The following is a 72089-nucleotide window of genomic DNA, read 5'->3' on the forward strand; positions in this document are numbered from 1 at the left end:
CGGAAAACGCACTTCTTCATTTATGCACATTGCTCGTTTACATCCATAGCCGCAAAACTTGTATCGGGCCCAGTATAAACTATGGAACAGCAGGCAGGCACAACACAGCAACGGCTCACACAGTGCTCAAGCAGGAACTTTTGAAAAGTGAGTGCGAAATTATTTTTCATTTGTAGGTCTCTAAGAATATCATTGCATATTTGGGCATTCCATCAGAGTCTCTCAAGATTCCGTCAAACCGTAGGTGTTACGGCGTGGCGGGAGATCAGAATTACCCACCGTAGCGGCACAGTGGCTTTGGCCGTTCGGCTGCTGATCCGAAGGTCACGGAATTGAACCACCATAGATTAGCATTCTGGTGGTTTGCAGCCGTTATGGGTCTGGTGGGAAGTCTGAACAGATTTAAGGGAAATGGGCCATTGGAAACTTTTATACTACCTATACTGTTGCTGTAGTTTTTAATATGTGAACAGAACTGTAAGGAATCAATAATAAATGATTTGGATAACCACTGCTGAATGAGTGCTTTTTAAAAATGTAGCAATCGTAATTGTTCTTCTTCGCTAGTGAATAATTGATCTGAATAAGTTTTACAAGTGCTAACCCAAGGTTCTTTAGTTTAGCTAGGTTGACTGTGCACAAAACCAAGGTAGAGAATGCGCAGGTTATTAGAACAAAGCATTCCTGAGCCTTTCGTAAGAAGTAGCGACAGTACGCTACTTTTTAACAGCTGCGTGGCTTTTTTTTTTTTCAGTGCAGGTCTGTTTCAAAACGCCCACGTAATTTTAACACGAAACAAGTTCCATTTAAGCTCTGTAAAACGTGTCTGACCAATCATATTTTATTTATTTTTTCCTAGAACGAAACACTGTAAACATTTTTTTTTTCCTTCAGTATTTAGGGTAAGCTGATTCGTGGTAAAACTGAATGATACTTTAGAAAGTTCCTTCTGTAGTTTCAGTCGCAATTCATCTATTGTTTCTCCATAAAAATATTCCGTGTCACAAGCACGTACATTAGAACTCGGAATGATTTAAGATATCGGGCAAGTTACTATGCAGGGAAAAAAATATCGGCCACAGGACTGACCTCAGCGGCAGAGCAGTGGGAATTTCTTTAGGAGCGCATATAAGATCGTTGTTTACTACGCATTGCATTCGACCGGTTTGCTAGCTCTTGAAAAAACGATAGCATACTGCCTCTGAAACTATTTCTATGTACATACCTACAAGGGTGGGCTCCTATTTGTCCAAGAGTCCACGGGCCTGGGCTTCACGGCCCAGGCCCGTGGAGAGCTCTGTCCACTAGCCATGCTTGGCCAGCTGGTTGAGCAGCTCGCAGAGCGGCCTCCCATGAACAGGGGGGTGGGTTGGGTATGGGGGGAACTGCAATGGGTTGGGGGCATTCCCACAGGTAGTGTATGAGGGTGGTCTTGGTCGCCCTACATGTTGAGCAGAGCGGGAGGGCAAGGGTAGATTGGTAGCGAGGGATATACTAACGTATTCAAACGATCGATCCACCGAGTATCACCTACGAGTTTTGCCCATAAGTGTAGGTACGAAGTTAAGGAGGTGAAAACACGGTCGAAGAATTTTATTCAGACGAGCTCTACGAGTGTCTAAACTGCATGGTTCTCGACAAGGACGTATTTAATGCACTACACGGATCAACTGCTCACCTGACCTGATGAAAGAGAAAGCGGCCGTAATCTCAGCTCTGCATCTTTTGAACGTATTACGTGCATTTGGTCGCACGAAAGATTGGCGTCGATTAGGCGACAGCTCTCAGGACGCAGAAACAATGCTGAGAGAATACTGAACAGTGATATGTTAATGCCAGGTATCCTTTTACAAGCGGGTAGCGGCGTGGATATAAGCTTAGCTGAAGGAAACATCACCAGTGTCAGTGCACTGCTAATTTTTCCTGCGTGTATTAGAATTGAACTTGCGTTGAACAATTCTTAGCGCTTTACTTTTAGCCAAATACGACAGACTCCTACGGGCAATTTCGAGCAAATAAATGTTTTAAAAGGTTTTAAGGTTTGTCGGTTATTTTAGCCGTCAGTTCTGGTTTTTAAGTGTACAATATTTTTAAAGCACATCTTTTGTCAGTCTTAATCCACTGGTCCTGACACTTGAACCTCCAGTCCATTTCAATTTCTAAGATTGGTATTGAATTCAAACCGCTTCTGTTGGACGCATGAACACGGCTCTAATAAGGCACTTCTACATTTTATTCGTCACATTCCTAGCTAGTTTAGAAAGCCATTTTCAACTCATGCTTCCAGAACGCCATATGAAATTCTGGGAGCACCTGCGCATCCTGGGCATTTGCGCCGTTTTTGTTAATTTATTGCGTTAGAGATGATTGTATGAATGGGTGCGCGATAAGAGAGTCCATTTTTAAACGGGGGGGGGGGGGGGGGGTTCAATCGTGCTCATTAGCTGTTCCTATTTTGAACACTTCATATCGTCAACAACTTACTACGTTGCAATTCATCCTCAAGTTAAGCTAAAGTTAAGGACAACGCAGCGAGCTATGGAAAGAAAAATAATAGGCGTAACGTTAAGAGACCGGAAGCGGGCAGAGTTGGTGAGGGAACAAGCGCGGGTTAATGACATTCTAGTCGAAATCAAGAGGAAGAAATGGGCTTGGGCAAGGCAGGTAATGCGAAGGCAAGATAACCGCTGGTCCTTAAGGGTAACGGAGTGGGTTCCAAGAGAACGCAAGCGTAGCAGGGGGCGGTTGAAGGTTAGGTGGGCGGATGAGATTAGGAAGCTTGTGGGGATACGGTGGGCGCAGCTGGCCAAGGACAGGGTAAATTGGAGAGACATGGGAGAGGCCTCTGCCCTGCAGTGGGCGCAGTCAGGCTGATGATGATGATGATGATGATGATGGCGATGAATTCATCCTTCCCTTAATTACCGATTTATATAACATTTAGGCTATAAACCTCACTTGAACCCAACAGTCAGTAAAACTTCTTTCTGGGCTAGTTGGTGCAATTCGAATCTTAGAAATAGCGCCAACACTTGCAGACGCAGAACGAGACCAAATCTCGATTCTCTTTGGCTCGTAAATTTTGTCCCGTTCTGTTGCTGCATGTGTTAGCGCCGTCACATTTCTTAGATCTTAAAATCAGATCTCTAGATCAGTTCCCAGCGTTTCAGCCACCAAATGTACAACCGTTTCCAACTCCCGTCTACCGCGTACTGACTCACTTTACCTTCGTTGCCTCTAAACCTCATAGGGCCTGCGTGATTCTGAACGTAGCATTGACATCTGGATGGATACTGCGACATTCTGCATTGGAAACGGGTGCGCCAGCGCACAGCGAGGCGAGTCAATCGTTGACACGCGAACAAACGATGTGCGCTCTCTTGTTTACCTCGACCTCTCACTTTCCCCGTCGGCCTCAAGCCGGCGACCTCAGAGCGGCGCTGCTGCAGCTGCGGCGACGATATCGGCCGCGAGTGAGCCCGCGGCGGCCTTGGCATAGTAGTCGGCCAGGAGTCGTCGTCATGAGCAGTTCGGTGGACGACGCAGCCGCCGCTGCCGAGCAGCTGAGCGCCAGGGAGCGCGCCGCGCTCGACCAGGTGAGGCTGCGAGCGCGCTCTAACGAGTCGCAAGACGTAAACACACGCGCCGCTTTCTCGCGCTAACCCGTTTGTTTCTCCTTGCATGGCTGCTCGAACGATACGGGCGCAGTCTCCGATGCTAATCTGAGGTGGAGTGCGCGTGGTAGCCAAGTTTGAAAAGAGGCAGCGCTGTCGCTCAGACCTTGGTTCCTGAATGCTGCATGCATGGCCAAGTGAAAGATTGTGTTCTGAAGGGCTGGTATTGAATAGAACGACGGAATTGAATATTTTCAGCTTCGTTGGCTTCAGGTTTTTTTTTTCTTCTTGGTGACCGAATTCAAATGCAAGCATGTTGCGTTCGTTTCACTTTTATTTCGTGAAGCAACCTTTTCAGGGGAATCACAGAAAGGTATATAAGGTAAAAATTCTATGTAGCCACGTTTTATGTGGATTATAATTTATAAATAATTGTTGGCTGTTCGCTGAAAACTCGATGAGCTAGTTTTACAACGACATTCGTAAGGCGGTCTAATATGCAGCTCTCTGAAGCCGCAGAGGCGGCTATATAGCATGTATGTCGACGGCAGATTTGAAGGTGATGAGTGATACGTGAGTGCCGACGCGCAGTATTAAAGCGAAAGTTTGAAGTGTCCTCGTTGGTAGGAGCACATCACTTTTGGATTTAGTCCCAGCCAGAGGCGATGCTCTGCTTCCACGCCGTGCGCCATAGTCCATGGTCTCCGGTTGCTGTCGTAGAAAATAGAGCCGTTGTTGACAACACCAACGGAGCACCTGAATCGATGACCTCTTTGGCGGGCGCGAAGTGAACGTACCCTTGAGATATCAATTCACCTTGGGGTATGGCCAGAAGTTCGATGCAGTGAAGTCCGCGCCGTTAGATGGGCGACGTGATAAAATCTAGGCCTCCGGTGGCTGGCTGGGACTATCTCGAAAAGTGATGTGCCCCTGAAAAAAGAGGACATTTAAAACTTTCATTTCCACGAATATATTTCAATTCCATCGCTTGAAAGGAAAGCTACTACAGCTCATAACTATAAGCGTTGTAGCTCGGACGTTTGTTGTTCCACGAGTGGCTCAGTGAACGCCAAAGCTATCTGGAACATGTACTAGATAACCGGTACGGTGTCCCAGCCAGAGATAAGGCTGCGCCTGTTTGTCAACGAACTAATCTTTTCGTAGCATGAGAGGCCATATTCGCAAGGCGTTTCCCGCGACATAGCTCCGTGGTTGGTCCAACGCCTGCCTATGGTCACTGGACTGCGCGAGGTCGGATGGGGCGAGGAAAGATTTCAACCAATCACATTGGGAAGCGATTTTGGTTCATTGGAGCAACGGCTGCCTGATGGGCTGTGAATGGTGCGTCCTATTATTTTACCTTCGTGAGGACGAAGAAAATGCACTGTCGGGTCGTCTTCATCGTATTTGAGCACGGGGCTGTCATCAACGATTGCGCGACCTCATTATTGCGAACGCCAATGCGCAAGTCTTAAAATTTTGACCAATAGGTCAGAAAATGGCAGCTTAATTTTCGAGAAGCATTGAGCGCAGCTTTTATCAACCGAAACGCGCGTGTCACTTGCCGAGGACAGGTTGTTTCGCTTCGGGCAGTCCCGACGCTTCAAAAACGCGCCAGCTGCGGCTTCCTGCACACAGACTGCTAGTTATATAATTCAGTTTTTTGTTTGTTTACCTCTACATAAATCACTCCTCACTCCCCCCCCCCCCCCCACACACACACACGCATTTTTTTAGATCACTCTTCCATGTACAGGGGACAAAACACGTGTCTAGAACGTCCGAACTGTGTGTTCCGCAGCTCCCAAAGCCGCTGCGACCAGGAAGGCAAAAAAGTGACTATAAAATCCTATCAGTTTAACTGCACATGCTTACATCCGGGCCATTTTTAACCAAATGTTAACGCTAATATCACGTGTTCAGCCCGAAACACGCCCAGAACGTGTTCTCGGCAAGTGTTTCGCCCTCCATACGATCCGGCTTAATATTACTATATATACTCCCAAGCGGTATACTATACACGTATACTTGCAAGAGGTATGAAGGAACCATTAGTATTTCGGGGAAGGTCCTCAAATTGAACATTAGTTTATTCGGGCGGACAGTGATGGCGAGGCGTTTTAGCTGAGACTTCGGAACGACGCATTGGTGCTTTCTTTGCATTTTTGGCGCGCTGTAACTAAGCTGGCTGCTGAAGAGCGGTGTGCTCACGCTTCGTCGATGTTATGGGGCGATTATCGGAGTCGTGGTCAGCGACAAGGAAGACGCAAGAGGACGACGATGGAGAGGTTGAGCGAAGCTTTTATTTACTTTCATCTCTTGCTGATGCCCCCACAGGAAGCGAGTTTCAAGACGCTGTGTCACTAATGTACCGAAAGAAGATGGCGCAGCCGAGGGAGAGAACCTTGAATGTAATTTCTTGCCCGTTTCAGGAGGCGCAGCGAATGTCGTTAGCATAAGTGTAGGGCCGGGGAAGCGATACTTGACTCGCTCCGTAAACAAGCTGACAACGAACCCGCCTGCTCAGCGAGCGGTGATAAAAATAGCATCACCATGCGAACCGATTAGATGTCCTTAGCAAGTTTTTTGTTGATGGCAGGTATGCAACGGCCTTATGCGCCTTATGCACTTTTCGCGCAAGAACAGTACACGATTTTATTTTCGGATCATGATACAGTTGAACATTGTTATAACGAAGTTGAAGGAACCCGGCGGTTACTTCGTTATGGCCGTAGCTTCGTTATAACCAGTGTTGACCTGGCTTTCCAAGGGGAATCGGCATTCCTTCGTTATATCTATTATTTCGTTATAAATCGTTTCGTTATACCGAGGTTCGGCTATATGCGGCAATGCAGTAATGGATAAGTAGGGCGTTTCGTTGTCGGGTTTTATTTTTTCGGAAATTTGAGGGTAAAAAATTGGGCGATGTTTTTCCACCTTAAATTCGGGTACATATTGGGTTATTCAGATAAATGTTCCATAGTTCGAGTTTTTTAGGTTAATTTCTTGCTGCGCATGACAGTTCACTATAACAATTCGTTTCTCTGCTAGCCATAGGATGCCCTATTTTTTGCTAATTCTTTCATAAACAACATGGGAATCGTGGGTTATGCTTAAAATTATTCACCAATTTAGATTTTTTTCTCTAATCTATTGGAAACGTTTCTTCACGTACAGGGTTGGTAAAAAGTTCCCAGGCCACAGGGACTGCTCTTCCTCAGTATATCCTGGCACTTAAGGTGCCGATAAAGCTGTCAACGTCATAAGAGGTTATAACGATGCTTCATTTACGCTCTGCAGGTATTTGGAGCTTCGCGGGTGTCGTAACTGCCTGATAATACTGCTCAAAAGCAAATCCTGTGGCCTGGGAACTTTTGACCGACCCTGTACATTACCAATCTCCTATGGAGCACTCCTACGTCTGAGGAAGAGTGGCCTGTCTCGATTTGAACTGCGCGAAAACATTAAACATCGCAGCAACAATTTTAAACGCTCAAGCATAGGTCCTTTGATCGGGGTGTCACTAGCGTGGACAGCGCTTAATACAGTGACTCCGACAGGACGTCTGGCCAGTAGCCATGTTTTGCGCTCTCGCTTCTTAATCGCCCTTTTCGAAATTATGCTCAAACTCATCTGCCTCATGTAAACGCGTGCGTTAATGGAGGTTTAAGATCCCCATTTGACCGAATACACCTTTCTGGATTAGGCACTGTATATCCTCAATTTTTTTCTTGCGGTGTCTTTAGCTTTGTGAACTATAATACAAACACCGTCTATGGAGGGCTCATTTTCGGCAAGAAATAGGGTTTTACCCGAAAGCGAAGTGTCCTATGGATAAGCCACCCTGAAATGACAGCAGGGCGAAAAAAAAAAAAAAAACCCGTGCAGCTGCGAGAACAGCTAGCGAGTTAAAACATCGGCACTAAAGAGTACAGCGTTCGTCTCATTTCGAGAGGAATGACCCCGCGATGGCGAAAAGTTTTGCGAAGGCACACCTGCGAAACTATATGCGACGCAAACAGAACACAATGAAAAATTTTTGTTGTAGTATACAGAGAGCGCTCAGGTATGAATACAACTCGCAAGTATAAGGAACGCCCCTTGGCTCGTCTAACACCGATTAGGTTGATCCAGGCGCGATTGTATAAGCATTATCGCGCCGGATTACCTCGCTCTCAGTTCATGTTACTGCAGCAGTGCGGCGCTACTAGTAGCTCTCGGTCGTGGCTCCGGCGTTTCAGGTTACCTTGTCCGCGACTGCGCATGCGCTAAATTTGCAAAACGAACGGAAATCGTGTACAAAGGCAGCACATGTTTAAAAAAAATTGTTCTGGTCGGCAGAGAACGCGCTCGATTTTTAATGCGAAAGCGGCAAGGAAACTTTTCGTCGTTGGCCCCATAAGTGGTCACGAAAAATCCCAGACCACGTCACCGTGGTATCGAATATATATAAAATTCCTTCCGAACGTGCGAGTAATTGAACCGAGGACTTTCAGATTGCGAGATTTTTTTTCTTTTTTAAACGTGGTATTTATTACACTGAAAATATGTTCCATTTACATGAAATATTAACAAAACTTTTAGGAAACGCCACGAAAGGCCACAAAACCGCGTTTCTTCCCGGCGAACAAATGTGAGCCTAGTATATGCGTTGCCTTACAACTGTATGCTAATGATTAGGTGCGTCAATAGAAAGGAAGAGAAAAAATTAAAAATGAATAAAAAGGAAATAAAAATAAAAACAGTGCTTTCGCATTGAAAACGTGCAAGTATAGTCTTAAGTGCCCTACGTAATGTTTTGGCGACATGTTGGAATTAAACGTAGAAATAGTAGGCCTTGTCTTGTTCATTGGCTTTATCTCCAACTGGCTCGCACTCGAACAAGCGAGAATCTTTTTTAATTTTCTTCTCCTTTGGTCCATTTCTGTAAGCTTGATTCCAGGTTAGACAGCCATAAATAAAGCGGACAGCGCAATTTGTGACGTTGGTATATTGATCGACAAAATCTTGCGCAGCTCGATCGTTTTTCTCGATCGACGTGGCGCAGAATATTCTCAACCGAAAACAGCGGCGACAATTGTGCAGCAACCGTTCGCCGCCGTTCTTAGTGTCGCCTCTGTGCCTTCATTTTCGGTTTGTGGTGTTCAAGATGGCATCTATACTGCCGTTGCTTGGATTAAGTAACTCAGTAATGTTCGCACGCTAGACACGGTAAGAATTCAAGGTGTTCACATCGAACTAATCAAGAAATTCCGTCACCAGCGAAAGCATTGAAAAAAAAAAAATGACTGAAAAATGTGTGGTGCGCCTCAAAATTAAGGCCCACTACTCTCCACTATCGCATTTTATGGAAAAGACTAGTGTACCTCACCGGTTGAATTTCGATGTTTGGACCTACTGAAATGCCCCGCCGCGGTGGCTCAGTGGTTAGGGCGCTCGGCTACTGATCCGGAGTTCCCGGGTTCGAACCCGACCGCGGCGGCTGCGTTTTTATGGAGGAAAAACGCTAAGGCGCCCGTGTGCTGTGTGATGTCAGTGCACGTTAAAGATCCCCAGGTGGTCGAAATTATTCCGGAGCCCTCCACTACGGCACCTCTTCTTCCTTTCTTCTTTCACTCCCTCCTTTATCCCTTCTCTTACGGCGCGGTTCAGGTGTCCAACGATATATGAGACAGATACTGCGCCATTTCCTTTCCCCCCCCAAAAAAACCAATTATTACTTAAATGCCAACCGCTGTAAACAGCCGGTGCACTTGAGACCATGTAACAACCATGCAGAAACTGTGCTAATTTACATAAAAGCTTTCCTTTTCTCAAACACATGCACTACTATGCACGGGACTTGCATGCTAAACAGTGCTTCACCGACACAGCTGTGCGCACGCCACTGGCGTTTAAAGCCTTTTGTTTTTGTTCAGACCGCCAACACATTGATCGCCGTAATTTTTCGTCTCCACCAAGAATGCATGGTCTTCCTCTTTTTCCACCTGGTGTTGGTTCGGACAGTACATTGCGGAGAAGCCAGGCAAGCCAGCACTTAGCACTTGTCCAGCAAAACTTCTATAGTCGGATGCAACTCAAGAACAAAGAGACAAATGACCCTCGAAGGGCCTTGCAGCCAATAGCGTCGTCCGATTCTCATGACGTCGCGGTTAATCCGTTAATACACATGCCCTTGCTAGCCTCCTACGATGTCACGCTACCTAGTTCAAGGGGGTTAACCCCGACGTCATGAGAACCTCACAACGCCATTGGCTTGAGGGGTATCCTTTGAGGGGCATTTTCCGATCGTTCTTGAGTTGTATCCTACAATAGTATGTCAGGTGCTTCGAAAAGCAACAGTCAGTCACTCATCATGTCCAGCTTTCTAGGATAAAAATTTTGAATACTGGAATATTGTAAGCTACTGTTATGGAAATATTGAAGGTAATGGTCGATTCTTCCTATGCGTAGCAAAATCTTTCTCTTGAATTTCTTCCACCGCTCGAATCTAGTAGTTAAGACTGCCATAGAAAACCAACGAGGAACGTTTTTGACGATAGCAAAAACATCGATAGCAAAAAAAAAAAAATGCGAGGCTGCCGAGGGGAGATCTGCAGCTATATTGATTGTTATTGCGAAATATTACAATATGTGGACAAAATGCGTTCGTAATCGCTTTGTCGTTGAAAAAGGCTGTTGTCCAGAATCGTTGTGTATGCTTCAGTGAGCGTTTGCGAGTCTTTGGAGCTGAGCACTAATTAAACAGAGCGACTATCCATGCCATAGAAGGAAAACGCTATCATTAAACTTTGCGCAACCATGCTTCGCTTTGTATTGAATTCACGACGCCACGCGGAATTCGGCGAAGTTCTTTTTATCGTTTGTCGCGTTCCGGCGACTTACCGTGTACACACAAGCCAGGAGTGCACCCGCAGGAAAACCAAGAAACTGTTATTAATGTAGCTAGCTGCGGCCTGATAAATAATGCAGCAATTTATCCGGCCAATGCGGCGAGCGTAAGAAAACATGAATCTGTGCATAGCCGGCACGTGTCTCCGGAGGCATTTGGAACCTTCGTGGTCAAGTTGGCGCGGAACCAACGGGAAAAGGCCGGGTGACTGGATATGGCATAACTCGGGGCGCATCGGCTGTTTTAAAGGGTGCATTTGAGGAAGTATGGAGGTGTGTTATCACATTATCATTGTGTCTGCGTTTGCATGCGTTAAATTGAGTGCTTACTTTATTAATAGCTTATTGTTACATTTATTATTACTTTCCTTTGTTGGCCTTGCCTGTCCGGCTCATCTTTGCGATATGTCTTCCTAGGGCACCATCAGCACTGCATGGAAGTGCGGCGCTCACCAAACTCTCGCATCCGTGTTAAGTGTGCTGCTCGAACTACGACGTTACAACGGAACGCGCCGGCTTTCTGGCGCGTCGCACCGAAATAATCACTTTTAGCGGATAGAGCTTGAAAGGGTGGCACAACGCATTCATGAGGAGAGCGGGACTGTGCGAAGGCGCACGTTTTTGCTCTCTGCATCTCACCCCAAATCCCGTTGGCAATTCCGCGATTTCGTGCGAGACTTGGCGAGGCGCATGTAAGCGGTGACACGCCACATTTCTCGTGATTCAGTGGGGAAATGCAAGGCGGTACGGTCGCATTCGTGTAAAGACGAAGCCACGGCAAGGCATGCCTGTCACAAAGTACAACCATCACATGACTTCTGACACGTGACCATGGAGCACAGTCAAACTTCTGCGCTCGAAGCAGTTCGACCATTGCGTATAGCGTGCAGTGCCTGGCATGCAACGGGCATAGTAATTTTTTTATTCCTACGTTTTTTGTAGCGGGAGCTACGCTAGGCTACCAGTCGAGCATTTCGCGGTACATGGGAGAGGCCAGTTGTGCGCATGCGCCGTTACCATGGCAACCGGAGGTGAGCAAGGTGCGGCGTGAGCTTTGCCGTAGCGGCGGCCGCGCGCCCGCTCCACCGTCGACGCCGTGCGTGACGTCACGCGGATGAGCAGTTGTGCGCATGCGCCGATACCATGGTAACCAGATACCATGGATACCATGGTAAAGCTGCGCCGCGTTCTCCGTCGCCGCCTCGCTGCGCGTCGCATGCGGAGCATTACGTATAAAAGGCGGAGATGTAGTGGGCGTCTGTATCACAACGTTTGACATGCATGCAGAGGAGAGTCCGCCGCTGCTAAACGGTGGTATAGAGGAGAGAAGATTAACTCTTCCCATCCTGAGGCTGTCGCCTGGCACTTGGCTACTCAACAAAGAGAGAATGAGCGTCAGAAGGAGGATAGAGCAGCGGAGACGCCCGAACAGAGAGAGGAACGGCTTGCCAAATGGAGATGCCAGAGTGCCGAGCGTAATATACGGCACATAGCCACCGAGATGGAGCCTATGGAAGGCGTCGGTCAACAGGAACCAACAGTAGATGATGTGAAGGCCCGTCGTGTGACTGATCACACCATTCGAATTTCCGAAAAACAAGCTCAGCCAGAGAAAAGTACCTCTCGCTACGTATATCCTGGCATAGCCGAGCTAAGCCACTGGCAATTTTTTCTGTCCTTTTTGTACAGCGCCCGGATGTGAGCATAAGTGAAGCAGGGTTTCCTCCTGTATAGCGAAGCCTGCGCTGATCAAGTAGATATGTCTGTCAGCCGTACGTTGGCACAACAGCTGGCGTCCATCGCCTCCTAAATGACAGCTGTGTGATGCACGGCTTTTTCCCCCGATGGTCAGCCAAAAGCATGCTCTGCTCGCTGGAGCATTTACCAAACGCCGTATTCTTTGCGAAGCAAGATGGTGGATCATTACGCTAATGCACGCAGAACTTTAGTCTAGTGATCACGGCCGGGATAACATATATTCTATTAGCGCGGTAGCTCTACTGCGCACTTTTTCCGATTTCGGGCATATATGTCTGAAGCCTCTTTACGGCAAGCGGCCACCTGCCCACGGGGATGTGGGCAACCTGCTAGGTGTGTACGCCTGACAGGCCTTCACCTGTGTGAAGGCATTCGGGGTAAATGCCTGCAGGGTAAAGGACTAAATGGGAATACTTGTGACACTAAAGGGAAATACTAAGGCAGGCTTTTAGACTGATATGGTAAGGTCGCCTGATAGCAAAATATGTCATTTTTACCAAAAACAAGGCATTCATAAGCCAGACAATTGCGTAAAAGCGAGGTACACGTGGCGCAGCCGCTTAAAAATTCTTGCAGCGGCGACGAGTGACGCATTCGCGAGCTTTCTGCAGGAATGCTATTTCGCCGTTTCGATGGACAATTACTGTCGAAACACGAGGAAAGCAGCCCAATGGGCATTAAAACTCCCTTGGACGTTCTGTGGACGCCCTGGGGAGTTTAAATGCTCATTGGGAGTTCGGCGAGCATATTTCTGACAATATGAAGAGTCTCGTAATTAAAACAGCGCATGAAGACAACGGAGGGAAAGGTTGGTCGAAAAAACGAGCGCTGAAATTTTTCCTCGCTTTGCCTGCACTCAGGCTGCACTGTAGCCGTTGGACGCACGCAGCAAGTTCAAAACCGCAAGCTCTCAACGGAATACACGCTGTGTGTGTTATAGCTACGTGACTAGCGAAGCGGTTCAGTTCTCACTTCAACCGTCGAATAGGCTAGTTTGTGCAGGCTACGGGCGTTAAGAAATTGCAAACTGTTGGTTTATTTTAGTACCCGCTAATGCAGACATGCGCATGCATGCATGTCGACAACTTGTGAAGCGCTATGCTTGCTTGTGAAACGTCTTTATTTACACAGTCAAAGGGGACGCTGGTTTGTTTCCGCTTACAACCCACAGGAAACAATTGAACGTATAAGTTGCAACGACTACATACTCTAAACAAAAACGACTGAAAACGGAGAAAGCTGTCCTCTAGCGCATTGCGTTTTATGACACCTCGAAGCTTACGAGTACACAGTCCCAATTTTTAGTCGATGGGTGTTCAGATAGCATAAATCGCGATGATACTCCCTTTTTACACCTTTTTTGAGAGTGCAGCACCCCTTTTCAGACTTATTTTTAAGAGTGCCGCGGCGAGATGTCCGAGAATACGTGCGTGCGTGAAGTGAGCAGGACGTTGCAAGTGTCCTCTGCCAGGCTGTGCAGGGAAGCGGACCCATTCCCCGTTTCTATTGAGCTCGTTATCGTCTTCTTCTTTGTTTTTTTTTGTTATGAACGCTGCCATAAAGTTATAAATAAAAGGTATACGTGGTAGCGCGGTAGCGGGGTAGCAACGACATCGAACCGCAATATTTGGCATAATACTTCAAACTGTTCTTTGCTACTGGAAGAAAGCCGGTGCCACGTTGCCTTCTCTATAATCTCTTCTCAGCAACGCAGGCATTACCTTTCCGCGTATAGAAAACGTCGCGAGTGTTCTCGAGGAATAATCTATCCGTCTTGATTCGTTTGATATTTTCCTTCAGTGTCCCTTTAATATTACGTTACCTGCCGCGATGACTTTATGGCCGTGGCCTTCAGCTGCTGAGCACGATTTCGCGGCTTCTGTCCTGGCCACATTTTGATGGGGACGAAACACAATAGGCAACCGCGTGCTGTGTGACGTGAGTGTACTACGTTGAGGAACCCCAGGTAGTCGAAATTAATCCGGAGCCCTTCACTATTAGGACACATCAGAAGTCACAGTGTTGTTTTTGATGCAATAATGGTTTAATTATTCAATATATTTCTTTTTTTAACTAAGCATCAAAACATGTTTTTCACAACCCAATAACACGCAAGTGCGCTGAGCGTGAAGTACTTGTGTCCCGTCTCTGTGCTAATTTTTTTGTGAGCTAACAGAGAGCTTAAGAATAAGGGGACCCCATCGGTGAGGTGGATAGGGGAATAGCGAGTTATTGTTCTGCACATGTGCTCTGGCGCCCCGCTATTTCCTCATGCCCCTAGGCGATATACCCTCCCTATTCTAAAACACGCTAATATCGACAAACTAGTCCAACAACGAGTACTTTAACAAAACTTCTTTTTATTCTGTCTTCTTTTTTTTTTTTTGCACAGATACTGTGGAGTACGGGTACGCATTACGCAAAGGCACCAGCATTTGCACTCTGCTAATGTCTGTGTTCCGAACAAATTTCGCAGTTCCGTGCTGCCACGGCCGACCTTTCGCCGCCATGTCGGGAGGACTGGTATCTGCTGAAATGGCTACGAGGTAGGTGCGCCGACGGTTGGCGTATACGTGCATTCCACGCCGCTTAAACACTGTGCAGCAATAGTTGCACTGTTCACTTGCTCGAACTCCCGTGTCATATCACGTTCTAAGTGACGCTCGCGGTATAACTGCAGGACGTTCCACATCTGTCGCTATGGTCACGGGTGGCACTAGAGCAAGCTCTCAAGGTTAGGCTGTGTACGGCACAAATTCATTCGAAAGAAGAGGGCAAGACAGCCGCCATAGCTCTCTAAAATTTTCTACCCTATAAAATAATAGCGCAATTATTTTTCCACTCGAACCGTTCACCATGAAAAAAAAAAAAAAACTTCATGCCTGCAATGCCTGCTGGCTCCTATAGAGGGCTAATACGGGCTGGTGAGTTCATGTTGAATGTCCCGGCCGCGGCGGTCGGATTTTTATGGAGGCGAAATTCTAGAGGCCCGTGTACTGTGCGATGTCAGTGCACGTTAAGAACCCCAGGTGGTCGAAATTTCCGGAGCCCTTCACTACGGCGTCTCTCATAGCCTGAGTCGCTTTGGGACGTTAAATCCCCATAAAACTAAGTTCATGTTGAATGAAAAGGAATCAGCAGCACAAGTGTCCGTATCGTTCTCTCATGTCCCGTCTTCACATGGGAGCGTGGCTGACCGGGATAATTGGTAATTCATGACATCTATAGGAATACAGCGCAGTGCAACTTTAGACAAGGACGAAGAAAGTACGGGACACCACCGCTGGCTTGAACTGGTTCTTTATTTCAGGAAGGAGCAGCATGCATATGAGAAATGGGCGGGGAGACACATGAAAAACTGCTGAGTTTGCTATGAAGAGCAAGATAACAGAGGCGACATGAACAGAGAGCAGATAACTACGCGAGAACTTCGCAAAAATGAAATGTAATGAAGATGCAGGTGCGTGCATTTAAAAGGCGGAATTCGCTAGGCGGGGCATAGCAACAGTTGAAACATGACAGCGAAACAGATCACAGTATGCGGCAACATCATAAAACGGGATAAAGTCAAGAAGCCAAAAGGTGAGTTAAAAGGCTAAAAAGTGTGATGAGAATTAAAAGAAAAACGTGTTCATAAAAGGGCGACTAAAAGATGATATAAAAAACCGAAAAATTTTATAACCTCAAAGAAAACAGCTTGACAAAACTACTCAAACGACGTCTGGCTCTATGTTGCGATGTATTGTATTTCCAGGGAGTCGGGACGTCTTCGCAGCGCTCTTGCATCATTTTCCGTACTGCTGGCTTCTTTCGTGCATGCGTCTTTTGACTTTGTTGTTGTCGATGGCGATACCATAGCAGCTATACGATATCCGCAACCACCCGTTTACCGCACTTCGTAGAATCAGACTAGTTACGCAGTCTGCAACCGCCCATGAGAAGCATTTCGCTGGAGGATTATAACAAGACATCGAGTATGCGGCCGCTTTCGCCAACATAGATACATTATTAGTTCCATAACTCCTCCTCTGAAAGCCGCCGCTGCTTGCACCCGGGCGGTGAGAGGGCGCTGCAGTCGAGGGTTACGCTTGGCTGGAACTGCGCTAGCTTCCGTGATCAAGGAGATAGCATTTTTTTTTCTTGTTTGCCGACACAAAGCAGCCGACTGCTGGCAGCCAGCATAATCGCCCTGTCATAGATATCAAGCCGGAATGGTTTGTCTGCTTCACGGGCTGCACATAAACGGTGGCAAGTAAAAATAAGTGTTCACTTAGGATTCAAATGGCGGCAGGCGTTTACGTAAGTTTGGCTTTGCAAGTGGCCGGCGCTCCGGACCCGTTTCTGCGATAGCCATGGCTACGGCGTTTTGTTACGGCCTTTTACTTCCAAACTCTCTGCGAATACAAAGCCAGGAAATCTGGACAAATGCTTCTAGTTGACATGGCTGCCACCATGAGCCGCGTGGCGTCAACGCGGGAATTTCGAATGTTCGGTACATCCCATTGATTCTCTCTGGCCTTCGGAAACAGTTGGCGTGAGTGCAGGAATCATTTTATAGGTAACATTTTGCAGCGGCTAGGAAGAGTCGGCGGTAATAATCGCCATGTTCGCGCAGAATTTCTTGGAACTGTTTAGTTTTCTCAAAATTACAAGTTTAAGACATCCCTATTGCGTTACGCGTTCTTTACTACTGGCGGCCAACAGATTGAGCTATAGTAGTATACAGCTTTAAAAAAAAAATGTTAACAGTGGGACAAGGTCAGCGACGTCCTGTATTACTCCGCTAGCCAATAACAACAGTAAACGAAATCAGCTTTTTAACGCTTGAGTTTATTAAACAAACCAGGTATCAAAATTCTAGAGCTTATAAATTGTTCTTCTAATAAGCTTGTTTAGGTAACAAGAAAACTTTTAACGACGGACTACTGTTTTGTCGTGGAGAGGTTCTGTGCGGCGACCCTGAATGTGGGGGGAACTTCACTGCAGACTTAAGTTGTATCGGACCTTAGTTAGTGAATGTCCAGGAAAACTTTCCGCGTTAGGTTCGTTCCCTCCCCCCCTCCTTCCTGCCTCCCTCTCCCCGTCATTTTTTATTTAAGCCTGCTCGACGCCACGTATATTTGCTGTTGACATGACAAAATTATTTTTCAGCACAAATTAAAAATATTTTTCAAGTATGTGTGCTCCCCTGAATGCGGAGGACATTTTGAAAACGCAGTCGTAGGTCTAGATGTTTTTTCTGTATTATTATTCTATGAGCTTTGTGCTACGGCTGTCCGCAACTTCCGAAACTGTCAACGCCTATCGTGTATGTGCTTAAATAGACCCGCGAAAAAAAAATCCTATTTCAATCAAAGTTACGAAACAATCTCGTAGAGTAAAGCGCAAGAAAATTGGCACTTTCTCGGTCGCCTCGAGCAGATATCTCGTTTAGACAAAGTAACCCGGCCGTCTTGGAAGGCTGCCATGAGCACATCTTTTACTGAAATTTTTTTGAAAAAGGTGTCTAGACGGGGTGATGTGGTACGTACCCTTTTATTTACGACCGCACATACAGGCTGCCGAAGCGCTAGTATTCCAAAACCGGCATCGAAGACAGCTATATGCGTTAGAGTGCTCGCGGGGTCTTACCGTGGATTACCCCACACAGTCAACATTGATTGGGCGTTTCTCTTACAGCGAGGAAGTTTGACACTGACGAGGCAAAGAAAATGCTGAAAGCGGTGAGTGACGCCCCTCCTGTGTAAAAGGAAAAGGAACTATGTTTGGTGCGGTTTGCCTCGTATTATAGTTAGCACTCGTGCCTGAGCTTTCATCGGCGACGTGATTATCGCACTGAACAGACGAAAGGAGTGCGCATCAGAGTTAGTGAGTGCAAAAGTAATGAATTTCAGTCAGCTCTCGTATGTCGGTGCTATCTCGTTGATAAACTAAAACACCTGGATGGAGCTGGCCAGCGGCCAAATCCGCAACGTTCTGCGCACTAATATTTCAGTCAGTCGGTTCAACATCAGATGCTGGGGGCATCGATAGAACGGTCGCGGTTAAAACTGACAGAGTTCGGCACCATCCGGGTCCTGAGTGTTCCGCCATGGTTGACCATTGCAAGGTGACGTGTGAATAACTTTAGCTCAGTGTACCTCCCCCGTCTCCACCCCATTTCCTACTTTTTCGCCGGCCGATGTTCAGGTGGTAGTTAGGGGGCGGTGTCATTCCCCCCATTCTGTAATAAACCCCCATTCTGTAATAAACAGCCTATCAAGCCGATGTAGGCCGCGCATTGCGTTTTGTAGCGTTCGCCATCGCGACATGAAAGAGCATTGCCAGTGGCCAACCGCGAAACGTTATTATGTAAGAACAGATCTTTGAATGTTTGTTCTCGTTATCTGGGGGCCAGATCTGTCTTCCACAACGCCGAGCGACTGAATCAAGACTTGCTTTGAAATAGAAAGTGAGACTTTTGATGAGTGTAAGAGTGCTGCGCTACAAAAGAGTAAGTCAGTATGACGCGGCCGGTTCAGTGCGTGATAAGGTATCACGTTCTATATAGCTGTTTCTCCAGCACTAAAAGCTGAAACCGCTGCGTTTGACTAATACTGTTATCGCAAAACGGTGTTTATAATAAGGGTGCGGTAATTCTCAATGAAATGTCAGTTTATAACTACGAGTACGAAGCTGCAGACGGATGGAGAGGAAGTGTTGTATGAACAACAAAATTTTATACAAAAACTTGGAGGGCAAAATAAACCCCTGAAAAAAATTTCTTCAGACAGTCTTTCGACTTCTCTTACAAGGCACATAGACTACTTATAGATAATTCCGGTAGTCTGTTAACCAGTCTATAGATTTATGACCCTACACTTTACTAGAATTTCGTCTATGCCAGTCAGTTTAGACCTCGAATAGAGGGAAAAATATCGTTACAAAAAGCATATTAGTCTACTGATTATTTATTGTCAAAACGAAATGTCTATTGGAAGACAGCGGGAAGTTCATAAACCATTGTTGCAGGTAAGCCTACATAGACGAGACACGCCGCTGATAGGCACTCATTAAGAGAAAAGCAATATATTACAGCTGACAAATGCTTCAGCTGGCTATCGGGGTTGTCATCCTGTCTTTTTATCGCCCTGTGTTTAACACCCTAATGAGGACGTATGAATACATACCAAGTATAGCGCAACTCCGGACGCAAATGTGGCTTTCACCTTCGGGATCCTTTTGCGAGGGTTTTCTTGAATTCGTTGATACCGGAGTGGACACTGACCTTGAGCATAATAAGCGAAGCTTACTTGGCGAGATGGCCTCCCTACGAGGTGTCCTCATGAATATTTCCTTGCGCAGCACATTGCTTGGCGGAAAAAGCACCAAGTGGACAGCATACTGGAGGACTACAGAGCCCCCGAGGTAAGTAAATGCGAACGTGACTTGTCGCGAAGATCTGGGGGACGCTTTCGGGAGTGCTGTTCTGCGTCCCATGTCGAAAAACACAACACAAAATTTTCTGTTGTCACAACGGAGTTTTTGTAGTGTTTTTGGCAGGGAACTTGTAGTAAGAACATGTATTATTGTAGTAACAACAGAATTTTTTGCAGTATTGTGCTCTGCCTTGTCGTAGTGACAGAACTACAAAAAAAATACTTCAGGAAAACACTACAGTACATCAGAAGAAAAAAAAAACACTGCAATAATACAGAGAAATCTGTCTTCCGACAAAACAGTGTCGTATTTTGGACAAGATTCTGTCGTTTCTTATTTTTCGGCTAGGATGACAAGGATGTTAGTTTCCCGAACTCAATCTCTGATCTAAAAAAAAACAAGAACTCTAAGAGGGAAGGAAGAACCTGTTGTTTTAAACAAGAAAAAAAAGGCATTCGTTAGGTGGGCAGCCCAAGAGCAAATAAAAGTAAAAATTAGCCTGCCTGCACCCACCGCCTGTGACACAACGGGCTTAAACCACTCTAAAGGAAATAATGAAAAAAGAAAAGAAAAAATTAAAAGGTGATGTACCGTAGTAAAAGCTGCCGAGGGAGGGCCATGGAGGCTCAGGGGCGTTCAGTGAATTCGCAAAGTGAATTAAGGAATAGTAACTATATACGTCTGTTGCGGTTGCTTATTTTGTTCTGAATTTACACTTGTAATGTAATTAAAATAAAAATAAAGCTGAATGTAGACCTAAATATATAATAACAGTAGTAGTGAGCACATTTACACGATGCTTATCTAGCTAGACAGGCACATTTTTGGATAATTGGGCTTAAGCTCCGCATACAATAATGCTTCTTGCAATTTGTGATATTCATTTCATATTTATCAAGCGGCATATTTGCACTGCCTCGCTGTAACTGGCGTAAGCCGCTCAGGTCGACAGATGATAACGATGAAACACATTAAAAAAAATGCCAACATTACGTCTAACCGCTTCTCAGCGTGCGTATACTGCTGCATTATGTGACTGCACGCAGACAGTTTTCAGTCGCCCGCCATGTAGAGAAGCACGTCTGGTCGCTTTGGCCGCACATTTAGCACCAAAAGATCATAAGCTCTGTTTCGATTACTGTGCAGGTCTTTACGAAGTACTGCCCGGGCGGCGCCGTGGAGTGCAGTCCCGACGCTCGGCCCGTGCTCATCGTGCCTGTCGGACAATCAGACTTCAAAGGTAGGCTTTACACGGCTGGATAAAGTGGCACGACTTGGATTAGATTGGATTTAAGGCTTTCCCCTTTGTAACTTAATATAAGGTAGATTTGGGCTCGGGGAAGGCGAAAGCTCGAAATCGGTCTGCCTTTATTTTTTTTATCTTAAATATTAACCCTAGCCTGCAACGTTGCGTTACAGAATTTTAACGCTAAAGCTGAGTAATTTTTTGTTGTTGTTCGGCGTGCCCTAGCTGGTACATATTTCCAAATACCCTTCGTCAGGTGCCGCTCAGATTTCTGTCATTTCGAAAACAGACTGCCAAAGTCGTCCCACGCGTCTGTGCGATTGACACGACGACGGCAACAAACCCTTTATTAGTGTACCTTTATGACTAAACGCCAACAAACCGCTGGGCTCTGGCGTTCCCATGATACATGCGCAACCGTACTTTCAGCACTTTGTTTTTATGTCTCGTGTTTGGTTTCGGGCGAACTTAAACTGACGTGCTTATCATGTATGACGTGATGGTTGCGAAACAGCGCAACGGCACAAGGCCGAAGAGGAGGAGGAGGAACAACTTTATTTCTATAAAAAAAGGAAGATAGCGGAGGGAAGAAAGGAACATTACACAGCGCTTTCGTAACCATCATGCATAACCATCTCGCCCATCAGCTTGTGATTTCAATGCGTGACGTCTCGAGTCACATGCAGAGATGTGAGCGCTTGAAAACAAACCTTTAAAAGTGGGACGAAAATACGTTTTTTGTTATATTTTTGCATTTATGTTATAATATGTGTTTATAATATATGTTCTAGTAACTTGCAGCTAATTGAGATTAGCGAGTTCGGACTTTAGTTGCTGGAAGGAAACTCTCACCAGATATAAATAAGGGTATTATAAACGCAGTCTTCCAATCATCTGGTACGCATCCTGAGTCGATGGGCTGCTGAGATATTAAGGAAAGTAAGGGAGTTGAATACTGACTAGTCAGCCTTAGAAGTGTGATGCTGATGCCATCGAGACCTGGACTTGTTTTAAGTGGGAGCCGTTCTATTGCGCGAACTATACCGCGTGCTGTAATTACGAGGCGCGGAAAAGTGCAGGAAATACAAAATTGTGAAAACAGTGGTTGAATTATCATGGACTAGTTCATATGTAAATACTTTAGCAAAGTTATCGCTCAACTCCTCAGCACAGTCGGCTGTCGGTGAGACAATAACGAGAATCCCGCTTGCGCATTAAGCCACTTTGAACCTAACGACAAGGATTATGCGTTAACTGTTCCAGGCCTGCTGGGGTTACTCCCTCGCCAGACGTCTACAAATTTGGGACCTGCAACAACGGCCTGCTATGCCCCTGTGTTAAAGGGACGCTAAGGACAACTCCAGCCAACTTTTTCTCCGTAATAATAATAATAATAATAATTGTTTTTTTTTTGGGAAAGGAAATGGCGCAGTATCTGTCTCATATATCTTTGGACACCTGAACCGCGCCGTAAGAGAAGGGATAAAGGAGGGAGTGAAAGAAGAAACGAAGAATAGGTGCCGTAGTGGAGGGCTCCGGAATAATTTCGACCACGTGGAGATCTTTAACGTGCACTGACATCGCACAGCACACGGGCGCCTTACCGTTTTTCCTCCATAAAGACGCAGCCGCCGCGGTCGGGTTCGAACCCGGGAACTCCAAATCAGTAGTCGAGCGCCCTAACCACTGAGCCACCGCGGCGGGGTAAAAATGGTTTTTGGGAGTTCTGGCTATTTTGACGTTTGTCCCGCAGCAAAACATGCGTATATATTGCCAAGAAAATCGAATTTAAAGTGTTCCCCGCTGACCGATTCAAAATCGTTAACTGTCATGCCGAAAAAGACTCCGTGATCACTGTTAGCGACTGTGTAGTTTGGCCTCAACGATCCGCGAAAAAAAACCTGTCTCGACCTTCCTGCATTGTCCCGACGCACTGTTGTCTGCTTGTAAACGCTCCGTATTTAGTGAAAGTGTCGTCTGTGTCCATAGAACGCGATAATCTATCGATAGGGACGTAAGCGTACCCGCCGCGTTGGCTCAGTGGCGTTGGAGTCCTGCTACTGATCCAAAGATTGCGTGTTAGATCACGGCCGCAGCGGCCGCATTTCGATGGAGGCTAGATACAAAATCTCCCGCGTGCTGTGCGATGTCAGCGCACGCTTAAAAAAAAAAAACAACCAGAAGGCGAGCGTAGCAGGGGGCAGCTGAAGGTTAGGTGGGCAGATGAGATTAGGAAGTTTCCAGGCATAGGGTGGGCGCAGCTGGCAAAGGACAGGGTTAATTGGAGAGACATGGGAGAGGCCTTTGCCCTGCAGTGGGTGTAGTCAGGCTGATGATGATGATGACTCTGCAAAGTTATTGGTGTTTCTATGTTGTGAATTTTGTCGCAGGAATGCTTGAAGTGGCACCCCGAGCAGATCTACTTCGCCACTGCATCTTCTTGCTTGAATCACTGGAAGAGCTGAAGAGAAAAATCACGCTGCAGGTTAGTGAGTTTTACAATAAGTGATTCCTAGGCGTCGCCATAGCGCGATATAAGCGGCAGCGGTACCGCTTTGCAACAGTCCAGAGAGGAGGTGCTTTGAGAGATGCCGAAGAGCATTCCCCTCAGTGCGTCCCTGAGGCGCTCGGAACACCATCACTGCGCCCTGCCCGCGGAGACGTTGGTTTCACATGACAGTTGACATGGAAGACATCAAGCTGGCTTTGACTGGATGGAGCGCTTAACTTGCGGAAAAGAAGTCAACCGGAACGGGACTTATTGTGCGACGAGTACTGGTAGTCGAGCCTTGCTGACTGCGTTTCGCTCGATGTCTCTATTCTCTCAGTCAATTTGTCGTTGTCTATAGGGATTCATTCAGTTGCTCTTTCAATCGCTTCTTTATTCATTCACACAAAGAATCACAAGCTCTTTCACTAATTAAGTCATCGAACCGCCCACTTCACTTCCGTGCGTTGACTGTGCAAGAAATAGCATATACGATGTTGCTGTTTTTTTTTATTCACACTCCAGAACGCTAATTGAGGGGCGCAAAAAGTGCCGCGGAGAAGTGCCAGTGCCACGGCGACGCAAATTTCATTTCACCGTATCAGTGAGGGCACATCGAAAGCAAAGCCACGAAAACGACCAGAACAGACGTTTTCAAACATTTTTTTTTTCGTTTTTCACCGCTCGCTGCGCTCGTTCGGTTAACACCTAGAAGAAACGAGGTACGACGCAGTGGTAGAACCCCTAAGAGTGAGATTAAAGCTGGTTAAGAATAATTAGCTTGTACCCAAGCACATCTAGAGCTAAATATCTTTCTATCAAGCGCTCGCTAAGCGTCCCCATATTTTCTCGCTGGACAGTTTCGTGCACCTGGCTGAGGCGCGATGGACGAGGTAGCTCGATCCCGCTGCGCTTGTTCGCTACAGCCCGAAGAGCAGGTGTTGTGAAATCTGCACCTATACGAGATAGAAGTGTCCATAGCTAGCAGAAGCAGGTAAAATTTTTATGCTACGACTTGTTCGTGAGGCACGACGCTGTACAGGAAACGCTGCCGTGCTGTCTTATTCCGAAGCCTTGTGTTGAAGACAGAAAATTGTCAAATCACCGCGTTCTCGCAGCACGGGGTCCGCATCCAGACAATGTACGTGGTGGCCGACATGGAGGGGTTTTCCTTCTGGCAGCTGTCTTCCATCGAAGGTGAGCAGGGTGCTCTTTTTTACCCTTACATGCGCCTTTGACGCTTTCATGCTCTATAGCCGGATACAACTCAAGAAGGAAGCAGCTTTTCCCCGTCGGAGGACCCCCTTCCAGCCAATGGCGTCGACCGGTTCTCATGACCCTTCTAGCATGACACTGCAGGGAGCGGCGCGACAGTGGAGGGAGGAGACTGTCCCCTTTCATCTACCACTCTTTGCCTTGTCATGGAAGCAGGGTCTTGAGAATCGGCCGACGCCATTGGCTGGAGGGGGGTCCTCCGACGGGCAAAAGCCGCTTCCTTCTTGAGTTGTATCCGACTATAGCACTTCTCATTTTTAAGATTCTTCGCTTACAGGGACCTCTGCATGGTATCTAAGGCTTGCCCCATGCTTTAGAGTGATGGTTGGTCAATCCCCGCCGCGCCTTTTTTCTATGTATGTCTAGTATACTTTCCACTTATTGATTAATTTGCACACTATTGTCTGCCTATCTCACTGTTATCTCTACATTATCTACCGCCTGCATACCGTGCGAAGATCACATAACCTATGTTCCGTTAAGGTTGCAGAATGAACTAAAATGGTAGTCAAGCAGGGAACGAGAGGGAACTCGCTAGGATTGGGTGTTTGTAGCTGACCCAGCTTAGCCTAATTGGAGATCGTTAGAAAAGAGACGCGTTTGTTCTGCAACGGACGGAATATGGTCATTGATTGGTGGTGCCAATGAAGGTAAGGCTGATTATTATCGCATCGTTGACATGTCTTCAGCTGGGACCGGTTATTTACTGACGAAATGAATACACCGTAGTCTGCGCGGTGTGACGACATCAGTATTAATTCCTTATATATGTATAACTTGGCAGGAATAACCAAAGACGCTCATGCAGGATCTTCACCTGTTTGATCGTGAAAACGGTGGTGTGTGGAATTCAGCACTACAGAAACGCCGCCTATCGGTGCCAGTAAAAATCTTCGCTTACGCTGAGTGCGTGCCGAATGAAATTATCTTCATTTCCTGCACATTACACCCCTTTAGGTCAGGGGCCCGTTCTGTGAGAGTTCCGTTCTGTGTGACGGCACATTACTCACTGCAACTGCGTTCGAGTTTTGATGCTTCATGAACCACCACAGACATAAATTTACCTTGTATCGTCTATTAATTTTGTTGCCAGTGGACGGTGTTCACACTTTAAAAGCGTGTTTCTGGCGGGCATGCTTATTACAGTTGCTGGTATTCGTGTTACATCACTTTTTTGCCTGTAGGCTGTTTCCCGTAGCTAGCAAAGTACAGGATTAATTGGAGAGACATGGGAGAGAGGTCTTTTCCCTGCAGTGGGCGTGGTCAGGCTGATGATGATGATGATGATGATGATGATGATGATGCCTGCGTTATCGAGGAAGCAACGAAGGAGATGCCTAACCCTGCGTTCCATGGTCGGTCCTCCTAAAAGAGGCCAGGCGTGCTGCATGGCTCGATAAGAAGGCATCGTTTATCTGACCCGCGAGCGAACCGGACACCTCGCGAGGAGGCTTCCAAGCTTCTTGTGTATATTCGCTGACACACACTGCACCGAGATAAACAGTGACGACCGGAGATAGGGGCGTTTCTGTTTCTCTGTGCAGACAGGACGCTTGAAGGGCACAGAGTTGTGCCCAATGTACAGTTTCTTTTTACGTTTTCTCTTTATTTAAAGCGCCGCTACGGCGGAGCAACAGCCGGTCCTAGTTGCAAGGTCACGTTAGCAGCTAGCAACGATCCGAACTTCAAGCGTTTTGGCAGTCAACTAAATATTAAGTGCGAATACAAATCAGCCGATTTGAATTCTGAGGCCGGAGCCCAGTTCAGACGTATGCAATTGTATGTTTCACATATACGAAGTGCGAATGGGTTGTGGCGTTTTGCTGCGCCTCCAAAATGTGTCCTGGGCGAAGAGCGGTAAACACACTTCAACGGCGTCGAATTTGGTGCTTGGAAACTTATACTTTTATCATTGTTTTGTACTGAGCACATACTCGACCCGCCGCGGTGGCTCAGTGGTTAGGGCGCTCGACTACTGATCCGGAGTTCCCGGGCTCGAACCCGACCGCGGCGGCTGCGTTTTTATGGAGGCAAAACGCAAAGGCGCCCGTGTGCTGTGCGATGTCAGTGCACGTTAAAGATCCCCAGGTGGTCGAAATTATTCCGGAGCCCTCCACTACGGCACCTCTTTCTTCCTTTCTCTTTTCACTCCATCCTTTATCCCTTCCCTTACGGCGCGGTTCAGGTGTCCAACGATATATAAGACAGATACTGCGCCATTTCCTTTCGTCAAAAAAAGCAATTATTATTAATTATTAATCTTCTACACTGTAAACAGAAAGGAGTAGAAAGGGAGTAAGCTGTCTTCTAGCGCAATCCCTTTTATAAAAAGGAGTGAGCTAGAGGACAGCTTACTGCCGTTTTTACTCCCATATAGGCGAATTCGTGGTTAGAGTGTATCCAATGCCAAAGTGACGACATACGATATACGGAAACGAAATGCGAAAACCGCCGCTTTTGTACTGACATTTCGATAGACATCTAAGAATTGTAAGTGGTCGAAATCAGTGTGGAGCTCTGTACCGTTGCGTTCCTCATAGAAGAGTCGTTGCTTTACCTTCCAAAGCCTTCCATTTTTCTTTTTAAGGCTAACGGCTCAAAGCTGGAATTGATGCATCCGCTCTAAAAACACAGAAATGTCGTCGCGTTTTGACGTTTTTACGAAAGGGGCGTTTCTTTTTTGTGTGTGTGTGTAATTTATTCCCGTGGGCAAGGAAATAGAGAAATACGCCCACGCCCTACTGTGGACACTGAAAGCAGATGGAGAGGCGACTTCCTCGTGATGTCCGAGGCAGCTGATATCGCTCTCGCAATGCCGTTCATCATGTGAACCTTGCTGTCTGGCAGCACCTGTGTGTACTGTCTACCTTTCCATCATTTACCTCATTTTTTTCCCCGCCTGCCTTTCGGATCTGAAAAAAAGAAAACGATTCTGTAAGTAGGTTCAGCCGAGACACAGATGAGCAAACTGGGCGATCCGCCGATCTCTCATTATCTTCCTAGTGTTGAATTGCTCGCCCTCTCGGGGGACAGCAGATGCGGCGCCGTGTGTGCCGATCGCCTGTTTCCTGAAATCCTCGCCCTACTGTTATTTGTGCAGCCGACTGTGCTGAAACACGAGCAGCGGCAGAAATAATAGTGGGCCAGGGTTATGGAAGAGCTGCAAGAAAACCAGGAGTAAAATATTCGCGGCCTTTATGCGATGTTATTAACTTTTAATTACTGCTAAAAAAACTTCTTTAATAGCATTGAGACTACCCTGTGTATGCATAGATTTTGTTTCTTTACATTATTCTACCAAAACCGCAGTGGTGTCTAAGTGGTTGAGCATCCGCCTCGCATGTAGGAGGTGCGGGGTTCGATCCCCAGTGCCGCCGGGTACTCACCGGTGATACAATGGGTGCAAGCTTTCCCCTGGTCTGGTGCCCCGGTTATTTAGGGTGAAATGCTTGGGAAATGGGTCTTTGACCCCACCTTGAGAAATGAAAATACCTTGTGTCACGGCGCTCTTTGGCCATAGATGCTCTTGCGCCATAAAAAGAAATCCATCATCATCATTATTCTACCAAAATAATAGCTAAAGGGCGAGGTTGCCACTGTTAAAATTAAAATTTATAAACAAATTTTTCTTTAAGGCGACCTGTAATTCTGCTCTTCCCTGAATATATCTAGATGAGAAGGGAGCTAATACTTTTGCCGAGCTGAATATTTTCTTTATGGGAATGCCTAGGACAGTTAAGAACTCAGGCAAGGTGGCGAACAATTTGGCAGCTGCCCTGAACTGAGGTTTGAAACAGCAATCGGACAACCGCCCGTAGCCCAGCTTTTTCGACACGGATAGCGGAACGGTGAAGATCATGGAGCAAATGGCTCTGGTATCACCTCTTCAACATTGCAGTCCGAAAGCAAGTCGGTGGTATAGCTCTAATTGTGAAGTGCATGGAGTGCAATACAGATGCAGCGGCTAGCTCTCGTCCACTTTTGGCGCTACTCCGCTGAGTGCATGCACACCAAGAGATTCCACTGCAAATGTCTTACGTGGCGTGAACGTCTGCAGTGGTGTCTGCGATCACCGAAACGGTGCGGATGTACGAGGATAACTACCCGGAGGTCCTTGAGGAGGCCTACCTTGTTAACGGTGGGTAACAGGTTTCCTTTAGCAGCTCTGGTTACGAACGTGCCAAGCCGATGTTCTTCGCGTCACGATGTGAAGTTGCGGGTGACTCGAATATATAATTGGAACGTATTACAGAGAGCTCAAGTCTTGGCCGGCGATCAGGAAAATAGGGCACCTTGGATTTACGTGGCTTAGGTCGCGTAGGAGGGCAGAGCTCAGATCCACTGCTGGTCACTTGACAGGGCAAATAAAAAATGCCGCAGTTATTACGCAGACTTGCTTGTCGACATGCACCGTCGACACGTGATAGATTTTGAAATAGCAAATTTAATTATTTTCTAATTTTCTCCAAGCTAGTAGCGTAGTGACTGTCCTGCCTTCACGTACACAGCCGGCCACTTATTTTAGCAGTATCACGGTCACGTCGTAAAAATGGTCATGTAGCGCTTTACGCTGCAAACGGCAAACACGCTGCAAACGGCATACACACCTTGCGGAAACCCGCGTATTGTCACCTGTTCGCAGCTTCGTTTCGTCATAAGCTGCTGCATACTACGACCGCTTGTTCAGCGTGTCCGTCGTATTGCTCAAGAAATTGGCCAGTTGTACACGAAGTTCCAACTTTGTGGATGACTGTTGGTTGCATTTCTGAACGCTACTCTCGCTCTTTCCTAGCACCCAGCTTGTTTCCCATGCTGTGGAGCATTGTGAAACCTCTGCTGACTGAGAGGACCACGAGCAAGATACACATCTTCGGGAAAGGTGAGTGGACCTACGTCATCATGTATGCAGCGCATGCCTCACTTGCTGTGAGACTAGCTGCGACAAAGTACCTGGCTTCTGGCATATCCATACCTACGATAAAATGACTGCGCGTTGCTCTCAGATTTAACTACGACGAGACGCGGAGAACTGAATTGTCATCAGTAAAAGAGGCCATGCCAGACCGGAAAGACAGGGTGAAAGAGACGGTCCTGACGTGGAGCTGGCGTAAATGTCTGCAGTAGCCCTCCGCTGCAGGCATTGGCGCCACAACCTCGGATTGCGTGAGGGTAATGCATCCGGGCGCCTGGAGATCGACAGAAGACGCGGTACTTGAGACAGCATCTTCGATCCGCATTTTTTCACATGTGGCGCCTCCTGGGGAGTGGTGAAAATTCGTCTGCTGCGGGTTGAAAACAACGCACGTGGGAGACGCAGGCACGATATGGTTGTTTCTAGTACACTTTAATATGGTTACACGAGGAGCCAGCTGCGCCTGCGAAGCGGCGTGTGCTTGACAGCTGCCGCCATCTGTCGCATGCGCCCGTCACTAACGGCTTGGAGAAGGGGCGCGCATGCGCAGAGCGGCTTGTTTAAAAAAAATTATGGACGGCGAAGTGACGAATTGGTTCATATTCGATAGGGGTTGCATGCGAGTGCATCGCGAGTGCGGTCTTTTTAATTAAGCCGATATTTAATTTCTATGCGTAGTCGGTTTTTGGCTATAGATGTGGTGAACACTCGTCAGATGACCCGCCGCGGTGCCGGCTAAATGCATGCGGGCCATCTGTGGGACTTTGCAGAAGGTTGGCGGGAGCTGCTGGCGGCCCGCTGGGACGTGGAACGTCTTCCCGCGCACTGGGGCGGCCGCCTGAGGGGACCCGACGGCGACGGTCGCTGCACGCACTTGGTTCGCAACTTCTGCCTGCCTTCTGTCTTTGGTCGCGTCTGAATAAGCAATTTTGCGCGCAGCGAGTTGAGTTCATCTTTATCGCCAGACCAGGGACCTACGTAGTAGACATGTTTCTTGTCAGAAGTGCCAAACTTGTCCGGTTCCTCTTGGAAGAGAGGCAAAAATTGGGGCCTTCTGTACTATAGTCGGATAGAAAGCTGCTTTTGCCATGAAAGGACCCCCTTTCAGCCAATGGCATCGGGCGATCCTCATAAACCTGCTAGTGTGACAATGCATGGAGTGCCAAATAAAATGGAATAGACCCCTTCCTGCGTTGTCGGGGATGGCCCCCTCCTTGCATTGTCACTCCACTCCCTGCATTGTCACTCCATCCCTACATTGTAACGCTAGCAGGTTCATGAGAATCGGCCGGCGCAATCGGCTGGAAGGGGGTTCTTTTACGGGTAAAAGCGGCCATTTTCTTGGCTTGTATCCCACTATAGACAGATTTTACTGCTTGAGAGAACTACCCAGGTCGTCGAATGCAGAACACGTTTGCACCTGCCTCTCTTTCACATCGAATGATTCCCTGCGCCTTATTATCAATGTCTTCGCGTGAAATTTTTTCCTTCTAAGGCTTGGAACTACAAGACTGTTTAGCGGATTAAAACGAAAATTACAGGATAGTTAATGGCGTGTAACAAGAATATTTGCGTTAACAGTGGTGCGTGCGCAAATAACTTTTGTAGTGTTCTGGTCTAAACTATTAGGCTCCTATCCGATGCTCGACTGCTCGTACTATCGTGGGTGAAAGAGACCCCCACTCCAAGTTCCGACCTTTGCCGCTCAGCGTGGGGGCGCCACGCTGAGTGGCAAAGGTCGGAACTTGGAGGAGGAGGAGGAGTGAGACTTAAATGAAACAGCAGAGGTGTTGGAGGTTGGTCTGATACTTTTGCTCGCGATAGTGCGTGCTGCAGCACGCGTCGCCTTGTGCACCATGCCCCTACAGCGGTGTCGCCGGCTTTCTTATGATAGCACTAGCACAGCCGACCTCAGCAGCGTCTCGGCGCGCCGCCAAGTTCGCGCTCCCGTCAAAACGTAACACACCGTGCGGTGACTGAAGCGCAGGATCTGGACGCGATGCCAAGGTCTGTGCTGCGGATGGCGCCGACGCCCGCAGCACAGACGCTGACGACGGCGCGAAACTGAGGAACGAGCCAAGGAAGCGCTAATGAACTTGAAACATTATTATTCCATTTAAAGGTGCTCTACTTGTAGTGAATAGATGACACACTGAGCAGCTAAGGCATATCGAGTAGGAACCATAAGCGAGTGCGGACAGCTCCATTACGAGACTCGTTCGAGGATGATCAGCGCTGACGTATAAGAGCGGCTGGCGCTTAATATCATCGTCTTCCTTACAATGTGTGCTGCGGACGGCGACGACGGTGGGAAACTGGGGAACGAGGTTATAAGAGTTAACGCTCAAAAATTAGTGAGACAGAGCGGCATTAGCTGACGTCGATAGAATGCAGTTCGTCCTCACGCATGAAAGTTGTATTCTTATTGCACAGCAACAAATGTGAACTGGTAGCTAATACATCAGGGTACTTTACTCTGTCGAGAGAATATATTGGGCACCTCAGTTTGAAGAGACATTTTTTTTTTCAAATGTGTTTGGAAACTAGCTCGCGCATGCTGTGAAAGTAGGCGGCTGCTGTCCAAGGCTATAGATCCGCCTGACGAAGCTAACGCAACCACCACCATGGTTTTCGCATGCAGATCTGCCAGGGAGGTACCGTTCCGGACAAGTACCGGCGAAAGTGGTCAGATTCAGAGTGCGCCAAATCGCACACCGTTGCAGCTGGCTCCTGCTGGACGTTGCCGGTAAGTGTCTAGTATATGGCCTCGGCAGAGATGCCCACATCATTGCCATGGGGCGCGCCCCTGCTTTCGTGTTTCCCATTCCTGTTGCATTTTTTCTCAGTGCGCGTTGAACATGCGTTCTGATTCACGCATGAAACTTTTGAACTATCTGCAGTTCACGCGATAACGAATGCTGTATAATTCGCTGCAATGCTGATTAAGTATAGGATAGCGCTGCAGCCTCGGAGCAACGAGTGGTATACCAGAGTGCGCGACTCGAGAAAATGCACATTACCAGTAATTCGAGACAAGCGCTTTTAGTTCACCTGTGTGGTGGCTCAGTGGTTAGGGCGCTCGGCTACTGATCTGGAGTACCCGTGTTCGAACCCGACCGCGGCGGCAGCGTTTCGACGGAGATGAAACGCTAAGGCGCCCGTGTGCTTTGCGATGTCAGTGCACGTTAAAGATCCCCAGGTGGTCGAAATTATTTCGGAGCCCTCCACTACGGCACCTCTTCTTTCACTCCCTCCTTTATCCCTTCCCTTACGGCGCGGTTCAGGTGTCCAACGATATATGAGACAGACACTGAGGCATTTCTTTCCCCAAAAACCAATTATTAATTTTTTTCTTCAGTTCACTTGGCCGCCACCACGCTACGCATGGCTTTGATTATTGAAAAATAGCGCGTTGACATCACCCATGGCGTAAGAAAGAGAGAAAATGACCGAGTGGCTGCAGCACAGAACGTGATAAGCGTTAGGCTTAGTGATCGACACTAGCTGGGAGCTGCCCTGAATTCCCGGTAATAGTGGTGGCTTGTCGTGGTCGCCTAACACCTCAGGAACGTGATCACCATTATGCGGGCACTACAGCGCGGCTATCAAACGTATAAAACGCCTACCTTTGTCCCTTAAAGGGACATTGAGGAGAACTCTATCATTTTTTTTTTGTTAGCAAAATCTGATACTTCGGCATTTCATGGCTTTGTTGCCGCTTGTCCGGGCGCGAAAGATGCATTTATTTCAAAGAAATTTGGATTCGAAGTTGAGAAAGTTTTTCCCGCCGCTCTGATTCAAACTCGAGAACTCTTATGACGACACGGAGAACTCTTATGACGTCACAGAACGGAGTGACGTGATACGTGACGTAAACGCAGACTCCGTGATTTCTGACGGCTAGCGCAAGGCTTGGCTAGCGGTGCGGTGCGCAACCTTCCTTTGCCAGCCTCAGAGATTCGTGGCTTCCATGAAGTAAGGAAAATTCCTCCAAGGTGGCGCCTCTTGTCCTAGGAAGTCATCACGCTTGTACTTGCGAGATTGGCCTGTGGCGGCGACACCTGTATTTTGGTTCTTGCTATTTTCTACACTACAAGAGTTTTGTTTTCAGGAAGAGTGGCGTTTTTGTGATCAGGAGCTGCTATTCTATCGATACAAGCCAACTTCAATTTCTCCTCAGTGTCCCTTTAACTGGTTTTGTACATGCGTTTTTAATGATGACTTCTACACTCTAAACACGAAAGGAGCAAAAAGGGAGTAAGCTGCCTTTTCATGCACTCCCTTTTTAAAGTGAGTGCGCTAGAGGACAGCTTACTCCTTTTTTACTCCCACATAGGTGTATTGGTGGTCGGAGTGTACCTCCCTCCTTTTAGCCTTCCCACCCGACTGGAATCCAGCTGTTGCATATTGATTGCGGAAAAGAACAAATGAGCGGACCCAGAACAACGTTGTGCGAGGTCCTTGGAAGAGGGGCTCCCATTGCCCTGCATGCACTGTACTGTCTCTGCAACACCGCTAAAAACATAAGCCGGTCCATCAACGTGCTTTGCTGTCGTTACATGTACCTTGTTCATAATATTAATGACAACGCTTGAGAGAAATTTCCCGGACGGACCTGGAGAAGGCACTGCTTCGGCGATAGCACCATGTCGAGCACTGAAGTGTGTTCAGTTTTGGAGACAGAATTAAGCACCGCTCTGAAGGCGTGGTGCCTTGTTTTACTTCTGTCGCCGATCTCGCTCAGGTGTCCGTTCCGAAAGCCGGTTCCGAGCTGCGGTGGCGCTTCGGCACAACGTCCGGCGAGGTGGCGTTCGCGGTGCGATTCCGGCCGCCCGATAGCGCCAAGGACGGCGGTGAGGTACGAGACTTGGTGGAGCCCACGAGGGTTGCTTTCTCCCGCCATGCGCCCCACAGCGGGAGCGTGTGCTGCCATGAGCCCGGAACATGTAAGCAAAACAGTTCATTGTCGTCGCCACCACCACCATCATCATCATCATCACCGATTTTTAGTCAAAGGCCTCTATAGTGGGTTAGTTTAATAAGGAGGGCGCAGGGTATCAGGATAACCAAAAGGGCCCCAGCAGCAATGCATATTACAACGAGAGATGTATATCTAATCAATCACGTGCGAGCGCAAAAAAACATGGACAAAAAAGGACTTGGACAACACGAGCGCTTACTTCCAACTGAAGATTTATTGACACACAAGCACATTAAGTACACCTTGCTGCATGACGTCAAACTGACAGCATTGCCGACATCAAATGGCCGCACACAAAAACATTGATTTCTTCTTAGTCAGTGAGACAAATGGTGCGCTGACGCAGGATGGACCTGCTTTTCTGATCAAATCTGCCTCTATTATCTCTCTAACATCTTGACACCTATGCTTGGCCACTATCTTGCATGTGCTGAAGAAAGGTTTACGTGGTTTCTTACTCTTTTCAGCGCAGTCATGACAATGTTCAGAAATCTCTATAATTGCCTACCTTCCTCCTGTGCTCCAGGAATCTTTCATTCAGACATCGGCTAGTTTTACCGATGTACCTAGAGCCACACGATAGAGGAATTTCATATACCACACCAGAAGCACATGCTACAAAACGGTCTCGGTGCTTGATACCGCATGGCTCTTTAGGCTTTTGGAAAGGATTAGTCATTTCGACTAGTTTTTCTGACTTCTCGGGCGCCTTGAGCACTACTAGGACGTCACTGCGTTTCGCAATCTTCTTTAGGCGATGTGAGGTGCTGTGCAAGTAAGGAATGACTATTGTTCTGTCTCCGTTTGCTTCGCTCGGGTTCTTGTCCTTTTTCTTTGCCGTTTTAAACATCTTTTCAAACAGCCTAGCTTTAACGTAATGAAATGAAACAAAATGTAGAATTACCTATCTAATCACAATGTTCTCATAATATATCCTTCTAGATACAAGCAATTACTAACTAGCTTACTGGGAAACTTGACGATAGTTAATTATAATTTTTGTCTACTCAATAATACAACGCAATAGGATTTTGTTATATATAGTTTTACACGATACCTCATTTAGCGCGATTATTGCGTTGTTCCTTGGTGCGGCTGCCTCACGTAACGTGTTGCCTGTTACGTTAAAGCTGCGTTACTGTTCATCCAAACGGCGATCCAAATGAAGCTGCCACTGTCATCTTAAGCTGGATGTCCGAGATTCAGTTGAACGGAGGTGTTGTTGGACACTGCCCATGTATTCGATGCGCAGCGCGTTTGAACTCGCATGCATCTAGCTTATCTGCTATGTCCCGAGCACGGGCATCTGCACTGCTCAATTCACGACGCCATTTCGCCTCGTTGGCGGGTGTGGATACTCCAGCCCAGCCCCACATCACGCCACTGCCGGTCTAAACACGGCTCTTCTGCGCGCTCTCGTGTAGTCCGGCCGGGACTGCCTCGCTGACGCCTGCACACTAAACACAAATACGACTATGTGGAAGTAGAAAGGGAGTAATCTGTCCTCTGGCGCAGAGCACAGCTTCATCATCATCATCAGTCTGACCAATGGGCAGCGCCTTCCTCCGTCCTCCTCACCTCTTTCTCCCTCTACCCACCATGCACGCTCATGGCATTTGCACCTTCTCTCAGTCCTATGCTCTGCGTATGAAAGACGGCGGGAGTCGCGGCCTCGGGAAACGAGGCATTAACAGCTGTCGCTGTAAGACATGCTTTTGAGTCGTGAAGCTTAAATAATAATAAAAAAGAGGAATGGAAGGAAAGGTTTGAGTGCTTCGGGAAATATGCTTTGCCGAATTATGTTGATTCATCCCAAGCCACTCTTGGGATGAATCAACACAGAGCACAGAGTTGGTCGTGCGCATATAGCGGTTCCAGGGTAAGAAAATAAGGCAACTGACAGCCCCTGTGGCGCCATTTTCTTCTGCAGAAACTTGGCGGTCAGAATTTCTTTCCCTGCGGACATATGTGTTTACACGAGTGCTTAATTTTACCCCTTCGTCCTTTTCGCTCATTCTTCTGCGTCATTCCTGTTTTTCTCCAGACGAGCTGGTGTTCGACAACTCCTTCAGCTGGCTAACGCGCAAGGAGCTGAGCTACAGCGTTGAGGTGCTGCCTCCGCCGAGTGAAGGAACAGACTTGAGCAATGGAGTCAGCCCGACGACGAACAGTGTTGCGAGTGTGGACTGAGACATGGTGACGTCGGTGGCGGACACAAACGAAATCTCTCAGCGGTGCAGCAAAGCACGCCGGTGGTGGCATTGCACGAATACTGCACCGTGTTGAGGAATGGATGTGTGGAACACCATTCTGCGACAATCGTATCGCGTGCCTCACACGAACAGTTCCACGCACCAAATACGATGGATTGTGGGTGCACTCCAGCATGCATGCGCTTTCGCTACCTCACTGCAATAGGCGTATAAGCCGAAGTGCGTCACATCAGCAAATGAAATGTTATCGGACGGTGTGCTTGCGCGCGCCCGTCGAACACAAACCTGAAAAAAAATATCGTGCTGCTTCGAGCAGCTTGGATTTCTCTAAGACAAGCCTTTCTGCATCAAATAAATGATTGTGAGGGCACATCACAATGATTTCCTTGGCCGGAAATGTCTGGGTGTGTTTCGGTATTTTACATAAAAAAATACTTGTTGAAGCTATTTGCCCACTTTCGCAGAGCTTCAACAAGATAAACGGTTTTGTCGGAGCTTTTCCTACCGTTGTTTTCTTTTAATGCGATATGTCATTAGGAGTGCCATAAATGCGAGAACTGTCTGACGTCGGCGTGAAGCCTACACCTGCCAACCGTGGCAGGTGGAGCTCCAAAAGAGATTAAGAATGCACAAAACACAGCGTAATAAAGGGGTTTCAAAACATTGGAGCTCCAAAAGAGATTAAGAATGCACAATACACAGCCTAATAAAGTGGTTTCAAAACATCTTTAATGTACTATCGCGATCGAGATATTACGGAATGCGTGTTCTCGGAAAAACTTTCATTTCAGCTCTACTTCGCTATTTAGTAGCGCGATGTTGTTACCGGCGCATAGAACATGTACGTCCCTTTACACCTTGACATATTTCAAACCACTAGATTACGTGGCTGCGCCAAAATAAAAATTTTCCGCACGTTCGCGTCCCAGTAAACTTTTGATCACGATAGTATCTCTCATTACTACTGAGGGGACTCGCCCAGCGGTCCCCTTTTCGTTTGCTTTCTCGCGATGCACCGTGCAGCCGCAGCAGCCTCGAGAAGCGGCGCATTCCTTGGTTAGATACATTAACTAACAAGAGAGGGCGCCAGCTTCGCAGCGCGAGAGATGGCTTGCGCGCGCGCGAGGGAGAGGTTCTTTTTGTGGCAGGAACAGCGCAGCACGAGACAAAGAGGGGACAGGCGTGACACGACGCTGACTAACGACCAGATTTTTAATGCACGTTTGTCAAATACACACATCTCGCTCGTGCAAGAAGGAAAGGACAGAAGCAAAAACCCATAAGATGCACACGTGGTAAAAGATTAGGACAACCGTTACGAACCTGGTCAGTTGATCAAAATATGACGCGATGACCATTGCGTTGTAAGCTGCGGAGCACATCCAAGCTCTCTGCAATGCATTGGCTTTTCGATAGATATGTGAAGGACATATACTATTCGCTTCCACAGGACTTAGTGTGCCGAGAAGTCGAAGAATGTATTTACCGACACAGCGTTGTAAAATTTCAACACTCCAGCGGGCTGTCGAAAGGATATGTTATGGAATTACTTACCAGCTACCTGCATTCTACTATCATCAGTCATAGGGGGAGTCTGTACATTCAACGGGAGGGGATTTGCATAGGGTCTTCGCTCGCCCCCATTTTACAACTTAAGTGATTTGTTTCTCGCGCATATTGACAGACGTCTAATGACTGCTCTTCAAGTGACAAGCACCGTAAAAGTGTTCCGTTACGTGGACGATTACCTAATACTCTACAAATTGGACAGGTCAAATGGACAGCCACAGCCCCTTGACCAGATCATTGACATCTTCAAAGAAGAACTAAATGGACTAGAAATAATGACCGAACTCCCAGAAAACAACGTTCTGCGATTTCTTGACTTGACGCTAACCTTTCTGGGCGCTCACATATGCTGGCGGTGCGGACCACGAAGTAAAAAGGGACTGCTCCCCTACACACCTGCGCATTCCAAGATCATCAAGCAGGGAATAGCAAAAGCAGCAATGAGAGCCGCATTGGCGAGATCCTGTCATCAAGAAGTTCAAGGCAGTTTTGACGCCCAGGACCGTCGGCTGAAAGCAGCAGGTTACCCGACGAGACTGCTATCCAGTGTCGCAGAAGGGATTCTGCAAGCACTTAGAGGCAGAAAACATAACACAACCACACCAGAAGAAAGGAAGCCTTACGCGGTCATTCCTTACATTCATGGCATTTCCCACAAGCTTAAAAAGGTAGGCGCAAGGGCTGGCATTAAAGTGCTCATGTCAGCACCCAACAAGTTCAGAAGCCTGTGCGCCAAACTCAACAGCGAGCAAATAAAAAATCAATGCAAGAAAAAACACCTGACAAAACATGTGAATTGTGTGAAAAGCGTTGTGTATGAAATACCTCTGTCATACGGACGCACCTACATTGGTCAAACTGGGCGCTGTTTAAATGAACGGCTTCAAGAGCACAAAAGATCCCTAAAGGGCGCCATCAGCAGTGGACTAGTTGAGCATTGCAGATAGCATGGATGTGCTCCGCAGCTTAGCAACACAATGGTCATTACGTCATATTTTGATCAACGGACCAGGGAGATTGAAGAAGCCTTCAACATCCGACAAAAGAGCGACGTATGGGTCAGCATACTTTCGATAGCGTTTCGTGACAGCGAAATTGATTATCTGCGTGCGTTGCCCTAATATTTTACCACGTGTACATCTTATGCGTTTGTCATGCTTCTGTCCTTTCCTTATTGCACGAGCGAGATGTATATATTCGACGAACGTGCATTAAATATCTGGTTGTTACTCAGGGTCGATTCCCGCCTCTCCCTTCTTTGTTTCATGCTGCGCTGCTCCCGCCACAGGAACATTAAATGTGCTAGAATTTTACACGCAAAGGAAATATGAATTCTAAATGTCGCCCGATCCCGCCCATATAACAGGAAAAAGCAGCGCAATACAGATGTAATTTCAGTTTATTAGATGTGCTCTTTGCATTTAAATGAATATAAAGAGGAGACGCATATGTGTGCACCATTTAACACACAATGTACGGAGCACTACGACACCAGCATATAATAATGACAAATTTTTTCTCTAGCTCTGAGAAATCTGACAGAAATGAAGCAATAAAAACATAATACAGGCTGAAAGTTCGATGCACCTTAAGCAAACATTCTAAACGGTGCAAAAGCATATATGCACACGCAAAAGCAAACGCATGTAAAGAGCAACCTGGGTGCCAAAAGAAAAGACGAGATGGGCGTACGATACAGATACGCGGTTTCAGGTCACAGATTTTCTGCAGGGTGAAACCTCCCTCTCGCTTTGCCTCTTGCACGAGCCTCGGAGTAAGCTTGAGCGTGTTATCAAAACAGAAAAAAAATTCTACTAGGCGAAAATAAAAAAATGAGCATAAACCAACATACCTTAACGACGTTCCCTACGGAAACCCGGGGATGAAATCAAATGCTGCAACAGCTGCAACTATATATATGAATTCAACGCAGCCTTTTGTCCTGCGCCTTCTCACGGCACAGCGAACGCTCAAACATACGCATTACATCCTCGTTACACCCCGTTTTATTTTCTTGTGACTAAGTGTGGAGATAAGACTGCTTGGATCCGGGTGGAAAGGGGCGACGTCTTGAGGTAGGAGCCCTGGCGCGCCGCACCCATGGTACAGCAGACCGCGCGTGCGGCACAATACGGCGTGGGAAACGAGATGAAGGTGATCAAGCTACAAGTAATCCGGTGGGGGTGGGTTGGGAGTCAGCGACGCGAACACCACACAAACTATGTATACCGCTGCGACAGGACGGGAATGTAGGTAGAGCAGGTTAATCCATGGGCACTCGCAGCAAGAGTCTGGTGGGCTTCCGAAGATCTCTCCCGCCTATGACCGCAGTGGACGGCCACGCTGCCACCAACAACGCGCCACAGTCGTCGGAGGCGCTGAGGAATGCAGAGTGCGTGCTAGGAGTCGCCCATTGCCTTGAAATCTGCTGCCGCGAACGACGCCTGGAAGAGCACCATTATGGTGTAGGGCCGTGAAGTTGCGCAAAACACTGGCGATGCGCCGCGCGCCGTTGCATCAATTCCAAAAGGAATTATGTGGGCACGCCGAGGTGTGCGGGAAAGCTGCCATAAATCCGTAGCTACGAACTTCACGACAGCCAAGTGATGAGAGCAAGAGCTGCCGCGCGCTGGGGCTTGCGCGCGAGCGTCTAGGGGCTTCGCGAATACGTGTGCGCAAGATGGTTTCCGTCCAGCGAGGAAGCAGGGCGAGCGACGGGAGGCCATTACTGCGCCTCTGCTAGACAGCGGCGCAACGAGGACTTCTGGTAGTTGGAGATGCCTGTAGAGACCGCCGCGCCGTGCTGAAGTTGGAAAAAGTAGGAAAAAGACGGACACGTTGGTGACCGCCGCTTCCGGAGATGCGATGAAAAGGCAGACCGCCGTCGCCTGCCTACCTGCAGCATGGAGCCGACGGCCCACGAGAGAGATGCGGGGTGAACTGCGCTTCCTTCGGCTGTTCGAACGAAACTGCTTGATCTCTCAAAACGGCGAGTGAAAGAGCAAACCCTTATCTCCCCGTAGATTTTGGCGCGATGGAGAGAGAAAAGGGAGCGATGAGTCAATTTCTATTTTTTGTTGAAAAACATTGTTCCCAAAAACGTTCTCCCCAGGTACCTTTTTGGGACCAAAATGCTATGATTTGTTTTTGTTTCTGCTTAACACCCTCGAAAAAAACATTTCTAGACCATTAGTGGGCGCACTGCCCTTTTTCTTATGTTTCTGTGTGCTGCCTCTACGGCCTAGAAATGTTCGATAAATGTTGTACTGGGACTGGGACATTCCATCCTTTCTGGGCGCACATGGGGAGGTACGTTGTATGCTGGGTTGACGGAAGCATTCCACAACAAGTCAATAACTCCGTTACTGAGTACACGTGTAGTTTCCCTCAATTCATTAAGATTCAGTGCGAAAACACTATTTGGCCTCATAACCTGGAAAATGCCGGTGTGTGGTGAAGCCTCTGAAGTTAGTCACGTGATGCGGGAAATGGCGAGAAGTAAGCGAGTCTTTGAGGGGGACATTGGCCAATCTGGAGAAATAAATATTGCCGGGACTGGGTTTCGAGCCTGCGGTGGCGCGAACAGACTAGCTTGGCTGACCACTGCACTAGAGAACTATGCTATCGCAGCAGCCGGACACGCATCGTGTTAAACTGTTGTTGTTGTTGTTGTTGACCTCACACAATTGCAACACACTCTCGTGCTATGCATTGCTCTTTGTCGTCTTCATCAACCTTCATCCTTGCGCACATCACGAAAGGAAAGGAAACGCGCTTTCAATCGCGCTTTCAGGCACGTGGCGTTGGAGTCCACCTGCAAGAACCTGTTTTCACACAATATTTCGTGGTTAGCAATGTTAAACATCCAGCAGTTTTATAAATACTCCAATGACCTTACCTTTCCATAAGCACAACTTCAACGATTACATGCTTCTATCAATAAAGAAAAAAATCAGGGTGACTTTGTTGACCTAAAGTGAGGTGAGGCGAAAGCCTTTAGCGCGGTGTTGATGCTTGTATCACTGATGTGTGGTTAAGATGTTGATTAAGTACGCAATTGTTAGTGAATCTTAAATGCTGGAGACACTGGAGGGCGTTTGGGAGGCATCCGTCTGATGCAACGTCTTTCTGCAAACACTCTCCAGTGTCCTAGACTAGGAGAACTACATATGTGTGCGTTAGCAGGCAGGAAGTAGCGTAGTCGTTACCCCGCTCCGCTGCGGAGCGGCAGGATGGCGGTTCGAATCCCATCGTGCACAACGATTTTTTTCTTATCGGGTTGAACAGCGTAACGGACGGACGGACGGGAAAGCCATTAGAGGCTTTCGCCCTAATAAGGGAAGTTACTATGTAGTTATGGCGACATTATTTTATTTTACACGACGTCAGTAGTGGGGAGCTCCTCTTTAGGGCAGCGCTGTGATACGTGGTAGTGGTTACTGGAATCCAAATGGCAATTGTGCACTGTTGAAGACGCAGTACATGGTGTATTCGGTGCCGATAATCCATCGACGACACGTGCACCATTGATTGCATGGCCGCCCCCATCTGTCACCACTGCACTGAAGGACGGGTAAAAGTGTAATTTTAAAGTACTGCTCCATATTTCATATCGCCTGACTTATTCAGTACATGGGCAAGCAAATTTTAAAGAGGTTTGAGCACTCTGTCACGCATCTCCGCCTACGGAACGCGAAAGCTTCGATAAAAGAAAGGCGGGGATAACTAACGTCTAACGTAGCTTAACATTAGCACGATATTAATAGATGCAAGGGCTTTTATCGCCGCATCTAGACCGAGCGCAGCCGTTTGCTTCGTTGCATTTAACATTAGTTCAGTGCGCTCAACGAAGGCTATGGCTTTCTCGATTTCATAATGAAAACTGCCTCAGGTACTAAGCTTTAAGACTAGTTCGAGCACATGCCTGCACTGACAATGCGTATATGTTAGTGTACTAATAACAGCAGCGTAATTTATATCATTCTTATATATTTGTAATATACTGCAAGCCTTGGTAGGCCCCATACAGGAGGCGCATATAATTATTAATAAATCTGAACCATGGTATGAATAATCATGGTCAGAAAATTGTCCAGATGTATTAAAAGGAAGTGTACTAACAGTGTATAGTATACGATTCCAATACAGGACATACGAAATGCGAGGAGAAGACAGGGGATACACAGAATTCTACAAAGGCGCTTTCCCACATAACAATGTTGCTTAGTAAGATGATATGGCGGCGTTTTCTACAAAGAACTACGGGGGCTACAGAAGAGATGCTAAGAGTGTGGATGCAATGTATGAAACGTATTTCGGAAAAAGGAAACAAAAACTAGTCCTTCTTGGTTTGTTTCAGCGGAAAACGCTTGGTCGGCCTTAATGTCATGGGCAACATTGTTATGTGGGAAAGCGTACCTGCGTAGTTTTTCACATCGTGACAGTGTGCAAGCGCTGCTGTTTAGGACGAATTTGACAACAGTTCTAATAGAATAACTCGACAACTTACTTTTTCTTCGCTGAAAATTAACAGCATGTGGATTATTTGCGACCTCCCAGGGATGTGTGCTATCATTCAGGGTAGGTGCTCCTATGCTTTTGAGAGAGAATCGTCGTTTGAGCCAGTATTCCATGCTTTCGTACTGTCAAGGGCACAAAACTGCAACTCCCGATCACGACTCTCAGCTCATCTAACAGCTTTTCAAACGATAATTCTGTCTCAAAAGCATCTCGTTATCTCACCAAATGGTGACGCACATCCCGGGAAGATCGAAAATTATTTGCGTTCTTTAAATGATTTGGGTAAAAAAATATAAAACAAGAAATTTCAGTCCAGCTGTGGGATTTAACTCCGACCTATAGGCTCCCGACGATGCGATTAACGCCGATCTATCCGCAGACTGCTTGCTACGGATTTGTTTGCTCTGCGAATGACCAATGGGGAGCGCTGAGACGGTCAGCGACACAGGGTCACGTGGAAGAAGTTGACGCGGCGGAAGCAAAACAGTTTATTCTGATGAAAAACACACGAATTATTACGTTACATCTAAAAGTACGCTAATTATAACAACATCAACACACGCGGCTACAAATGCGGATTTATTGGTCGGTAGCCAAACATAGATAAGACTTGATGGCGACACCCGAGCGTAGCATGCACTTTCACTTCTTTACCGTTTCCTGCTTCTTACGCCCTCTATCCCTTCTTTCAGGATGCCATTCAGGTGTCCACCGACGTATGTACTTTCTTCTGAGTGCGAAAGCATTGCTAGCCCCATTGGACGAAACTCCGTACGCGACCGTCGTTGTTGTTGACGCCAAGAGATGGTCCCAAAAAGAAGACGTCATCATGCAGTCTCCGAGCGCGGCGCACACGCTGCGTCAAGGACAAACGTGCTACAGGAGGAGCATATGGCGTTGCGTCCGGAAAGAGCCGCGGCAACGACCATTCAAGGTCGTTGCACTGCACCGCTCTTCGTAATTGAGAGGTCGATGCGACAGTGCGTCGCCGCCAAGACAATGTGCATCTAATTGTCCTGACAAAAACGAGAAGGAAGTGCCTCAAGCGCGTGACATGAAAGCAGCTGTCGGACCCAAACGGATGCCTACATGCATATACATTGTCTGGCTTGTGCGGCCCGGTCATGCGCACGCCGTGCGCAAGGCTAAAAAAAATGATAGTGTTTCAACGTAGTGCAACCGAGTAGACGTGCGAAAGCGTGTGTTTAGCCTGGTTGGCTCATGGTTTTGCTTTGCTGGGTCGTCGGATCGTCTGGCGACGATAATAGACTCAGGTTAAGCCCTGATCGAGGTTTAGGTGATCTGATCAGTTCGCGCCGCACATGAAAGTTGATGGTGACGACGATGTGCAATCAAAAGCGCGAGAGTGTGTTGCAGTTTAACACGAGGCGTGATCGGCTCCGGCGATTGAACAGTTCTTTGTTTTTTATTGCCGGGCTTCGAGAGATAGAGAATGATTAACGGAAAGGCAAGAAGGAGGTTAAGTAGGCGAGGCCACCAAACAACCGCCAAACAGCAATCATTACTGAATACAAAAAAGATCACAAAAAACGCCTACCAGCCACTTCGGTTAGGTATTGTCACTGCTCTCATGCAGTGGCCAACGAAGCTGATCTATTCGCGCCGTCGCGGGCTCGAATCCCAGTCGCGGCAATATGTATTTTATTTATTTAATTATTTATTGAAGGTCAAGGCCAAGGCTTCAGCAATGGCCTGGCTTTTGCAGCCTTGGTCGTGAAGCAGAACTTTCGCACTAAAAAACGATCGTAAAATGGCCCTTAGTGTTCGTATTTAACCGCTCGCTGATGGAAGGTACGACACAAGGCTCGAGTATTTGTTACACGCGCTACGTTTATGAAACTCGAACGGATAGCGATTAAACAAGAGAGCTGGGCCAGTTGGTGCTGGGACACTCGGGAAACTCGGGACACTGGGAAGCTCGAACATATAAGCAAATAATGATTTACGGGTTTCATTGCAAATCTCTTGAGAGAACGAACTTAAACTTCATACCCTGGCGGGGCAGGAAATACTCCCTCTGGGCTTTCTATCTGGAGGAATTCCACTTCTGAAAACAAAGAACAGAACAAATCTAGAGGCACTGCGCATGATAGTGCACCACTAAAGATAGCGCTGGACTTTGCAATGTTATCGATTTGCCGACTTCATCCAACCTTTCAGTTCAATTTTCAAGGGGCATTTACTCATTGTATAAATAAGCGAGGTATGGTATAATGTGTGGGGCTTAACTTCCAGAAGCTGTTCTTGGGTTTTGAATGGCGCCGTTGTGAAGGGCTACCTACGGATTAATTTTGACCGCACCGTGAATTCTTTAGCCTTTATATCACATATAGCACATTGGCACATTTGAACTTCGCCTCCATCGAAATTCGGCCTAGCTCTGCTCTCTCTGCTAAAATGTACAGCTTACTGTTATTGCTGTGCGGCGTACGAGATCTTACGTGATGCACTCTTGTGCCCTTCCGATTGGTTTGAGAGCCAATTCACAAAACTTGGAAGTTAGAATAAGGTAAACACAGTGCTCTTTCTCCACCACGAAATACGAGCTGTTTATAGGAGGAAGCTTCTACCTCATTTTGGGCGCTGCAAGTAATACTAAACGCAACTGCAGCTCTGGTTCACTCGTAAAAAATCAGGCCGGTCTTGAAATATGCTGCACGAAGCAGACTTCTATGCAGTTCAGACTGGTCATCTTTTCGTGAATGCGAAGAGTAGCCACAAAAACCACGCGACCTGATTGTTTGCCGGCGCGGCGCCAACAAAAATTATTTGGGGTGCTTTACTTGCTTTACTATACTTGCTTTACAAATGCCGGGACAGTCTCATCCCAGAAAAAAAAAAAAAAAACACACTGAAATATTTTACTTACTCAGCAAAAATGAGAAAAAGGCTGAAAGCAATAAAGCACAAGAATGCAGAGCTCATCGCAACGCTTCCACACTGTCTCAAGTAATTGATCGCCCACGATTTTCCAGAGCTACTTCAACACGGGTATTTATGCAAGATGGAGAGCTCATCTGAAAAATATTGCCTAAAATTTTCTTCGGCTCTAGCATAAAATGGTGCGTAGACCTGTCGTCATCAGTGCTTCGTAGGCTGCGCGAGTCAAATTAACTGCTGAAAAAATGTGCTTTTGACACAGCATTAAGCTAAACCGCTTTTAGAAACTGTCCAAGTGCACGTCATCTAGAGCTTAATACACAGGAATGAAATTAAAGACACATGAAATTAAGCACTTTCGCGGTGATGTATCGTTTAGAAGTTTTATCCAGTTCATTCAGTATGCAAATGAGGTATTTGACCTACATTCGCATGTGCCTAAGCGAGTTTTATTTCCACTTATGAGCATGTTCGTGCGAATGCTAGTGTTTTAATTCACTGGTTTTATGTCACAATTAAATATCACGGGACATTTAGTGCTGCTGCCTGCATTCGGCTGCATTAGAAGCGCTGTCTTTTGAATTGAGAATTCCTAAAGAAATAACACGTGTGAGGACGTCAGCTTAGGCGGCACGATGACGATGACGGCATAGACGCCTCGATAGATGGCACGATAAAAAGGGGTTGGTTATATTCTGCATACTTCTCTACCACCTTACTGATATTATGAATATCATCTATTGTCGAGTAGCCTCTACAAAAGACTGCCTGGTCATTTGGTTGATTGAAGTCTACGGTTGTCCTAACTGCATTGGAGATTACCTAGTGAATACTTCTTAGGAAACGGACAGCTGATCCGTAGTATTTCGTGTCTGTGATTTTTCGAGACCTTGACGTCCCCTTTACAATGTGATTTTAGCGTTTTTCTAAGCTTCCGGTGCGCTGGAGGTCATTAGGTATTGCGTACACAGGGAAGCTAGATTTTATAGCACAATCTTCCCATAGTCTTTCAAGTGATCTGCTGTTACCTAATCCTCACCTGCTGCTTTTCCCCTTTGCATTGCTCCTAAGGCTTTCTTTACTTCCTCTTTCGTAACTGGCAGGATGACGCTACTGCCTCTCTCATTAACGTCCTGATTACAATGGCTAGTCCACAGATTTGTGTACAACTCTTCGGCTACGTTAACTATCTTATCCATATTACTAATGGCATTGCCCTCCTTGTCTCTTAACGCACACATATGGTTTTTACCTATGCTGTTACGTTTCTGGGCGATTCGACGAGCAAGCGGCGACACCGAAGGTTGTCAGGAATGCTTTTATTCCATCTCGGCAGCCGGGCAGAAAAGAACGGTGCAGCGCTCGGCCGTGGCGCTTAAAAAGCCCGCGATATCTGCGTTTGTCATACGCGTCATGATGAACAAGAAATCAGCAATACATTCCGCGCCACAGAGGGCGTCATCACCATAAGAACGTAACAACTCCTCCCCCTTTTAGGAGGTCATCACGCAAACTGAACAAGTTCTCCGCTGTTGTGCAAACCGCTGTGAAGAGCTCCCCTACAGTCACAAGTCGACAATAATGAAGTTCGTGAGTGCAACATTGTTACCCCATATAGCACCATCATGACGACAAGCTCGGCGCAGGTGAAATCCTGCTTCCGAGATTCGGTGGCGCGGAGTCTACAGGCGAAGGCACCAGCACATCGGCACACTGTTGTAGCACGCGGATGAAAGCACCCACACAACAGTGACGACAGTGGCACTGACGAAAGTCACAACAGTGTGACGACCTCCGTGCCGCTCAAGAGATTTCGACTGCACTGCCCAGGATTCAAGGTTTGCCCCGATTGTGTTCCTTGGAAACTTCGACCGAAGCCACCGGTGACCCATTCTTGAAAGAGGCTGATGGCTGGGCAGATAGGGAAACAAACAACAACCAAGTCCCACGGAAGCCACCGAGGTGTCCAAGATGTCAATTCTGTTCACCGAAAGTGCCTCTGTTGGGCTCATTAGACTGCCCAAAAGTCTTCCTAAAGTCAACCAGGTTTTTACTCTAAAAAAATATTACTAGCGAAAATTTTGAAAAAAAGGAAGTAAGCATGAATGATTGCATGGTGAGACTATTTACAGTGATGCAGATGAGCCAAAAGAAACAAGAACACTAGATGGCGTACTTATTCGTGCGCCCGACTTACGAAGTCGGCGTTCGCATGAAGTTTACCTCTCTTATGCTTTACCACAAAAGCATATTCCTGGAGAGTTAAACTCCACCGGAGCAATCTGCCGTTCTTTTGCGACAGTTGCTGGAGCCATTTCAAGTTTCGATGATCAGTAATTAGAATAAATACAGATCCCAAAAGGTAACAGCGAAGCTTCTAGACAGCCCACACCAGGTAAGCGCATTTTTTTTTCAATAGTGCTGTAAGCTTGCTCCCTCGAAGTAAGCTTCCTGCAGGGGGTGTTCTTCCCCCTTGTTTTCTTGGCTTAGAACCACGCCCATCCCTCTTTCACTAGCGTCACATTGCACCAGGACAGGCCTCGCATAGTCTGGGGTGGACAGCACAGGCTGAGTTATCAATGCCAGCTTCAGGGACTCAAGCGCTTGACGCTTACAATCGTCCCACACAGTGTTACTGGACTCCTTTTTCTTGAGGGCATCCGTTAGCGGACTCGCCTTTTCCGAGAACTGGGGAATGTACTGACGATAGTAATTCACCAGTCCGATAAATGACATCAAACCCTTCTTCGTTTGCGGCAAAGGAAACTCTCCGATCGCCTGAATTGCAAGTTGTTGCGGTCGTCTAGCTCTCTGACCGACGACATGACCTAGATATTAGACTTCATTGCGGCCGAATTTGCACTTCGCAGCCTTAACCGTTAACCCTGCTTCTTGCAAGCGGGAAAAGACCTGCTGCAAATGTTGGACGTGCTCCACCCATGTGTCTGAAAAAAATTGCTATATCCTCCAGGTAAGGGCAGTGAAAAAGCCTCTGTTCCGGCCAGAACCCGATTCATTAAGCCTTGAAAATGCATACGGAGCATTTTTTACACCAAAACTTGGAACAAGCGGCTTGAAGACACCGAAAGGAGTCATGAACGCGGCCAGGTTGCTCGCGTGTTCAGTAAGTAGTATACTTGCCAGTATCCCCTGACAAGATCGATGGCTGAAATGTACTTTGCCCTGCTTACTTTCTCGATGCAGGCTTCAATATTCGGGATCGGGTAGACCTTGCTTACTGTAACGGCATTTAACTTACGGTAGTCCACACAGGGACGCGGATCTTTGTCGGGGCTTTCTACCAAAATCACAGGAAACACATAATCACTTTCTCCCTCCTCAATAAACTGCAGCTGAAGCATTTGATCTACAGCATCTTTTAAAAGTTTTTCTTGACGTGGGGAAAAGCGATAGGACTTGCACTGAATTGGCGACTGACTGGCCACTTCAGTATCGTGCTAGACTAGATTGGTCTTTCCGGGAATTGTGGAAACAGATTCTGGTATTTCTCGATTAAGTCAGTCACATCCGCAAGCTGATCCCGACTAAGCTGTGTCGCATCAGTCGGAACAGCTAAGATATCGCTGACTGTCAACGTTCTATCGGTTTTCCCCAAGCCAGGAATATGAGCCTGAACTTCCTCTGGTTGATTTAGTGGTGTGCTGACGAGTTGTACCCTTTCCAGGTACGGCTTTATTAAGTTGCAGTGATATATGCGAACCTTCTTGCGATGTCCAGGAAGTTTTACGACATAGTGTGTCTCAGATAGCTTCTGCTGGATCGTTGCTAGCCCCTCCCACTGCACTTGCAATTTATTAGCACTATCGGACCGTAAGAGTAGCACCTTGTCTCCGTCCTTGTACACCCGAAGGCGACTGTTTTTGACGTAGTAAATCTTACTCCGAGCCCGAGCTTTCTCAATATTTGCTTCTACAAGCTCTCAACTTTTGTGGAGGCGGTTCAATAGTGAGAGTACATATTCGGTTACCATGGGGTTCTCGGCTTCGCCTTCCCAGCCCTAACACAGCAATCGCAAAGGCGAACGAAGGTTTTTGTCGTAAACCAATTCTGCGGGAGTAAAAAACCGTAGACTCATGTGCGGCGGTTCGCAGAGCGAAAAGTATAGCCGGCAAAGCCAAGTCCCATTCTTTTTTCTGCTCGTGGCATAAGGCCCTGAGGATACGTTTCATGACCGAAAGCGTTTTCTACACGCTATTACTTTGTGGGTGGTTTACCGAACTGTGCAAAGTTTTGATGCCACACCTTTGAAAAAAGCTGCTTGTTAAAGCACTGGTAAAAACGCTATCATGGTCACACTGAATTTCAGTTGGGAACCCGATTCGAGAGAAAATTGCGAGCAGACTGTCTACCACCTCGACAGAAGTCCGGTCTTTCATGGACACGACCTCGGGAAATTTGCTAGCAGGGCAGACCATTGTTAATAGATACCTATAACCTGTCTTAGTGGTAGGTAGTGGACCTACGACATCTATCACAAGCCTCGTGAATTGTTCCGTAATTATCGGCACTAGGGTAAGGGGCGCTTTTCGTCGCTCGCTCGGTCGTCCCGTCCTTTGACGTTCTCGGTCGTCCCGTCCCCGACCATCCTTCCTTATGAGCAAGTCCCAAGCGGTCACGCCTGTACTTGTACGGAACTACCAGCTGGTATACTTCATTCCCGCATTTGTCCTTAAAACGGCGATAAATAATACCGTTCTTCACATAAAACGAGATATTCGGTGTTACGTTTTTTCCCAGGCTATCTCGACGTTTTCCTAGCGTTGGGTCTGTGGCCTGTCCGCTGGCAAGCGTGGACTTCTCAACCTTTACCAGATAACGGAATTTACCGCTTTCCGGCGAAACCAGCGTGGTTACGTCCGCTTCTTCGAGCATACCCTCCGGAATCGCTTCTGCCATTTCGTTATCTGACTTATCAGCTTCTGCCCTCGTCGCGAACGTTTGCGGCTCGGAGCCGTTCGCTGTCATCATGGAGCGAGTGACTACTAGAACGGGATTCATGTCAAGCGAGACGCCCGAGACACCGAGCTGTCTTGCCATTCTGTTCGAAAGAATGTACTTACAGCTGGGCAATACCCCATCGAACACTGCTGCCTCAGTGTCTACTACATCAAAAGGCTCGCCTAGCTTTACTCTGGCTACTGGCAAGCTGATTGTACGATGTTCCAGGCCCTGGCGAACCCACACGCAGTCGCCTGTGAAATCGTCTTGCTTCACTAGCGAGGAATGAACCAGGCCGTGCGTGGCTCCGGTGTCTCTCAAAGCATTGCAAGACTGACCATTTACTTCTGTCGTACAAGTATGGCCTAAGATGGTCTTCTGCCTTGTCCATGCGCAAGTTAACCGGGGACGCTCTAGGCACACGACAGCCTGAAGACACATGACCCGGTTGGTGACATTTGTAGTAAAGAATAGGCTTTCTTGCTTCAAACGACTTTGTTTTTAGCTTTTGCTGGTCTGAATCGAACACTTCCTTTGAAGATGGAACATGCGTCGAACACTCTGCACATTTAGATACCGGACGGACCATTCCTCGCTCGCCCTTGCACATTCGGACGCCCCAATATATCTTCAGCGACTCCAAAACGGCTCTGTCCAACTTTGCCAGGGGCAGGATTCACACCCCTGCTTGGCAATTGTTGAACACCCTACCCAAAATATACCGCGCAGGGTAGAGCTCCAGTGGATGCCGGCTCACTCTGGGAACCCTGGAAACGAGGCTGCCGATAAATTGGCCCGAGGTTTGATTTGCCGGGCTGAGGACCGTCTCGATCCAGAATTCTCGAGGGAGCGGGCGCACACCTTTGCGGAGCTCACGCAAGCACCTCGTTCGGATCGTCGGACTTACCCTCCTCCCCACCCCTCTCTTCCGCACTCCCAATAGATCCTCTTCAGACGCCTCCAGACCCGCTCTCTGTAATCCCCTCAGCTGTTATTCCACTATTGTGGCACGTCCCCTGCATGCTCCCTAAGCGGTGACCCTCACGCCACACTCTCCCACATCCTTTTCGGCTGCCCTGCTGACCCTATCTCCCGCAGGGACAGCACGCCATCTCGAGCTGGGAGGACTGGGAGGTCCTGCTTATGTCTGCAGACCCGACCTCGCAGCTTGCTGCGGTGACTCGGGCTGCCGACGTCATGTCCCGACATGACCTACATGATGCAGTGCAGGAACACGCAGTGGCCCAGGGTCTCAGCAGCGTCTAAAACTCACTTGCACCAATAAAGTTTTTCTGTCTGCCTGTCGTGGCTTCGGACAAAGCTAGGCTTTTCGTTATGAAACTTTTTCCCATGTCTGGAGCAATACAGATATGCGTAATCAGCCGCCACGTGTACGGTTTTTACATCCGGCCTGTCCTGAATCCAATACTTCAGGGTTGAAGGAATAGAACAGAAAAACTGGTCGAGCGCAATCTGTGCTAGCACCTTTTCGCGGTTCTCATAAGAGTCTACACCACGGAGCCAACTCTCTAGAAAGCCCATTAACTTGTAAGCGAACTCGGCATAGCTTTCTTCTGGCCTTTTCCTTGTCTCTCGAAACTTTATTCGAAAACCTTCAGGGGACAGCCTGAACTTCTTCAGTAGGGAGGTTTTTACGGACGAGTAGTCATCCGCCTCTTTGGAATCTAACCTTGCGAGAGCGTCGGCCACTTCCGCTCGCAGAAAACTCAGAATCCTTTGTGGCCAACTTGACTCCACGAAGCCCATCTTTCTGCACACCCGCTCAAAATTTACTAAGTAGAGACCTATGTCTCCCCCGACGCAGAAGGCATCGCATGTCCAATTTTGACGATATATCGACCGCCATGGCTTCCTCCTCCTTCTTAACCTTTTGCTTAAGCATTTGTCTCCCCCGGCGCAGAACGCATCGCTTGTCCAATTTTGACGATATATCGACCACCATGGCTTCCTCCTCCTTCTTGACCCTTTGCTTAAGCATTTCTAGCTCAAGTTCTTCTTTCTTCCGTTTCCTCTGCCCCTCTGTCCAAGATTCTAAAATTTCGTCGGCGCCCGCGCCACACTTTTCAATGGCCGAGATGATCTCTGGCTTTCTCATGGCTTTCGTCAACTTTACGTCCAACTCTTCGGCTAAGAGCATTAATTCGGGCTTCACAATGGCACCGAGATCCATCTTGCTACGACCGAAATCTCTACGAGGAAAAAAATCTCGCTGATTTCCACCCACTTCCCCTTCTAGTCAGTGACAGTCTACTTTCATCTTTTAAGCTACTTTGTGAACAAAAGAGACCTTTCAGACACTCATCGATAACCACCGCGGAACCCGGCGTCGTCGAGCCAGACGCTGCCACCAGCTGTTACGTTTCTGGGCGATTCGACGCACGTCGAGCAAGCGGCGACACCGAAGGTTGTCAGGAATGCCTTCATTCCATCTCGGCGGACAGGCAGGAAAGAGAGGCGCAGCGCTCGGCCGCGGCGCTTAAATAGCCCGCGATATCAGCGTTTTTCATATGCGTCATGATGAACAAGAAATGAGCAGTATGTTCCACGCGACAGAGGGTGCCATCACCAGACGAACGTAACAATGCCTAGTTTCCTCTTCGCCGCATTTAAGCTACCTCCGTTCTTTAGAGCATGCTCGCTTCTTTCCATATTAAACTTCATTACGCCGGCTACCTTGCGCTTATTTATTAAGGCGAAAACCTTTAATGACTCATAATCGCGGTGTCCGTCCGTCCGTCCGTCCATGACACTCTTCATCCCGATAAGAAAAAAAATCTTTGTGCACGATGGGATTCGAACCACCATGCCTCCGTCCCGCAGCTGAGCGTGCTAACGACCACGCTACTTCCTGCCAGCGAATATGTAGTTCTCCTTGTCTAGGACGCTGGAGAGTTTGCAGAAAGGCGTCGAATCAGATGGATGCCTTCCAAATGCCCTCCAGCGTCTCAAGCATTTAAGATTCAAAAACAATTGTGTACTTAACTAACATCTTAATAACATCACAATAACATAATAATTAAGATCTTAATAACATCATCAGTGACACAAGCAGCAACACCGCACTAAAGGCTTTCGCCTCACCGCACTTTAGGTCAACAAAGTGCCCCCTGAAATTTTAACGTCGATAGCTCTGCTAGTTCTATTTTGTCCCTAGGGCTAGACACCCTCATGCTTTGGCGTTTCTTAATCAGATCTTTCGTCTCCTGAGATAGCTTGCTGTCGAACCACCCTACCACCTAGTTCTACGGCGCACTCCGTAATGGTAAACCATTACGGACTAAACACAAAGGAACATGACAAACGCAGTACCCCGTACTTTCGTGTTTAGTCCTTGTCTTTGTTGTGCGCAGTAACGGTTTATACGTAGAGAAGGCCGCTCCTCATGAAGCTGCACTCACGCGGCTTTCACCGGTCACACCTTTAATAAAAGTATGATTTGATAGCTTGCGATTTCCGAAGGGCTTAAATGACGATACGCACAACTTTCTTTTCTAATCGGCTATCGTGAGTCTTCTAGCTGCGAGGGATGAAGCTGCACGGTACTGTGAAATTGGTTTACATGTCCAAACATCTTGCGCAACCCCCCAGAATTCGTCCGGAGTGAAGCTCGAGAAATCTTGCTCACTCACAAAGCAATGCGATGCAATTTTAACCGATGCTGCGCAGAACTTTCTCGCGTGTTCTTCCATCAAACTGATCTGCATTTTTTTTCGGCGAAATATTTTAACAAGGTAATACCAGTACGACGAACATCGCAACTCCAAGGAGCACCAAGCGCTTCCCATAAGATGCACCGTTGAAACCATTCCTAGGCCAAAGAACCCATGACCACGATGTGGCGCAAGGAGCACACATGCCGATCTGATCACTGCCACTGGAAGGCATTGCGACTGAAGGTGCCAAGGAGGAATCTAGCTGTTGCATCAATCCTGTTAAAATGAATTAGCGCAGTCGTCGAGCCTAAATGCGCGTTCAACCTGCTCTCTGGTGGCTACAATGCTGTCCTGTGGACGTATGTAAAGGACATAGCTGTTACCGTAGACTAGGCGTGCTCGCCGCATCTTTTGACAGACGAAAGACCAAGGGGGCATAGCAATCTCATTTTCTTTACGGGAACAGCCTGTATACCTTCACTTATGTACAGCAGGAGAGCCGGAGGTTGTCAACGCGTACATGGAGCACTTTTCAATGGCGAGAGAAGCCACACTGCTGTACCATCACGCTTCGTGAAAAAGCTTCGTAGCCCACGATCTCATTTTCTGACGTTGGTCCCAAACAGGCAGAAAGTGTTCAAACCTTAAACAGCAGCTATAGCTATAAAGACTAAGCTGAATATTCTTCAAGCAACCTACCCATTCATGGTAGCGTGCGGGTCGCAAATGCTTAGGGCTTGGATAAAGGCCAAGCAATCATTGCAGTTGTTGTGGTGCAAATATTGAAGTTCCTGTCATTGTTGGTTTGATCATAGAAGGTTATGGCCAAGCACTACACCAGGGAGGCCAATTCCTGTTCTGGTGAGGGAGTGCGTTGTCGGTTCTGGTCTCCGAGATCAGGCCGCACTCCAGGCCTGGTTATGCAATTCCATCGACACGCGGATTTTTTTTTTTTGAAACTCGGTGCAGAAATGCGCGGCACCAGGATTCGAACCCCGGTCCTCTTGCACGCGAGGCGGATGTTCTACCTCTACGCCATCGCTGCACAATTGTTGTCCGTAACTTCATAGAACTCAATTAACAAACGTGCATTTGTCTGTTTAAAAATTGTCAGGGTAGGCGTGTTCCGCTGTATGAAACGTGAGCACAAATTCAATCCAGACAACGCTTCGGTTCACGGAATCTGCGAAACATTAAAGAAATTGTCTTCGACGGAGTAGAGCCTCGATATTTTCAGTTATAATGACATCGAAAAATGTTGACAATTATGGCGGGTTTGTCAAAGAGCACGGTCAAATGCGCATTCTATACGACTGAACGCAGAATTTTTCCCTTCGAAATATTTCTTATGCCTTTTTGACATATAACTTTCTTTCTACGGCTGATAAATTGTGCTATTTTCAGGCTCGACCATCGACCCACGTGCATATTATAAGATATAACAGCAATTAAGGTCGACGAGTGCATTGTTAAAAGCAAGAATGACGCGATGACGGGCCGGTCATTGATTGATTAGAATATACTCTTTATTAATTGAGCTTTAATGCACTTCGTTCGAAGCATTAGTGTGGACGTGTGGCCCCACCAGTGTCTTGGCGACGTCGTCAAGTGTGTTGACGTCGTCGGCGATGGGGAGTGCAGCCGTATTCACCATCGATGGGCGATGTCAACCCACGAAACTGCCTGTACATTCTTGGGAACTCTGCAATCACCGGCGCTATTGTCACTGGTTACGGGGAGCCCAATATCTGCCATACCAGTGCATACGATAGTGGACGTGGCTCGGGAGCTATGCTACGGCTGTGCGCCCCAACAAAGCGCGTTCGTCGCTCCGAGTCAGCATATCGTGGAGCCATATCCTGTGGCAATAGCCTGCCATCAAGGCAGAAAGCTGCGCTAGTTGATGGTTAATTATTAATTAAAAAAGACTGGTGCTTAGTACGCTAGTCTCGTCCAGTCTTTTTTTTTTCCAATTTCTTCGTTCCCTTCCAAAGTGCTAGTTTTTTTAATTAATAATATTCTGCCATCTATAAGTGAACCTGTAGCGGCCCATGGAGCTTGGATGTAGTCATCTGAGAGGTGAGCTTCACTGTTAGGTGCAGTATAAAGTTCCTCCTAGATTGAAGCTCAGATGGCGTGTAGCTCAGCAGGTCCTTCTGGGTAGGATTATGAAGAAGGCCGCCCATGTCTGCAGTCATCTTGAAGAACGTACATGAGAAATTACACAGTGAATGACCTTAAACAAACTTTTTCTTTGCTTCCTGGGGACACCCATCGTACGAACGTCAAGACTTAAATGGAAAAAATGGTCCCGTATAGTCCGCAGAATACCGGCCGGTGCTTCCTAGGTAGCTTACTGGACACAGATGTCGCCTCCTTTTAAGGAATTATTTTGGGCAGTTTTGTATTTATTGCACCACCTGCGCCAAGCTTTTGTATTTTTATTAGGGAAAGCAAATAAATCCACTGAGTCCCTGTGTCAGCTAAGTGACCAGTGCACGGGCTTTAACACCACTACTTCGTCTTCTACTCTCTCCCGTAATTCCCTTATTTTTTTCACAGAATCACTTTCTGTGTTCCTTGCTTTGCCTTTGACTCTCGCCTTCTCCGTTGACATTTATGTCCTCTTGATGTATGGCAGGCCCCAATTTGTAGAACGTCCGCTGAGTCACCAATACCTTAGGCAGAAACAAAAAACCATATAGAGCTTCATTGCCTCTATGTGTCTTGTTCTGAAGTGGTCTTCATATTGCTTTCTACAGACTTTGTAAATAGTTAATGTACATAGAACATTATTTCACTGTAATAAATACCTACAGTTTAAGAAAACAACAAAGCGGAAATAGCCGAGTGGTTAGAGGCATTAGCCTAGCACCCACGAGGTATGGGTTCGAATCCCGCTGAAACCCCCCGTGTAATTTATTTCAGCGCGTTTTCGAGTGGCTCGAACGAACGGGCAAAAATGTTCGGACAAGGAAACATTAAAATGTAGACGTTAAATGCATTCCTGTATTAAAAATCAATAGAGGTCACAGACTGGGTGATTCCACCCCAGATCAAACTGCCCGAACATTTCAAATATTTAATTTTCTTGAATTTTTTATATATTATGCACACATTATTCAGCAGGCCAAATATGCATTTCGTTTTGTGGAAATGTTAGTATTTCGGGCGAAACAATAATGAGCGACGTCATGGCAGGAGCATTGTTTTCGCGCTGAGAGTAATATCGTAAGTTTGCAGCGACATAAGAATCGAGATATTCAAGCCATGATGAATGTATTTGGCGTGCTAAAAGTGCACTTTGGAAAGAATATGTCAGGCTTAATTCCGCTATTGTGAGGACTTTATTGCTTCCTAGAAGAAATCTCGGAAACGCCACAAGTCTCAAATGAGGCGATATTCAGAATTTTTTTTTGCTCCGCGAGTGTAAGGCACATTTCCATAAAATTATCAGGGTAGATAATCTTCTAAGAGCTAAAGAGAGTGTACCGACTTTCATTGTTATATAAGATAGGAAAACACAAGAAACTTCGCCCTAAATCTGGCATTTTAAAATATGGCAGTCTTTTTCAAAAATGAGAGGGGGAAAAATCCATAATTTTTCTTAAAATTTCTGGGAGACGAAAAAGAAAATGAAAGAACATGTCTCATTATATTATTTTAAAAAATGTTGCCCAATCTCAAAACTTGTAGCTTCTCAATCATCGGCGGGAGTGCCTAAATGAAGGTGCGGAAGCCGCCAATTCGGCCGCTGTTCTAAATTGTCCCCAATGCCAAGACTGAGACCTCTTGCGTCAAGAGAGAGCATACCTAATTGCATTTCTAGGGGGAAAAACCGTGACGTAAGCAGGATTCAATAGCGCCGCTATCGCCAGGTGCATATAACAGCTGGAAGTGTGGCCATAGAAATGCATGCAAACAAAAGTTTTTGTGTGATTTTCTGACTTCACAGTGCCCGTGTGATGTTGCGACAAATGAAAGCCGACTACATCCTACAACAGAATGTGGAAGTTTAAAAGGTCATTTCAAAGGCAATGAATTTTTTAAAACATGCATGCCCATATGTGCTGGCCAGAGACGTTTTACTAATCCACATTCTATTCTAGGGTCTTCTTGCCTTTTGTTAACGAAGAAAGACCTCATTCGTTCATTCTTGAGTCTCTCTGACAGGCAAAAGAGAAACGAAAATAGTAAAAAAAAAAGTCGAGGGAATGCTTGCTCCAGCTTTACTATTCCAGGCTTAAACCAATCAAAATAAATTAAAAAAACTCAAATGTATTTTTAAATCAAACTCGAATTAGAAAATAAAACGAGCCATGCTATGCCTGCAGCGGAATACCAAAGCGAGGTCCTGGAAACGCTAACGGCATCATATACAGGGTGTTTCATCAGAGTTTACACAATTTAAAAAAAAATAGGCGTTCTGTGTTAAAAGAGCGCCTTTTTCAACATAGCTTTGTCAGAAGTGTAATACATCAGAATACAGCTAAGACTGGGCTAATTAACTAATATTGAATAGTTAACTTTTTAACTATTACCGTTTGGTTCCGTAATTATAAGAGGCACGTAGCCCAACGTAAGTAAAATCCATGTCAGCTTTTAGAATTTCGAAAGCGCTGTCAGCCTCGTCGCTGTGGCATAAAAAAAGTTTGGCTATATCGAGCCAAGATACATGCGCGTTTGAGAAGCTTGCAGGCAAAGCAACCTCTCCAGTGTACGTAACCCATCGGAATAGCCCGATTTTGTTAGGCCACGTACAGCGCCGAGGGTAACCGCGTATTAGAATTTCTAAAAACTGATATGGATATTTCATACCGTCGGCACTGTGCCTCTTTGTAATTACGAAGCCAAACAATAATATTTAAAAAGTTAACTATATTCAGTGTTATTGAACCAGCCTGCTAGTTAGCACCTCTTAGCTGTATTGTGATGCATTACACCGCTGACAATGCTATGTCGAAAAAAGCTAGTCTAACTCGAAAAGACTATTTAAAAAAAATGTGTAAAGTCTTAGGTGCAACACTCTGTATGTGCACTGTGGTGGGCTGCCTATGGCCTCTTTGGCAGCAGCTACGGGCAGGACAAAGTTCCGGAAATTCTGAGACATAAAACTGGGCCAAAATATGCCCCTTGGCATTAAAAAACTTCGCAAACGTCAAAAATGCGCCTGGTCGCTGAGTGCCTTTTGCAAGAGCTCAGTGGGCGAGATCTCTGTAGAGCTCTGAGCGTGCGTCTGTGACACCACCTGACAACTTATATAGCCCGATAGCCTGAAGGAGGAAAGGTGGGTCAACCAGGACTTTCTTTAGGATTTCATTGCTCCCTAAGACAAAAATGCGAATCTGACTCGACATAGACATTTCTTTAGTCATTAATTACTCGTTGCCTATTGCCTCCTTAGCAGCGGCTCTGGGCGTAATATACGCGAGAAAGTTCCTAAAATTTTGAGACATAAAACTGGGCCAAGCTTTCCTCTCTGACAAGAAAAAAAAACGTCGAAAACTTCAAAACTTCGAATTTCCCGCTGCTAGGGCGAAATAAGAAAATCGCATAAAAAAATTCAGGGGGGCTCTTTGTTGACCTAAAGTGCGGTTAGGCGAAAGCCTTTAGCGCGGTGTTGCTGCTTGTGTCACTGATGTGTGGTTAAGATGTTAATTAAGTACGCAATTGTTTGTGAATATTAAACGCTGGAGACACTGGAGGGCGTTTGGGAGGCATCCGTCTGATTTGACTCCTTTCTGCAAACACACTCCAGTGTCTTTGACAAGGAGAACTACATGTGCGTTGGCAGGAAGTAGCGTAGTCGTTAGCACGCTCAGCTGCGGAACGGAAGGATGGTGGTTCCAATCCCATCGTGCACAAAGATTTTTTTTCTTATCGAGTTGAAGAGCGTAACGGACGGACGGACGGGCGGACACCGCGAGTATGAGCCATTAAAGGCTTTCGCCTTAAAACTCTAGCTTACATGCATTCCTCGGGAGTCGCACCCCCAGCTGCTACCTGCACCCGGCGATATCGGCGCTACCGATTCCTGCTTACGTCAAAGATCGGTGTTTGTGTATAAAACGTTATGATAGCGCTTTCATGACGAAAAATGTCTCAGTTTTCGCATTTTGGACAAGTTTATAGCAGCGGTGGGCGAATTTGCTGCTCCCGCACCTTCATCTCAGCACTCCTGCTGATACTCGAGAAGCTACAGGTGTGAGTTTCGATAAAGTTGCTGGAAACAGTACAATGTGACATGTTCTTTCGTGTTAATCTTCGCCTCTTTCTAGAAACTTGTTTAAGAAGTTTTAAGAAAATTATGGATACGTTTTCTTCTTTTGATCTTTCAAAAAGACTGCCATATTAAAAAATGCCATGTCTTATATAACAATGAAAGTCGGTACATGCTTTTAGAACTTACATCTATCCTGCGGATTTGAAGATATGTCTTATAGTCGAGGAGAAAAAAAATTCTTGAATATAGCCTCGTTAGAGACTTACGGCGTTTTCGAGATTTTTCTAGGAAGCGGTAACTATCTCACAATGGCGGAGGCCTCACTTATTTTCCCCTACGGTGCACTTTTAGCATGCAGAATATATGCGCCACGGCTTGAATATCTCGATTCTTACGTTATTGCAAAGTTGCGAAATAGCGCCGTGCGCGAGAATACTGGCTCTGCCATGACGTCATTCATTTTTTTTTCTGATAACAGTGAATTTTTATGGCACAACAGCATCTGTTTTCCAAAGAGCGCCATGGCCCAGGGTACTTTCGTTTGCTCAAGGTGGGTTCAGAGACCCATTTCCCAAGCATTTCACCCTGATTAAGCTGAGCACCAGGCCAGGGGAAGCTTGTGCCCACTGTATCACCGGTGGGTACCCTTCGGAACTGGGGATCGAACCGCATGCAACAGCATGCAAGGCGGATGCTCAACCCCAAGGCCACTGCTTAGGGGAATATTATCATTTTCCCAAAATGAAATGCAATATTGACCTGCTGAATTTTGGATGCATAATAAAATAAAGCAGAAAATTATATATGTATTTAAGCATTTTGATCTATCGTGGAATCGCCCAGCTGCTATCCATGATAGAATACCGCTCATTAAACGCGTCCACATTTCCCCGGTGATCACTGTATACGTTACTAGCATTTTTTTGGATAAAACTCAGCCTAAAATCGTCTCTCCATCTATCCAGTATCGTTATAACAGAGGTTTCAGCAAAGTTAGGCTACACAAACCGGAGACTAAAGTTCGTTGTCAGTTGTTCGACGCCATAACGTCACACGTGAGAACAGCACGGGTCTCCGCGGCAGCCATCCGGGGGCGCAACATAGAGACTGCGGAGGAAGTTTCTATAGCGCTCGCCTGCGCAGGAACTAAAGCAAAATTCGTAGTAAGCGACACTAAAACTGCCATTCACAATTTTGGAAGAGGCAGGACCTCACCGAAGCGGCCAAGATCCTTAGCCAACAACCGCTGGATAGGAAAATTAATTTAATTTGGACACCCGCACACGCCGCCTTCCCCGGTAACGAGGCGGCTCACGAGCTAGCCCGAGTTCTCTATTTCCGGGTAGCCGTAGAGCCGTCCGCCCCCCCCCCCCCCCCCCCCTCCCGAGAGCTGGGTTAAGAGGAGCGTCTGCAAAATTACAGGGAAATTGTTGAAAATTACAAATTGGGACGTAGGCAGGTACCCCCACCAGAGCCAAAATTAAATAATAGAGAAGCTGTTGCGTGGAGGAGGCTGCAGACTAATACATTTGTGAACCAGGTATGGGCTTACCACGTGTACCCAGAGCTGAGGTCGCATGATCGATGCACACACTGTGGGGCGAGAGGGACCCTCGACCACATAATTTGGGAGTGCCCAAATTCTCCCAGGGCGGGCAAAAATATTGATAGTAGAGAAGCCTGGGAGACCCTGCTAAGAAGCCCGGACCCTAACCTCCAGCGCAACACCATCTGACGGAAGAGGCCGCTTCCAGTCAAGGACTGCCAACGAGCCTCTAACCGCGGACGCGCTACTCCCCGTCTCCCACGCTTGCGTGCAGGGGGCGGGGAGAAACGTCTTTTCTGGTGGAAATTAAAGTTGTTACATCAACCAAAAAAGCACATGAACTATTCAAGCAGCAGTTTTTCTAGCCCCTCGACAACCTATCAGCTCCATTTTTCTGTGTTCTAGGAAATAAGTTATTTTTCAAGAACTTAAAGCGCAACGGTGTATGAAAAAGTAAAAATAGAATACCTTTCCTTCTTTTTGCTGTATGCATGAAATGGACTCACTTACCTAGTGAAAAATCCCCCCCCCCCCCCCCGTCCCCTCCCTCCTTACAAGTACCTGGAATAACAAGTGCCTCGAGCTTGGGGGCGCTCGAAATAACCGCATGCCACGCAACGTCCATTTTTTTTAAATCTTGAATAAAGGACGTCTCCGTTTCTCTTGTTTCTTTTTTATTTTCTGCACATTTACACAGCAAGCGAAGCACGCATGCAACTTGCGACAAATTCTTCAAACGCGGTCTCGTCATGCCGGTTTCCAGAGGCTGAATGTGGCGCTGCCTTGGAGGCGGAAATTGTTTTCGTCATTCTTCCCGTCAGTCGCGTTGGGCGCTGAGCCGGTAGCGGGCACCACTGGAACCGAGAGGCGGGAGATTCAAACATTAAAAAAAACATTGCGCTTGACTCTAGATTACCAGTACACTGTTCCAAAGAACTGTCCCGTGTGTGCTAAATGTCGGTGCACATTGGAACCGTGCAGAGTGCCTGCGTGAATCATACACACACTCGCTGCATGCAGCTGCACGTTTACTAGATGATACAGGAAAAGATGCCTAGTTAACAACCGTTAAGTTCCGATGAGAAGTGACAGACATACTTGGGTCAATTTCAATATGATGCTGGTGTGTCACTAGTGAGCGGGCTCGACCAGTGCGCTGTCAACTAGAAGATGACAGTAAGTGTTCATCTCTGCACCCCTTTCGTCAGACTCGACGCTGACCAAAAAAAATAATAAAGGGGGTGAAAACTTAATGACAAGAGAGCATAAATTTACGCACCAGAAGAGTGAACGTCGGGTAAGTATCTAGCTAGTGACGAAAGAATCTCGAAGATGAACAAAATTATGTTTATGTGCTACTTATTTGCACTACATAGTACAAAGAAGTGCAAAAAGGCAAGAGTTTGGATCGCTCCGAACTAGAAGAGGCCGTCTCGCTGCAGGGCCGGCGGTGCACGCCTTGAACATTAGACCAGTACCTGTGAACTAACTTTCGCCACTCAATGTCAGTCCAATGTACACTTCATTTGCTCACCATCAACATTTTTTTTAGCCTTTGGCAACATCCGTCCCTGATGGGTGCACCACTGGTGTAAAAGCTGTGCTGCGTTTTCAACGGGTCACGTTTGCCGATCCACGTTGTGTCAATTATTTGTTGCGACCAAAGCGCGAGCTAATTACCAAGCAAACATACACGCTATCAGGTTCGTGAATGATGTCGCAGCTGGTCGACGCGCTTCTTAGCAGCTTCTCCCGTTTCTTTGTTCGTAACATGAGAAGCATGGGAAGAGAGATATTTTTATTTTTAAACTGACTGTTTATTTATCGAGAATGAACGCTTCATCTTAAAGTGTTTGCCATTTAGATTTTCAATTTAGGAAGTCTAGGAGCATGCCCCGCTTAGCGCTGCGTTCAAAAGGTGTGCTTTATCCTGAGCGGTTTCTTCCATAGTATATACGCGAGGCGCTGCAAGACCATTATGATTTCTGGCTCCGTGCGTGCTGAGAGGGGTTGTGGCTGCGCTATTTTGGACGGGCAAATAATATAAAGACCAATCAGTAAGTGGTGCCAAGCTCGGAAACTTCTGGGCTCCAAGGTGCTCCAGAATTTGCGCATTGCTTCTGTAGCACTAAAAAAGATCTTCCGCGTCAAAACCACTGCGAAGAAATTACAGGAACAGATGTTTGTTGAGAAACTTTCCATTTCTAAGTTTTTCGAGTGCTGAGACATGAAAAGAGAATCAATTGTTGGTGACTAGTTATTACATAACTTAGAAAGCATATTCCTAACTGGGTGACGTTGCCGCCAACAACAACAACAAAAAAAAAACAGGCCCAGATGGTATACGACTGGCAGTCCTTTTCATAACCTTTTCATAACCACGTGGGTGCCTTGTACTATAACTTAAACGGCTTATGACTTCAGGCTGTAATAAATCTTCTTTATACTAAGCGCGGCAGCCAACAAGAAATTTATTTGCGATAAGAAGAAATCGTTACCTCCGTGCCATTTGCAGTAGCAGGATTCGTCCTTGCATTCTGATTCAATGTTGGGCTTTCCGGCGTAGATCTTGGCGCAAGCAGCTTCACATTCCTCTATCACACATTCTAAACAGGGCAGATGCGTAAAGGTAAAGAGCAGTATTATATTAGCGCTGCTATATCGAGAAAGAAAACAGACAAGCGAAGGTTAGTCACTGACTTATGAGTCGTTTTTCACCTGACCAAAAAAGATTTCTCCTGCAGTAACTCACTTGGTTTGCTTCGCGCTTTGAATAGAATACGATTTCTTTTGTGACACTCAGCACTAAACGTCTTTAAAAAAACTAAAACAGTTTAATTTCGCCGTTGTCTTTCTGTACTAGAGTCTTTATCGAGTTCAAATTTGAAGAACACGTGAGCAAAAAAAAAAAAAAACTCGTTTTGGGAGGGTAAGTACGAACATGTCCAACATTCTTGGACAAAAATTTTGAATATTGAATTATTGTTCGGTATTGTTATGAAATATTGAAGGTAATGAAAAATCTTTATTTTACTTTAGTTTCGCAGTTGTCTTTCTTTACTAGAGTCTTTATCGAAATCAGTTTTGAAGGACACGTGAGCAAAAAGAAAAAAAAAACTCGTTTTGGGAGGCAATGTACAAAACATCTCCAACATTCTTGGGCAAAAATTTTGAATACGGAAATATTGTAAGGTATTGTTATGTAAATATTGAAGGTGAAGCAAAATTCTTTCTTTTAAAGTGTTTCCATCACTCAAATCGAGCAGTTAAGACTCAATAGAAAACCAGTGGTGACAGCAAAAACGTGAAAAGCAAAAAAAAATGCAAGCCTGCCGACAGGAGACCTGCGTATGTATTTATTGTTCTAGTGAGCTCTTAAAATATACGAAAAAATTGCGTTCATAAACTGGTTCCCGTTCAAAAAATGCTTTTGTCAAGAATTGGTGGGTATGACTGCTCTTGCGTGGAAGCTGCTTGTCTAGGTAGGAGAGCCTTGCATGCGTGTACCACCCCTCCTGTAATCTACAACTGCACAATCATGTAGTAAGAGCACTAAAGAAACCACCAGAGCAGAAACCGCCGGTGTGGACGAGTTCATTCCGCCACTTTAGGCGGCGAGTTGCATCAGAACCTCCGTCTGATGGTGACTTGCGGGACTGTAGTGTTGCAGGCGAATACTCTTCGTTTGGCCCATAATGTCGCCTCGTCGCACCTCTGGAGGCTAAAGCTCTGCAAAGCAAAACTATGCTTGCATCGTTGCGTTTCATGCCAGTAAGTCCACCTCCTGTCGAAGAGGGGAGTGTTCTTGAGAGCGAAAAATACAAATTGTGCTAGCAGTCTTTGTTCAGTATACAATTTCTATGCATCGCTCATTTTACACCGGTTCGGTTTGCTTGTTTCTAATTTAACGAGTCTACTGTCCGCCTAGGATGGCGAGTGCGCAGGGATAAATTCAAAAAAATTAAGCGGAGCATTTCTATAACCGCAGTGACGAGGCGAGGACGGCAGGTCACTTCGTATACTAACTATAGTCGGATACAACTCAAGAACGCAGCGGCTTTTCCCCGTCAAAGGACCCCCTTCCAGCCAATGGCGTCGGCCGATTCTCATGGCCCTGCTAGTGTGACAAAGCAGGGAGTGTTGGATGAAAGGGGATAATCACTTCCCTATACATTGTCGGGGATAGAGCCCTCTCTGCATGTGGCGCCGCTCCCTGCTTTGTCACGCTAGCAGGGTCTCGAGAATCAGCCGACGCCACTGACTGGAAGGGGGTCCTTTGACGGGGAAAAGCCGCTGCCTTCTTGAGTTGTATCCGAATACAGCAGCGATATTTCTGACAGAACACTGCGTTCTAAGTCCAGCGAAGTCCGCACTGTCCCACTGAATGTAAACAACGAAGAAGGTGCGGTGTTTTTTTACTCTTCAAAGTTATTTCAGGCAAGACAACGGTCCTGTTTCCCGTTTCGCTTAATTTCATTTCGTGCGGCTGCGACTGTGCATTATGTAGTGGTATGCAACGACATCTGAGGTGTTGACAGGAGTACAAAAGCGCGTGGTAGATAACTATTGAATCCTCTTTGTACAGGGGCGGTGGTGAGCGCCACCTTGCCCAGTAAATTAAAGTGTTTAATTGGTTTCTTTGATTTGTACACTCCCCCCTCTCCTTTCTATTTACTATGTATCCTGATCTGTTTATGAATTTCTCCTGTTCGAGGCTATATCTCATGTTCTAAGCATATTACTTACATTTCGGCGAATTTCTCTATTCTGCTTTCAAGCCACCAGTACGGTGGTCTTTTGCTCGTCTCTACAGATGTGCTCATTTTGCTTTCACTATCCCTAAAATCCAAAACATGTCCTCTTTAATATCTGGATGCATAGATTTACAGCCTATTTGAACATGCTTACGGTTTTCTGCTCTGCTCCCGCATGCTACACAAATATATAACCTCCCCGTTCATACTTGCTTCTATACAGCCTGGTCCCAAGGCAACCGAATCTAGCCTCAAATAGAAGGGCACTCTCTTGAATTATCATACAGCGTTTACTTGCGGATTTCGCTCTTACCAGCTCTGTATTCACGCATTGATTCTTTTGCTCCCATTTTTTGCCCACGTAGGCGTCTGCCCACGTAGGCGTCTCGGTTTCGCGCATTTTCTTTTTGACACTCGTGATAACTTCCTTTTCCCTGTTGCTGCACGCGTAGCCTGTCGTAAGCTTTCTAAGTAAGTAAGAATACTTGAAGACTTTGGCTGCCCACCTCATCTCATCCATTTCTTGCAGGCTTTCCTCAAATGCTATTTTCCATTGTGCTTCCCGTTCCTCAAAGGACGACCAACCCAGATCCCCCTGTACAGCTTTTCTTGTTGTCTTTCCATGGGCCCCTGGAGCTAATCGATCCACCATCCGTTGGTTAAGTTCTATAGGCTTTGTATCACGTCTGATTTTAAGCACACTACTGCGTTCACAAAAGTCACACCCGGAACCAATACACCCTTACACAGTCTTCATATTGCTCGATATCTAGTGCACCCTCACATCGCTAAATACTTCATTATGGCCGCGTTCCTCTTTACTTCGACCTTGAGATGTTTTAACGAGGCTTAAATATTTTATTTCTTTGCCAAACCACACCCTCAGATATTCGTACTTCTATACGCGCCGTCTTTCACGTCCCTGTATTGATACTGTTCCATCACCATCATCATCAGCCTTACTACACCCACTGCAGGGCAAAGGCCTCTCCCATGTCTCTCCAATTAACCCTGTCCTTTGCCAGCTGCATCCACCATTTGCCTGCAAACTTCTTAATCTCATTCGCCCACCTAGCCTTCTGCCGCCCCCTGCTACGCTTACTTTCTCTTGGAATCCACTCCGTTACCCTTAAGGTAACGGAGTGGAATACTGTTCCCCTATTACACTATTGTTAAACAACATAACGCCCGATTGTAGGTCGATGATAACCTTTAGCGCCATCTCGTGACAGTCGCATACGTTAGCGGCGAGGTTACGCGCATAAGTAGAGCGCGCCAGGCTGTGGCGATGAGCCGCGAGCAAGTCCATCGTCTCAGGGAAGATGCTTGCGAATAAAAGGGTGAAAATCACTTTTCCACTGACGCTGCGTGCAGCAGCGCAACCAGCAATTCTTGGGCTGCGTATGCAAGATGGCGCACTGCGAATGCGTAATCACCTACGACAATAAGCGGCGACGCATTCCTCATGAACGTCGGTGGCCGGTATAACGGATAGACACGCGACCGCTATTCGCGCTGCGATTGTCTGTAAAGATGGACATATACCAGAGGCCAATTCCACTGCTTGACCAAAGGCACAGTATCCTAATACATGTTATAGACATGCGCGTAACCTCGGCGATAACGGAGGTGCACGATTATCACAAGATAACACGTGCTATACTGTGTTGCTGTTGACACGTTGGAGGTCTGTATACTCGAAGAAAACGTGGCTGCTTGTAAGCCTGCAGCTTCGAACCTACCACGAAAACGTCACTTCTTGTGCAATATAAATAGCTGTACTTTTGCGTTTTGTTTGTTTTTCATGGAAGGGTAGAAGGACATCAGGAGACCGCTTACTCTTGTCCCAGCCGCAGATGCAAGTTCCGTCTTTGCAGTGGGACCGCAGGTTGAACTCTTGTCCGTGATGCTCATGGCAGGTTTTTGCGCATCCTTCTTCGTCGCAGACTGCACGGAAAATAAAATGAGCAGTTACGCTTCGCCGCTGTTGTCTGCTGTGAGCGACTAAGGTGAGTCTTGTTACGAACAGAAATAGAATAATCAGAGATTGACATTCCGGTTTACGTCCCCGTGGGATCGCCTATACCGGGGGCTCTCCAGAAAGCAAAAGGCACGGCATATGGGGTCCAATGCCCCGAAGCGTCACATCGGCTATGACAGATAGCACGGTCTGAAAGACTGGGCTTCTTTAAATCTTTGACAGCGAGGACAAATTAAGTTGGCCTCTGTCGATAAGGTACAAAAAAATAAAACTAAATACTGGCGTTGTTATAACCGGCTGACTTCGCAGGTACAATGAGTTCGTCAACACCGACTTTTGGGCGGGGATCAGAGAGGCTACGGCTACACAGACATTCATTTCAAGCCAGTGGCAACCCGTCCTGTTCTGGTAAGGACGTCAAGAGTATGAATCGGCTGGCGGGGAGATTTATATTTAAATAGAATTTTCTCGGCAATAAATGTGTGTTTTGCTGCCGGAAAAACTTCAACATACTCGGAAAAAGCCAAATAATAAAATTTTAATGCGAACAATAATTAGCCTAAGCCGTCATCAGTGCACCTTTCGCGTACATCAACACCGCAGAACACGTGGACGTTTTTAACCCATGAAATGGATTACCCGCTTGGGATTACAGGTTAGATTTTAACCACCTTTAACTTTCGTTTGTCAAGTCTTCCGCGTCAGTTTATGTCTTTCTCTCCATGTTCAGAGATGCACATGTCCAGATTGACCTGTGCATATTCTCTGCGGAGGTGAAACTGTGCGGATGCCACACGACAGTCCGGACAGCAACACGGCGACGCCTGCAGGGAGCTCTGATTGAAAAGGCCTATTTAGATAGCGCTGTAATACATGTGTTCCAGTGGAAGCCCTCACCCATACAGCGCTGTAATACCTGTAAAGGTGTTCCAGCGGGAGCATAATAATTCACCCATACAGGCACAAGCTCTCAGTGATAACCTAGAGTGACTGTCCGTGATCCTTACGGGTGCATCTACGATAACCGAGGATCATACGTAGGGGCTATTATCTACACTCGTAAATATACAGGCGCATACCTACATATTTACGAGCGCGGATGATAGCCCCGACAAATACATGTGTCTCTACTAGAGCTCCGTTAAGAAAAAAAGAAGCTGTCTACTGCACAAAGTAATACCCCACTGCATTTAATGTAGTAGAGTTATTCAGTTCTAACAAAAGCTCTTGCGTCCCGCTACCATCAAAATGCGGCTGCAATGACATAGATTTGATCCCTCAGCCTCGTGATCAGCATTGAAATGCCTAATACACCATATCACACTGAGTGGAACAGAGAAACAAGACGAAATATCTCTAGACGAACAAGGAATGCTGGAAAAATGGGTTGAACAATTCTGGTCTTGAGCATCACATGATATTAGTTCTTCAAAACCACGCAAGCGAAGGCAGAAACCGCAGAACGAGCGCAAGTCCTGTGACTATGTCTTACCGCTTGGCACACCTTGAAATCAGCGCAAAAGGACAAGCACATAAAAAGGATAAAAACAATATATAGGAACACAAAAGAACGTGTGATCAGTGTAAGGTAAAAATGAAAGTATAAGTACAGACGGTGGAAAGTGCTGAAGTCGTCTGCACGCGCTGCTCAGATACGTGAAATTGTCCTCCGTTAATGCAATAAATGCCTAATTATCTGAAGAATGCTGCTGTCGATTTCATGGAATGCCTCAGTTATTTTTATTACTCGCTGGCTGCGACTTTGCGAAAAAAAAAAGGGCGGGTTACCGAAAACAGGCGTACACCCTCAAGATGAAGGTACTCGTCGGGATGAGTTCACTTAATACAACAACATATTTCCAGCTAGCCCAGCAGTCTGTGCTCCTGTGTTAACACTCATGTTTATAGTGTAGAAAAAACACCCTGACCCAAGCGGTGAAACACAAGGGGGGTCCGACATGAACTGATGGGCGAGTTGGTCAGGCATGGTTCTTCTAAACCAGCGCAACGGCTCGAAGCGAAACAGGGAAGGGACAAAACACAGCGCTGACGCTGTGTTTTTTTTCCCTTCCCTGTTTGGCTTCGAGCCGTTGCGCTGGTTTACAAGAACACAAGGGGGGTCATTCCTCGTGCGTCGCTAAGGCTGCATTTGAAAGCCACGATAT

At 46.8% G+C, this 72089-nt stretch overlaps 2 protein-coding genes across 3 annotated transcripts in view; one reads left to right on the forward strand and one right to left on the reverse strand.

Annotated features, from left to right (window-relative positions):
* The first annotated feature begins 3438 nt into the window (after positions 1-3438).
* Positions 3439-36922, forward strand: LOC144098917 (SEC14-like protein 2). Of its 2 annotated transcripts, none has more exons than XM_077631872.1 (13): positions 3439-3596; positions 14740-14809; positions 17943-17986; positions 19608-19670; positions 20829-20922; positions 23319-23413; positions 24535-24613; positions 28749-28829; positions 29484-29570; positions 30374-30480; positions 32245-32349; positions 34348-34549; positions 36629-36922. In XM_077631872.1, the coding sequence occupies exons 1-13, from the start codon at positions 3522-3524 to the stop codon at positions 36772-36774; spliced, it is 1248 nt and encodes a 415-aa protein (XP_077487998.1). In that variant the 5' UTR covers positions 3439-3521; the 3' UTR covers positions 36775-36922. The 2 variants fall into 2 exon arrangements, with proteins under 2 accessions (XP_077487998.1, XP_077487999.1); XM_077631873.1 differs by lacking the exon at positions 3439-3596 and adding an exon at positions 4905-4955.
* Positions 36923-63864: 26942 nt separating this feature from the next.
* LOC144097056 (uncharacterized) overlaps positions 63865-72089 on the reverse strand; it is a 10920-nt gene continuing 2695 nt past the window's right edge. Inside the window, exons 3-5 of the mRNA XM_077629841.1 lie at positions 69783-69890; positions 65688-65795; positions 63865-64043 (exon numbers count right to left, since the gene is read on the reverse strand). Of these exons, the coding sequence (XP_077485967.1) occupies positions 63937-64043; positions 65688-65795; positions 69783-69890 (323 nt within the window). The 3' untranslated portion in view covers positions 63865-63936. The remainder of the gene's footprint in view (positions 64044-65687; positions 65796-69782; positions 69891-72089) is intronic.

Source organism: Amblyomma americanum, chromosome 7 (assembly GCF_052857255.1).
Source record: "Amblyomma americanum isolate KBUSLIRL-KWMA chromosome 7, ASM5285725v1, whole genome shotgun sequence".
Taxonomy (NCBI): Eukaryota; Metazoa; Arthropoda; class Arachnida; order Ixodida; family Ixodidae; genus Amblyomma; species Amblyomma americanum.

Coding starts and splice junctions, on each gene's coding strand:
- LOC144098917 (XM_077631872.1), top strand. CDS start 3,522: ATGAGCAGTTCGGTGGACGACGCAGCCGCCGCTGCCGAGCAGCTGAGC. Junction 28,830..29,483: donor GGAGGCCTACCTTGTTAACG/GTGGGTAACAGG, acceptor GCTCTTTCCTAG/CACCCAGCTTGTTTCCCATG. Junction 29,571..30,373: donor GATACACATCTTCGGGAAAG/GTGAGTGGACCT, acceptor GGGACTTTGCAG/AAGGTTGGCGGGAGCTGCTG.